At 31.6% G+C, this 60,948-nt stretch overlaps 4 protein-coding genes across 6 annotated transcripts; 2 read left to right on the forward strand and 2 right to left on the reverse strand.

Moving 5' to 3' along the window:
* The first annotated feature begins 32,641 nt into the window (after positions 1–32,641).
* On the forward strand, positions 32,642–37,834 carry LOC112693848. Its single transcript, XM_025569094.1, has 3 exons — positions 32,642–32,754; positions 33,950–34,174; positions 36,702–37,834. Exons 1-3 carry the CDS (start codon positions 32,642–32,644, stop codon positions 36,961–36,963), a joined length of 600 nt encoding a protein of 199 aa, XP_025424879.1. The 3' UTR covers positions 36,964–37,834.
* Positions 37,835–42,275: 4,441 nt separating this feature from the next.
* On the reverse strand, positions 42,276–47,449 carry LOC112693866 (trifunctional enzyme subunit beta, mitochondrial). The gene is made up of 9 exons (XM_025569113.1): positions 47,204–47,449; positions 46,936–47,089; positions 44,295–44,670; positions 44,065–44,239; positions 43,865–43,995; positions 43,582–43,797; positions 43,352–43,502; positions 43,184–43,272; positions 42,276–42,444 (listed from the first exon to the last, which is right to left on the reverse strand). The coding sequence occupies exons 1-9, from the start codon at positions 47,271–47,273 to the stop codon at positions 42,397–42,399; spliced, it is 1,410 nt and encodes a 469-aa protein (XP_025424898.1). The 5' UTR covers positions 47,274–47,449; the 3' UTR covers positions 42,276–42,396.
* Positions 47,450–47,680: 231 nt separating this feature from the next.
* Positions 47,681–52,860, forward strand: LOC112693865 (E3 ubiquitin-protein ligase MARCH6). Of its 2 annotated transcripts, XM_025569111.1 has the most exons (7): positions 47,681–47,930; positions 48,012–48,098; positions 49,881–50,304; positions 50,374–50,637; positions 50,695–51,093; positions 51,165–51,440; positions 51,506–52,860. In XM_025569111.1, the coding sequence occupies exons 3-7, from the start codon at positions 49,915–49,917 to the stop codon at positions 52,799–52,801; spliced, it is 2,625 nt and encodes an 874-aa protein (XP_025424896.1). In that variant the 5' UTR covers positions 47,681–47,930; positions 48,012–48,098; positions 49,881–49,914; the 3' UTR covers positions 52,802–52,860. The 2 variants fall into 2 exon arrangements, with proteins under 2 accessions (XP_025424896.1, XP_025424897.1); XM_025569112.1 differs by lacking the exons at positions 47,681–47,930; positions 48,012–48,098 and adding an exon at positions 48,382–48,406.
* Positions 52,861–53,273: 413 nt separating this feature from the next.
* Positions 53,274–57,969, reverse strand: LOC112693867 (DIS3-like exonuclease 2). Of its 2 annotated transcripts, none has more exons than XM_025569115.1 (13): positions 57,656–57,969; positions 57,176–57,310; positions 56,989–57,118; positions 56,827–56,928; positions 56,444–56,733; positions 55,325–55,489; positions 55,061–55,253; positions 54,818–54,991; positions 54,499–54,746; positions 54,153–54,426; positions 53,857–54,041; positions 53,595–53,790; positions 53,274–53,524 (listed from the first exon to the last, which is right to left on the reverse strand). In XM_025569115.1, exons 1-13 carry the CDS (start codon positions 57,772–57,774, stop codon positions 53,330–53,332), a joined length of 2,406 nt encoding a protein of 801 aa, XP_025424900.1. In that variant the 5' UTR covers positions 57,775–57,969; the 3' UTR covers positions 53,274–53,329. The 2 variants fall into 2 exon arrangements, with proteins under 2 accessions (XP_025424900.1, XP_025424899.1); XM_025569114.1 differs by having other exon boundaries at positions 57,176–57,364.
* Between the last annotated feature and the right edge of the window lie 2,979 nt (positions 57,970–60,948).

Genomic DNA, 60,948 nt, shown 5'->3' on the forward strand with positions numbered 1-60,948 from the left:
CGAGTAAATATTTTTTTTCTTTGCATTCGACACGATAACACAGTAAACGTCAATTGTATTGATACTCCAACAGATGTACAGATCATTTTAAGTATTTAACATTTTTTTAGATATCAAATAGTTACTGGTGATCACAATGGACTGAACATTTATAACGAACCGTTAAATTTGTCAAACTATTGTGTACAATTCGATGGAGTAGTAAACATTTTCTAACAATAACCACAGTCGATAAAACTCAATTAATTTAACTGAAGAGTAATCCATGACAGTTTATCGATGGTATTTAAACAAGTCTTTTCACATTTTTATCGTTGAAATATATTTTGTGTCTGATAGATATTTTTTTTTTAGATTTGTGCAATTTCATTTATTCGAAATGTTATCACAAATTGATTTACCACGATTACATAAAATATACTTAGTTAAGCAAATACGAAGTTCTGTTTAAGCAGTTTAACAGTTCTCTGATTCACGAAGACGATTACTCTTTTAATCAACGGTATATATATTTATAACATATTAGGTAGGTCCGTAAAGTTTTAACAAATCATTTATAAATAACCGAAAACTCAGAATATCGCAATCATTCAATAGTTCACATAAATATGAGTGGTATATAAAGAAAGATTTACTAAAAATAAATACTATAGAATTTAACCTAACATAGTTTTTTTTTTTATAGTACAAAATGTTACAAAATAATTAAGATTCAAATGAATTTGGTATAAGAAAGAATGGATTATTTTATACTAAACCGATTATTAGTAAATGTAAAATCAAAAAAATAATCTAAAATATATTCATAGAATACACTAGTAAATCTTAATATTTTATAACTGAAGCTTATATACTAGGTGAAAGGTTCAATCTAAACTTTGGATAAGTAACGTAAAAAATATTAAAATTCCTCGAAATTATCAATACGATATTATATGATATTAATATGATTCGTATGAAAAGAGTTGCAAACAACGATCAATACAGGTATAACTAAAAAATAATGACAAAATTATAATACAACTAATATGTTTTAGAGCGTTATAGTGATATCCATCATGGATAAAATGCTTATAAGCGATTGACATAAAGCTCATTTCATTTCATTCATTTTTTAATTGTAACCGGAAAATACTATGGTGTTTATTATCCATGGTTTATCTATTGTATAGTATTCGTAGCTTCCATAACTAATTCTATTGTTATTTCAAAAAATAAATTATAATTTTCTGCGCGTATTCATAGAGTACCATAAAGTAAAAAGCATGTCCGTTGTTTATTTGTCATGAATTCGTTAACATTAAAACAGCGAGATGTTGTACGATTTCTTATACACATAATATAATAGACATGTTCCATTTATAGTTATCAGTTCTACAATTACTATATGTGTTTTTAGCCATATTTATCGCCTCAATACTTTATTATATCTATTTATAAAAATTATTGAATACGAAAATTACGGAAAACCATCAATGTTTATATGATAAAAATTCGGTACATAATTTAAAGATGAATTTACACACAACGACGTATATTGTTTATTTTATCGAATACAAAAAATTTGTAAATATTACTAGGGCTACTAATTATTTTTAATCTAATCGTCATGCAGATTTTTTAAATTAAAGAGAGCACCACGAAGCAAGTTATAGACATGCATTTCAAACCCAACTCGTTAGATTCTAATTGTCACTTTTATAAAGCAAATTTAAACAGAGTTACATTGCCATTTATAGATACCAAGCTCTTTTGGTTATTTGATTCCTATTATTAACATTTCATTCTTCTCAATTGTGTTCAATAATTTTTTGTTGCACAAATTTGTCACAAAAAGCCTAAATGGAAAAATCAAATTTAGGTTATTCGACTAATAGTGCCAAGTAGATGCGTTTATCCAGGAACAATCGTGCTCGCGAGAATCATATCAATATCAATAAAAATAACGTCAATAACAACAATAATGATAATAAAAATAATGGTGACAGTATCAAAAATGACAATAACAAAATTCTAAGCGCGTTCGGTTTCCTATAAAGCTTTGCCATGTCTATCAACAAGCTATAGAGATGTACGAGAAGGTTGCAAGTAAAATACAAAGAGTACAATGCTGTTAAACATAAACTCGGCCTATAGCGAACTTGTTAAAAACTTTCGAAAAATCTATCTGCGATAAACGTAATGGTAGTTACTAAGACGGTAATTATTCCTCGAGAACGATCTATAAGAAAATAAGCTTGTCGAAACAAAAAAAAAATCGATCACCTGCGGAACTGGAGTAGATACCACATTCAAACCATTAGAAAAAACCAACAGTGCTCCTTCCATATCGTCAAAAATAATAAAATCAATAACAGAACTGAAACGAATTCAAGCTAAAATCAAGAAAAAAAATACAGGTAGTTAGTAGAAAACGAAATAGGAAACGAGTAATAATCGGGACGCATAAATGACACGCAGTAAAATGTACGTTTTACCGTCCGTTAAACTTGTCCGACAATACGTACAATAAGTGGTTTCGCGTGAACCCGCTCACCATTCTTGATAACGGCTGATTTTTTAGCTAAAAAATATTAAATAGAATGTACGCGATAAACCGTTAAAATTAGTAGGTAGTACCAGAGAGAATCACGTTCGATAACTTGACTGCGGTGACAAGGGTACGCAATCGTTTTTCCTTATTACGTACTTCGATAAACGGTCGAAGTCACTACGGTCAAAATCGAGTTATTGAACGCGATTCCCTGGCACCACTAATACTTTGGTAGTTCTCGTTTGTTATTTATTTTTTTTTCTTCAGATTTCGCCCGACAGCGATATAGCGGCTGAGCATGTGTGGTACACAGAGACATGACTATGTGGAACAGTCGTGTTACGGATCGGCGTACGCACTACCATAACACGTATAAGCCTACCATTATCGGACGTTGAATAAATAATAATTTAACGGATTCCAGCGAGTAACACCGGCAGAAACGAGGAAACTTTTACTCGGCAACGAACATAGCGCACGAATCGACTTAACCTAACCGCCGCGACGACGTACGGCGGATCGATTGACGAGCGTTTTTTTTTTTTTTTCACATTCCTATTTCTTTATTATTATTATTATTATTATTAATTTTTTTCCGCTGTTTTACGCGTCGACAACCGAAATAAACACTCCGGTGACACAGTTGTTGCGATACGCCGAAAAGCAATCGCGCGGATGACGCCGGCCAGAACGTTACTCTGAGCGCGCGCAAACCATATCGTTTTTTATTTTTTTTTTTCGCTCGTCTCGCCCCCGTCCTGCTCGCCCGGCCAATTTTCCCCGATCCGAGTCACGGGCCGGTTGCAATGGTCGGCCACTAATACCGTTAGGCTGCGGTCACAATGGCGCCGACGTCGGCCGATCGAATTCAGTCGTTCATTTCGATGCAACGAGTGCACGTTATGATTTGTAAAACGAATGTCCCCTCGTTTTCGCGTGTCGGAAACAAGTCCGGCTATTAAATATTTATCATTAAAAAAAAAGCCAAACTATTACACGAACGACATTTTCAAGGGTAAGAAAAAAATATGAAGAATTCCGTACGTAGTTTCGCCAACTGTTGGAACAGCGCGGAGATTTTTTACTACTACGATCCCATAAGCTGATTCTCTCGTGGACCAATCTTATTGATTTCTCGCAGTCCATGATGAAAATGTAATATTATAAAATAATATTCGTGTTTGAGTCGATCACGTCGACTGAACCGGCCGATAAAAACGAACGAATTTTTTAATTTCGACCGACGGATATCCGACGTCGGTGCCACTGTGACCGCAACCTTAAAGCCGCGCATACACCAGACCCGAACAGGCCGGACCGACCGAACCGAAAAAAAATCAAAATGCCGATTTTTTATGTTAGTACATACTCTTGTACCGAACCGACAGCCCGAACCGAAATTCGGTTCGGTTCGGATTTCAACCATTCAAACGTGTTTGAATTTTTCAGCCGAAAATTAGCGGTATTCTATTCGGATGGGTAATTTTTTAAAACAGTGCACACATTTTGAAATTCGCCACTATCATCTCGTTGATGATTTTCCGCGATTTAAAAATGGAGCTTTATAATAAAAATAAATCCCGTTCAGCGTCTGAACTATTATATTCCATATTTTTTTATTTTTATAAAATATTACTAGTAAGTACAACTGCACACCATACACTGCATTCTTCAACTGTTGAAAAATGATTGTATAAAATACATTACGTGGTTCACTGTGATTATTAACACGAGTCACGACATAATAATATGATTATTTAATCATCTATTTAGCTATTAACTAATTTTAGTTCGGAACAAAAATTCGGAGGCACTCAATGTAACTGTACCGGAAAAAATTCGGACAGAATATTTTTCGATTCGGTCGATTCGACCGGTTCGAGTTTAGTGTATGCACGACTTTACCCGTACACAGGCTCGTATTTAAAAATTTAGCACCCCCGGGCATATAATTTATGTCGTTATTATTTCGTCCGTAATCGAGATGCTTTAATATTAATATATAACTTATAAATGAAAATCATTTAATAATTTTTTTTAATCAACAAATTATAATATAATAAAAATACAATTTTTTTTTTTTTTATTAATTCACAAATCATAACATAATAAAACATACTATTTTCAAATTTGTATTGTTTTATTATTTTTTTTTTTTCATTAGGTACATCATTTTTAAAATTAATTTTGCTAAAACATTTTGCCGCCCCTGAGATTCAACGCTCCCGGGCATGTGCCTACCCGTCCCGCCCCCTACTCCCGTAAATACGGGCCTGCCCGTAACAACAAGATTCGACGCGACCCGTTCGCGCACGGACGTACTACACGCACATACATTATTTTGATAACACTTTACGCGCATAGAACTATCGTTACGCGTACACGCCCCGGGCCAGGGCCGTAGCAATGGGATGGCAAGAGGTGCCTACGCTCCGAGCGCGATTCCTGGGAGGGAACAAAAATTGAAATCTTGCATTTAATGTTAGAAATCACAACGTTCAATGCCGTATATTTTGTATACAAAACCTTTAACATCCTTAAATTTAAGCAATCGTTGAAAATAAAATCCAATAAGCTTAATATGTTTTAAACTAAAGTACGTATGGGCGCATTTTGTAGTTTCACCCCGGGCGCAATGTTTAGAAGCTACGGCACTGCCCCAAGCAAACGCGTCCGGTGCGCACGAAATCGGCCCGGCGCCCACGACCGCGAATACCGCGCGGGCGACCGTCACGACGGTAATTGACAACCGTCAACGCGCGGCGCGTACCAACCGATACCGCAAACATCCGGGATCCGTGTACAATGCGGACGTGTTCGCGGTGCACAGAACCGTGTTACGGGTTTGTCAACAGCCCCTCCCCCCCCATCACCACAGACGGGTTGGATACACCGGTAACGCGCGCACGGTACTGCGGTATTATTTTGATCGCAATTATTGCTATCGTTTATTTTGTATCTTTCCGCCGCGGAAATGGATTTATCGTGTAACACTTACTCGTGTGTTCGGCCCGTTAAAAAACGAACACAGGAGCGGTCGGTAAGCGTACGATTTTCAAATCAAATCTTATAGCACTAAGTTCCATACGGTTAAATCACATAAATAAATAAGTGTGCACGCGTGCATGGGGCGTCGTTCCAACTTTTGAACTGGTGAGGCAACTGGTTGCGTTTGCCGACTTCGTAATATTTAAAAAATCATGGTTACCTGTATATTTAAATATTTAACATTTATGGACGATAGATAGACCGTCAATAAAATATTTTTTCGGAACAAAACGTGTAAGGACTAGTAATGAATAATGATGGCATGATGTTAAACCAAGAACACGAAACGTTTCAATTTACCCAATTAAATAATAACATTAAAGATAGTAAAACATTAATTTATTTACTTATCCTATATGTTATAAGTTACCTATCAATAGGCGTAATATGGAATAATAATATAAATCTAATTAAATAAATACTTATAATTTTATTATTTGGTATGTTTAATGTTTTACAAAACTTATTTATAAAAACATAAAATTGTGTCTCAAATACAACAATGTACTGTAGTTTGGGGTGAATAGGAACGATTTTAACGGTTTTTTTTATAGATTATGAACTCAATTTTTATGGTATCGATAACTCGAAAACTGTTTTATTAAGATCACATACATAGAAATATATAATATACCAAAAATAAAGTTTATAAGGTTCGCGTAATAACGATTGTCGTGAACTGGGGAAGAGCCAGTGTTTTCCAACTTTTAATAAACCGTTAACGTGTATTTAAAAGAGTATATTATCTGATTTCTGAGTACAAAATAGTAAATAAAAATTTACTATTTACCGATTTTAACGTTTGATCATCAGACAAAGAATTGTCGACTTTTTTAAATTTCTTAGAGTGGAGTATTTGCCATAGTCCGCCTCCCCCCCCCCCCCCCCCAAATGACGCCCCTGTGTGCGTAGGATGATACGCGTTATGAAAACGATTGAGATTGACGCACGAATCCGAAAGAATCGTGTCACTCGTACGCGCTACATATTTTTCAACACTGTTCAAAACGATTGCATTTTAATCGATTAGGTACGAAAAACGTCATGGCACCGCGCCACCAACTCGGATAGTCCTAGAGATCGAAATTAAAAACGAAAAAAATAGCATTTTCGAATGGAGTTGACGAGCAAGTACAGTTCACGGCAGATGTTTCGTAACGAACGTCGGTGCACGCGTGCTCGATCGGCGGAGCTGAAGGGACGGCAACCGTTTGAAGTACCGTTGAATCGGCCGCTGTTGGCGCGTCACCATCGACGGCTGCTGATCTTGAACCCGAACCGATGCCAAACGTCTCTAGCAGACCGTCCCGATCGCGTGATTTCCTTCAAACATTGCTGCTGTACGTTACCGGATTCCGAGGTGAAAACCACTGCTCTTCTTCGCCGCTAAGACGCGCGACCGATCGTCGAACACCGTGTCCGATTAACTTTGACGCGATTTTCGTTTCTTTTTCTTCTCTCTCTCTCTCTCTCTCTCTCCACGAATCGTCTGGTACGTCGTCAGGCCGTGCGCATGACGTGCGGATACTTGCGTGCGTGTGTCTACAGGGAAATTAGTGCGTACAGCACACGCGTGCAGTGAAATCGTGTCCGGCGGCGTACACGTATGTAAAACGGTTGCACGGTTCGTATAAGATAACGTTGTAACACGCGTGCACGGTTTACTCTCATTTTCGGCCGTTTACTCCACATTCGGGCGCGGAAAATCGCGGCCCGTCGTGTTGGATCTATTTCTCGGTCCGACAGACGGGAAATCGACGACGAAGACACTATCGTGGTGATCGCGTGAGCGGCAAAGATCGCCGAGGTAAACACGCGAAAGGAAAGGAAAATATGGAGAAAAAAAAAATAACAATAAAAATCATCGCAACAACGTACCGCGTGTACCTGCCGTTGGTAACCTTGAACGGATGTCGGTTGAAACCGTCACTGGCCGCCGCCGACGGATCATCACACGTGTGCGCACGATGAATTGACGATGCTCTTAATTTTTTCGTTTATTATTATAATTTTTTTTTTTTTTTTTATCCGTTTCGTTTTTGTTTACTCGTGTAACTAGTCTCGTGCGCACAATTTAAGTGAAAACATGACTAATTTACCACCACGATTCCTTTCACATTCGTTCGAAATGTCCAACGATCGCATGCACGCATGTGCCCGCGACGAACGTACACACGAGCTGTCACACACGCGTCAAAATCATCCTGAATCCGCAAAAAGGTTTACCTCTCCACCCCCTTCACCCACCGCAGGATGAAACACTTAAGCTAATCGTTCCGCGGCCGCACGTACTTTTTGTACATACGTTTTACTCGTATAATTTACATGTAATTGCCCGGTAAAAATACACGTATTCAATACCATCGGTACGTTTTGTGAGCACATGTGCGTCGCATTGTGTAGAACGGTACAGAACCGATTAAAAGAAAGTGTATTTGTTTACGATAATACTCGGCGTAAATGATTGTTAAGCGTTTCGACGCAGACTTGAAATGGATTTTATAATGAAATTTAAATCCGCAAATCTCACACGCGCCGTAAACAATAGCGTATTAAAATAGGGTAATGTAAATTCCGCCCGAAATTAATAGGTAAAAACAAGATCTATGGTAAACTCCACCCGGAAAAATATCCAAGTAAAAAAATGGATTTGTCAATCGTCAATCAGGTCGCATCTTATCAGCTTTGCCACATATTGTGGATCTAATAATTGGAAATACCAGATGGAGATATTATAAATTGTGTACAGTACACGTCCTAGAATCTTATACGCTATAATGACTCAATTTTTAGAATTAGAACGAGGAAATATACTTTTAGTATGAGACAATTTTACATTTTCTGAAGTAAACTAATAAGTTACATATAGGATGTGTTTATTATTTATCAATTTTTTTCGGACTGAATGTATGTTTCTTTTCATGTATTTTTTTTTTTTTTTGACTGAATTTACATTTACCTTATTTTACTTGTAGTTTATCTTGGGCGGAATTTACATGCGCCCATGTGTACCGCAAGTGAGTAAGCGTGCGCGCGCGTGTGTTACACCGGAGTATCCGAGTTGGGTCCCGAATACTAGGGGCTAATCGCAGGTAGTGTACTGGTTGAGTCCTGGATTTTTATAGGTACTACACTAGTTGGGTCCCGAATTTTTATAAGTACTACACTAACTGGGTCCTGAATTATTTTAGGTATTACACTAGTTCCTGAATATTTTTTGGTAAGTACTACATTATACTAACATTTTCCTTCCCATTTTAACAGGCTTAGGACTGTCTATATTCTATTTAGACCACAGGTATGGTGAAAAATGTTTTTTATAGTTTCTTTTCCATTAAAATATAAATTATTAGAATTGAGTTGATAAAAATATTAATATTGTATTAATATCATTGTATAATATTTTTCATTAATATAATATTTTTACTGCACTATACTAACATTATAATATTATTATACAAAAATATTATGTAAATTATAGAATTTTAAAAAAAAATGTAGTCCAGTCATGTAAATAAATCATAAACAGTTCTAAATCTGTTAAAATGGGAAGGAAAATATTAGTACAATGTAGTACTTACCAAAAAATATTCAGGAACTAGTGTATACCTAAAATAATTCAGGACCCAACTAGTGAAGTACCTATAAAAATTCAGGACCCTATTCGGATGCAATCACTTACACACGTCTCTGCACAAATCAAGCGTTTCGAAAATCAAACGTGTTTAATACCAAAGAGACGCGCGCGTTACTTATTATAATTATAATTTAATTTTTTTTTTATTTTTCGTATTTGACGCAACGACATTAATCATTCTAATAAAAACGTATCGGAGTGCTCAAGTACCCATGTCTTATGTTTGTTTCGATTAAAGGTTTTTTTTTTTTTTGTACCGTGATGCACACGTCATGTAATACAAACAAGGACTATAAAAAAAAAAATTGTAGTTTTTATTACGAATAGTACAGTAAAAAAATAATAGCATTTTTCACCGTCGGAAAATAAACGACAACAATCTAAACTTATTTTACAATTATATTATAATTTATTCGGATCGTTATCAGCATATATAACTCGTAAAATATACACATGTATTCTTTATTTCCAACAAAAACTCGAAATACTTTCAACATATGAATAAACATTCTCCTCGATATGACAATGCTCACGTCGTATAAAAAGAAAAAACTAAAATATTATTTCATGGATGTCAAATAATGAATATTATTTTTGAAAAATATATTACCTACACGTATATTGTTTATTTTAATTTTTTTTTTTTTCTATGCATATAAAACGTCGTTTAAACGAAATATGCATTTGAATATTTCATTTGTTAATAAAATGAAGTTTCTTCTCTATGTGACCACAAATCACGTATGGTATTTTTTCCTGTTAATTATTTGACAATTTCGTATTATGTGTTGTCGTTTATCAATAGTGTGTCATATTTCGATGTATATTTAAGTTTAACATACATTAGTGATTTCAATTAAAACCTAATTCTCACGTTAAATAAAGAAACATAAAAAAATGAAAATCCTTCATTTGAGAGACAGTATCTAAACAAATTACCTATACAGGATTCTAAGGTTACTGAAGTATACACATTAGATGATAACAGATAGTTGAATTGATAATAGCTAAAAATAAAAAGAAAACAAAAAAATGCTTTTTAATAAACAGTTAAAAACTCAAATCGCAAGTATTTAATACAAACATAGTGAATAAAAATGAGTATTTATATCGACTAAAAAAGTTAATGTAATTTTTTCGGTATATTGTTATACAGTTAATGGTGCAATAAGGAAGCCAATTTCAAATTCGTCAACTACTAGTCAATTATATTCGTATAAATTATACGTGTTTTGTCTTGTTTGTTTGTTTATTAATATGACTTAAGTTTATACAAAATGTTTGTATTTCTGTGACTTTCCGCGTGATTTTACTCGTATAGGTTTGCAATTTTTCGTATAAATATGTTGTCTATAGTAATTTATGTCATCGAAGTACAGATCCCAAACTGGATGTCTGTTCTTTTAGATTTTGAATGAAACAACATTGTTTTTATCGTGATGTGATATATTTTTTATGTGTGTATACATTATCTTAAACAGAAAAAATGCTCTAATCAATACTAAATAAATAGTAAAAATTAAAAATTGGGTTTCATTAGGTATTTTCAGAAGAAATTTTTTTAATTTCTCAACAGTATTTTTAATAATTGCAAAATAACACGAAAATATATATAAATATTGCAAAATATACGTCATGTCTGTTTTTAACAAAATCGAAAATGCATTTTGTTCGTTACCCAAAAAATAATAATTTTGTAGACATGAAATTATTACTGGATATGTATTTTACCATTTTATGATATTTCAATATTAAATAGATTATTTTTGAACTATTCATTATATATATATATATATATATTATAAATTATAAAAAAACAATTAAGGTTTAATTAATATTTAAAAAAAAAATTGGAACATTAAATTAATGCATTTTGAAAAAAAAATAAAATCACAAAAATCCGTTACATTGTTGTAGTCAAAAATTGATAACCTTTTCAATTTTAATATTTAAGACTTCAAAATTGGATACGAGATTTTTCGTAAGATTTTTTTTGTAAAGAAAAAATAGTACAGGAAAATCCATAAAATTTATAAACGTTACCAAATAAAATGTTGATAAAATGAGTTATTTCAACGAATTTTCATTCAACCGTACCAATTATTTAGTTATTTCATAGTTTCGAATTATTGTAATAAGGTTTATTCTAATGAATAGGTACTTGAAATTTTCGATTTTTCAAAAGTTTAGATTTGTTTTTTTTATGTAAAAGTTAGCACATTAAAAATGCAACCCACTTTATTAAGAAATTTGATTCTTCTACTATATCAACCATATTTAAAAATATAAACCAACCTCTTTCACTCGGAAATATTTTTTCGAAAGTAACATTACATTAATTTCACGTTTAAAAGACAAATACAGCTATATAATTCACTCATTCCTTTATCTCGCCCAACCTAAGAGCCTTAACTTTTTTTTTTTTCATTTTGACTTATAATATCTAAAGCAGTAATAGTTAGTTCTACTCTTTGCTCTAAAATAATACTGTAAGATGAACAATTTACTATACAATGTTATTAATGCAATATTACGTATTTAACTACATCAATAATTGCTGCAATGATTTTTATCTGAATTACTTAGTTGACCAGTTCTATAAATATATATTTTTATATAGTATTGGTGGATAATAAACCATAGCTATCCATTCTGACATACTTAATTGTTATAAATTAACGATTATGTAAATTATATGACACATTTCTCTTTTTAAGTTGTAATTGCAATACGTACATTGAGTTTGTAGATCAAGTAAATTTTGTGACGTGCAAACGTAAAAAAAGTTAAATAAATATGACATAAATACAAAAATACATGTATAACAATAACAAGAAAACGTTTAACCCGAGTTTGAATAAAAGGATCATATCACAAACGGCATAGTAGAACAACAAAATTTTTAATAAAGAAAATTCCGCAATATTAATTTAATTTAAATTTAGTTCATAAAATAATAATGGCAATAGTTATCTGATATTTTTTTCTTGCAGAAAAAAACTAACCCGTTATGATTATAAATATAATAATATAGATTTCAAATCATTATAATGGTTTAAAAAATAATTGGAATGGCGTTGAACACAACTGAACATTATTTTATTTATCGGGGCAATATTACTGAAACCAATCAAGTGTAGAAAAATAATGTTTGATTATTCTTATTATATACAGTATGATTGATTATGACTATAAGATAGGAATTATTTCGAGAGATCGTAATGTAATTCGTTTTTGTTTAAACTATCGTACAAAAATGATTAAAATTTTTTTTTTTTTTTAATATCTTTTTAAAAATATATCCTGTACAACATATTTTAAATAAAACCCATATTTTAAAAATTTTAAACCATTAAATAAATTACTTTTTTGTACAGATATAGAACAACTAGTACATTACGTATAAATAAATAGTCTAATTCTACACTTTCAAAGTATATTTATAAATAAATAACTGTAAATACAATCGAATTCAAAATAATTATTTCTTATCGTATATTAAGTACCTTTTATAAATCAAAAGTTTGATGTCCTAATTTTATGTGTTAAAAAATGCTATAGGCTATTTAAAAATATAAAAAAGAAACATTCGTACCTTTCACCTTGGCTTACAGAATATTGTAATATATTCTAAAAAAAATAATTAGTCCACGAATCGCTATAAAATAGTTAATGTCAAAAAATAATATAATAATATAATTCCTAATCAGCCTCGATATTACCATAGACGAGTGAGTAATTTTACTATTCTGTCATTAAACCTATTGGTGTTTTGACGCAAAAAAAACGTGTATTCTATTAAATCTTCAATACCGCTACGACCGTGTGTACACGCTGAGTGTCGGACAATAACAAAGAGAAATACGAATTCATACAACTCCAATAGTTATGAACTAGTATTATAATGTAGCCGACATGGGCATTCGGTAGAAATTCTATGGACAGCTTCAGTTGAAGAGATTAACTGAAACGTATACGTAAAAACACGTAAATCCAAACAACGCGTTGTTCAACCGAAGACTGAGTATTGCACTGCATATATTATATTGCATACAATCGGATATGTTATACAATTCATAACGGTGTATCGTATTACTTATGTACTTATTACGATTTGTACGAGAAAAAAAAACTATAATCAACGCTATATTATTATATTATACATGCTAAAACTCCTTACATAGTTTATCTAAACCAAAAACGCTTCATTCTATTCTTCTTTTTACATATAACGCGAAAAAAAATATTTGAAAAAGCTATGCGTACGCTTGTGTGTAGTACACTGTTTACGCTTTGTTCAAACTCATAAAAAATTATGTTGACATCAAAGCATACTAAAGGTTCAAAGATTGATTTATATTGAATACAAAATGTATACGATTTCATTATCCTTTTCATATATCGGTGAAACATTCAATATAGATAACACGCGTACATAATAGCGATACAATCCGCGACAGGGTTTTAGGATTATACCTATGTGAAATCATCGCTTTTTTAATCATCGCGAATCAAAATTCGCAACGACGAACGCCGAACTGGTTAATATTATCGTACAGTTAAGGGTACCCCTGGGAATAGAGTAGATGATAGTCAACCATCTTTGATCGGGCAAAGAGTGACGCAATAAAAATCATTGATCGAAGCATGTGTATTTTCACAAAACTATATTGAGTACATCAACTGTTGACCGCTTGTCAATAACTTCCACATAGGCGTGCCGAAGGCAAGGGATTCGGAGGTTCAACCCCCACAGAAATTTTAACTAGTATTTAAAAATGTAATAAAGTTTAAGTGAAATTTCATGAACGTCCACCGAGGTTATTTTATTATATAAGCCAGGGATGAGCAACTCAAAATAATTATAGGACCATTTTTTAGAACATTAAATATAGACCGATGTGAATATATATTATATTTATACATTTGATGATTTTACTGGAGTTGATACTATAGAAAAAATTAATATCTACATTTTACGACTAACGTGATAAAATTGATTTAACTGATAAACGCTCAAATGTTATGAAGTGATTTGAAAATGTAGCACGGGCTGGATAAAAAAGTACGTGGGCCACCGATTGCCCATCCCTGACATAATCGATTGCGGTCGCGGATAAGATTATATATGCTGTAGCAATCCTCTGTCAAGTAAAAATTATTAAGTCCGACGAAAAAAATTTATTTGCACGCCCCTGGCTTCGTTCTTTCCTAAAACGTTCCTGATTCGAGTTACAGTTATAGTTCATGCCGAGAAGACGTCGACGACGGAATTTATCAATAGTGATGCACGCCTCCACAGCGCACGACGTGATTAGCACATCGTATTATGCACGAATTAATAAAATCAACGCACTAATATACGAAGGGTGAAGGTTGTAGACACGCGCGCATCTGTGGTCACTTGATTCCTGCGAGGAAGGCATGGGCGTGCCCGGATCTTTCCAGCAGGTCGTGCACAAGACAAATATACAAAAGCGATACTGGGTTATCAAAAGAAAAAGAAAATACGATCATTAGATTTTGAAAAAATCATTATTGCCTCATTAGTTATGGGGTTATAAATTATGATTGTATTGATTATTAAACATATACTTGTAGTAAAGATAGATAAGTAATAAAAATAAGTTATTACAATATAAATTACACGTTTCATATTTTCTCGTTTTCGTTAATTGTGAAACCATTAATGCCTACCTATGGGTTTATATTACATTTAAGTTATTATACTCGCGGGATATGCATTTAATCCCTAAATATGCATAAAATAAAATCGATTGTATCTGATTCTATGTCGTACAAAACGAGTTTATCGTCGGGTCTGCAATGTGCACGGCTAACAGAAAAAATACGCATAAGTCCGTAATCATCCTAACCGCACTCATAGCACACGTACACGAATAAAAGTGTTCGTTATTCCTACCGTCCGATTCTGAACGTCGTGTCGTTGAGATCATAACATTAAACATAAATGAATACGGTCAGGACACATTTCTCAGGTCTCGCACGACCCGTAGACGTACCGCCCGTGACGGACAGACAAGTGAGCGATTGCGTCGGTTTTTCGGAGAACTGCTTCGGGGGCGAAGATCTTTCATCGAACGCCGTAGGGTTTCCGTACGGTTCGGCCCCCGATCAGCCGTCACGGTGCGCGCGGACGTCGTTGCGTTTACGGTCGAACGAAAGTACCGATTTCGACAACAATCGACGGACGGACGGAGGCGTCCGCTGTCACGATAACGTGTCCCGTACTCTCGACACTACGCTTTTGTGAACGCGTCTGTGTACAGTTACACTCGCTCCCGTTGTGTTCGGTGCTCCGGGTCGGCGAAAAAAAAAAAAAAATGCAAACAAGAACGTTGTTCTGATGTGAAAAATCCCGCGGTAAACCGTCGCCAGGGATGTAATTTTGTCCGCTGTTTCTGATCTTCACCTGCACTCCCTGCCCAAAAGTGTGTGCGAAACATATAAAACGGACCAAACCTCGTAAACTGCCGCCTCGGAGTCATTTTATAATGCGGACATATTATACGGGTAATATATAAAATTCAATAATTCTATAACATAATAAGCATTACCGTTTACCGTAAATATTTCTTAACACTGTAAAAGAATAAAATTTCAACTAAAAGTTTAAAAAAAAAAATAGGTAGGTTAGAAAAAGGTAGATACATCGAAAAAAATTTTTTTTTTTTGGTTTTCTATGCTCTGGCCGCTAGATTTTAATTTTCTAAAAATCGGCCCTCTAGTAACTTTGAGTTGCTCCTCCCTGCCCTAGGGCCATATCAATTATCAACACTGCGCGTCGCACAACACATCGCATCGGTCCGCGGTCGGAACGCGTTCGACTCGAACACCTTGAACAGGTGCAGCGGCGACCCGTTGCCGGCGAGACGCGGTTGAACGACCCGTGTCCCGTCGGCGAGCACGTACACGACCGGATGAACGGGACGAGACGTTTTCGCCGTCAACGACCGAACCGCAAGTGTCGTAACGATTAGCGGACGATTATCCGAGTCGCGGCTGCGTTTCCTCGATCCGTTCGTGTGCGCGCGAATCAACGCAAATAGGACCGACCGACAAGTTGCACGGGTCCAGGTGTACGGCGTCCGGTCACGGGTGTCCGCACGGTATCCGTTGTATGTACAGGGTGAATTTTTTCAAGTGAATTCTCACCACCTCGTTCGTGCTCGATCCGTGCTGTTCTTCTCGGATACTCCGATTTATGAAAAACGTGTGCTATACAACTGAGATATTTTCCGGTACAACTTTCTGTACCGCTAGACGGGTGAGATCTTACGTAGCGACATATCGACTTTTATTTGGTTTCCCGATTGATAAAGTTGTTTTTTTTTTTTACGCAAACAATTATTCGTTTGATTCTGGAACTTTTCCTCCAAACAACAGTCAGTGCTTTCGAAACAGTTCAAATTTGAATGTTCATACATTGTTTAACTCATTCTTTTTCTTCTTCCTCAGCTTATCGGCCCATTAAGTGCCATCACTGCCATCACAAAACCTCTCCATTTCTCTCTATCATATTCGTCGTCCAAAAATGACTCTTCTTCTATATGTTTGATATCTTGAGCAATAACGTCCATCCATCGGGTCCTTGGTCTTCCTAATGGACGGTTTTTTTTATTTATTTTGTTGACTACAACTTCTTTAATTACTTGTCCATCCGCTCTCGTTGTTCACTCATTGCCCACGCCAAAAATATCGGTTTTAAATCTGAATGTTGACTGTGTGTTGCATCCCAGAAAAAAATTTATCGAATAATTTTTAATTATAAATTATTCACGTAAAAGATCGATGTTCCTGTTAAAAAAAAAAAAAATGATATTTTCCACTGGATCTAATTATTTTTTTTTTCGTGTTGACTATAATCTTTTAACACACCTACGAGTATACGTTTTCGACGGATCAAGATTCCAAGAAACGCACTATTGAACCTTTTCAGTTGCTAATCATGGTAATATTGTAACTAATATTGTTAGTTAAAAAAAAAAAAATATTTCAATCGGGAAACCTCATTTTTAGTACATCTTAAGACCGTCAATAAAGATGTAAGATATGTGATTAGCGTGCTCAACGTGTCACCCTGTATATCGTTTCGATACTTGGTGTAGCTCCAGCCGCCGCGGTCGCGAGGTGTGTCGGGGTAATGGTCTATCCGCGGCGATGCTTCGGATCCACGCCGACGGTGACGCGTTGTTTCCACACCTGCTCGCGCCGTCCTCGCCGTCGCGCATTGCGTAGCACCGCGTTCACGGTTCAAAGGAAGGCTACTGATCCTCGTCCACAGATATCTGCCCGCGAGCCCTCATGCAGACGACGCGTCACTTGGCCGATTTAACGGCACTCGCGTGTTCGTCGTTGTTTTTTTCCGTTCCTCTTTCCCAACCGAGACCCGTGCGCACCGCGTCACCGTAAATCCTGGGAACGATAGTGATCAGTGCCGCCGCGATAACCGAGCGTGTTGCGTGTATCAAAAACACGGACTTCGTGGCCCCAGCCTATATTACGGCCTAATGACGATATTTGAAAAATATGTAGAAAACAAGAAAATAAAACCGTTCTGTTATGATAATTATTAATGGGGATTGAACAACAATCGATTGACACGTGATTGTACACATTATCGTAGGTACATCAATGTTTCTTTTGCGGCCTGTATAATCGATATTCAAAATAGTTTGGTTACAAACGAACAGTGCAGCGGTTCTCGAATCGCGCACCGCAGAGCCCAAGGGCTCAGCGAGAAAAGTCTAGGGGCTCCGTGGTCATATCTAAATGAATTACATTTAAACACTATTATGTTTATCAGTTATCGAGAAAAACACTGGTATGATTACCTGAATCGTACAACGAGTTTTACGTTTTGATGACGTCCGTTTAACTTTCAACTCGGACTTCTAATAAAATTTGGTTATTCTGACTTCATTACTTGGTTAATATTTTCACAAAATCAAATTAAGTAAATTTATCAATGCAACGTAAAATGACCACAGTTTTGCAACAAATGACAAAATCTGAACTTCTAAAAAAAAAAATTTAATTTTGAACCGTGTGCTTTCTCATTATGAATATCGAGAGTTATTGTTGTTTCGAATATAAATTCCTGATTTTTGGGGCTCCGTAAGTTTTTTTAAGAACATAAGGGCTCCGCGAACAAAAAATATTGAGAACCATTGGATTAAAGTTACGGTTTCCTTGCAAAGTCCGGATTCGAAGGGGAGGGGGCATTCAGTTTGTTTACACACGGGCCTAAATTAGTGTAGTCGCGGCACTGATAACAGCTCACCGCACGCGTAACGTCCGAGTTTGGCGGCACCGCTAGCGCAGAACACGTCGTTCACGCGGATCCGAGAAACGTTTCCCTCAAGTATCAAGATGTTCGTCTCATTATATCCGTACGCACGTAAATCGTCGTCATCGCGTTTTCAATCCGTAAACGTAAAATATTTATTTTTGCCGCTCGTTTAGCCGGAATAGATCGCGCGAAGGATCATTATTCACACGTCATCGCGTGTAACTAGAAATTACTGTAGAATTCCATCGTGAGCGCAACGTTATAGCGTCATTTTTCTATTCAACACTCGATCGCGGTTACCGATAGGTAACACAACGCAGCTATGTTTATCTTCCCCGCAAATAGATCAATACATCAGTATTATTCGTTTTGATTTCTACACTCGTACGTGTTGCTTAAAAATATTAAGTATGGGGAATGAGGCGTCCCAGCTATCCATTTTAACGTTTATGCACTTACTTATTTAACAGTTTTATAAATATTCATGTCAAAAAGTGCATTACGAACTGGACTTATAAACTTTCACCCGCTAAACCAATTTAAGTCGTTGACGTTGTATAACAGCAGGACTTATATATATATATATCAAGTCTCGGAAGCCCTTCTCAGAGTTTTGGATGTATAGACAGAACATAAAATTTGATCGAGTAATGTTAAGGTTTCTTTGAGCTTAATCATATTCTCAACTAAAACCGCTCCATTGTGACTTTTCGAATACTGCCTGCTGTATAGTCTCAAAGTCGTTATTGGTTAATGGCACCATGATGGGACATACAACGTTATATTGAGTGGTAAAAGGCATAAGGAGCTAAGAGACTTTTCAGGGTAAAAGCAACACAAATGAAAATTGGGCGATTGTATTCTCTGCCAGAATATTGATTAAAATAAAAAGATAATAAAAGGTCTAGTGTAAACTCCGCCATTTTTTTTTTTTGTTTACCTGCTCAGTGCTCACATTGCTACGTACCTTCTCACATTAAATACGTTGACATCTATAGTGATGATGTATGTCGAAATTTATAAAACTATTGTCATGGTTAGATCAATTCATTTCAAGGTGGATATATATCCACATTGATTCATTTATTAGTAATTTTATCTTCATATTATCTGAAATCAGTATTTCCAATGATGATATCGGCAGTAGGTAAGGTATATGTAAAGTATACTTTTACGAACATTATTATTCGTAGTCTGCGTGTCTCCGTGTATATTTTATATTGAACGAAATATGTCGCAACAAAGTAATAATATAAAATCAATTAGGTACCGGTCAGCGAGGCAATTTATTGGTTTTATTTAACAACTAAAAATATAACCTAAGTATAAATTACGCGTCTGGTAAAATAAAATGGAGGTATGATATTATATATTATAATAATAATATTCACTTATTATTACTTATAAGTTATAAGTTATAACGTATTACTTATAATAATGTATCGTATTAATTTTATACTACTACTTGATTTTCTTCACTGGCGGAGTTTACATGTACTTAATTTTACCTGATTTTTTTTTTTTTTAATGGCGGAGTTAATATGAACCCAATTTTACCTGTTTTATTTTTCTGGCGGATTTTATAGTAAAAAAAGGTACACGTGGAGGAGCTCACATGTGCCCATGAAAATTGTGTTCACCAAGCAACAAACCCGTGATACCTGATCCCTATTTTTATTGATAATCACTGATTAATAACACGATGATTTAAATTTATCTTGATTCTTTCATTTGTTTTTCGTGATGACTAAATAATTCCTCATGAGATATTATTGGTATTATACTTCGTCTGGCATTAGATTAATTAACAATATATTATACTAATTATCAGATTTTCAGTTATTTCGGATATATTAATTCATATACTATGACATATAGATCATTGAATAATACTTTACGCTCGTAATTATTGGATTATGGTCTTGTTTATTCGATAAACATTTTGTTAGAAATAATTGTTTATATTATTAACTAAATATTATTATGGTAAACATTACTATTAGTTTTACTTACGTTAGTACTTAATTTTTAATTTTTTATTTATTATACAATTTTGTCTTTCTTAATTACTTACATACTGACTATTATAATCTTTACTCGCAAATATTTGAAATCAATTATACTCATACTGAGACTATCGTTAATGCAACTGAAGGACTATTTTTGATTTGAAAAAAAAAAAAATATTTTTGAAAATAATAATATGTTATAAAGGAAAGTAAACATCGTGTTACAGTTAATTGTTTGCAAAAGATACAAATCAATAATTCAAATTTGTTAATTATAATTTTAAACATTTATTACTACTACAACATATTGTACCAAAACAAATATTATATTCAAAGTGCATTTGTATACGCACTGCACGCGCACGTATTTATACCAGTTCGTTTGTAGAGAATATTAAATTATATTACTTTCATTGTTAAAACGTTGTATAACGACAACATATATATATATATATATATACATGTGTAATATAATAAACTTATTTTCACTGTATACGTATAACATTAAATGTTATACGTGCATTGCTATGTTCGTCCGTGATGGTCCGTTTGCGGGGCCAATCGATGAAAGTAATAATACATTAATATGATGTTGTTCGCTCTAACACGAAGGCAACGTTTTCCACACGTCCCTCGCGTTAACTTTGATGGTATTCCCATTACGTATGTAGGTCTCTCGTGGCGATGACGTTTGCGAAAAATTCTCGCGGTCATCACATCGTTAATGTCCACAAAATTGGAGAAATCTTCCGTCGGAACGCGTGTAATACACGCCGTTTATAGACGCTCGTGTCCAACATCGATTCATTTGCAATACGTGCGTACGTACAACACAAATAATAATACGTGGGCGAGCAATAGTTTCGGGTGCGCTTCGCGCGGTGAATACACTCCGCCGGAAACAAGGCGTTCAATGTTTAAGTCACCGAAGAAACGTTGATTTTAAGAGAATTTTTTTTTTGTTTTTTCCACGCGCGCCTTCTCACGGACATCCCGTGATAATTAACTGTTTGAATATACACTACGTTTAATATACGTCGACGAGCATTTAACGGATTCTCTGATCCAGTGCACTCGGTAGAGAACATCGATTGCAAACGGCCGTTTATTGCCACTACGTATATAATTAATAAAACATTACTGTTTACTTTTCTCGTAAACAATTATGAACGCTGTAGAAAAGTGTGAGTGTGTGTGTGTGTGTGGGATTCGCACACAATATCAATGTTCCAAACAGAATACGTAGGCAATTAACCGTTTGGTATACGCAGTGAAAAAATGCGTTATGTAACTCTATTCGATGTCTGGCGACAGATCACTCCAGATTTTAGTAGTTATTGTCACAATTGTTATCACATTTCACCAAATTTTTTTAATTATAAGATTAAGCTAAATACTGGATGTATACGTACGAGAATAGTTATTTATTAACGTTCAAAGGTGAAATAAAAATAACCCAAGTCTTAGGTCCTGAGCAGTTCGATAATCATTATTCATATAAATTATTATATTTGATTGTGCGCCTTAGAGATAAAAAGATACAGCAAGTAGTTATAATACAATAATGCTAGTAAATTACATTATAACAATATACTTGATTAATGCCTACATCTTGAATACAGCTGCACACTGATTTATTTATTAAATTATGAATATATACCAATGTAAAAAAGGTATATTACAAAGTAATATTTGTAAAAATTCAAAATATTCTATTGAAAAAAAAACCCATTTTAATTACCTCTCTATAAAGGTACAAGCGGACTCCAGTAAACTGATTGCTTTAAACTTCCATCGAAATCTACATAACAAACTTTTAATCCCCTAAATAAATCATTAAATGTATTAAACTTATGTTCACGCACGTGGCACTTTCAAACGAGTAACTAGAAACATTGGGTCTCTAAATAAACTTTCAATTTTACCTTTCAAACTCTTAGTACTATAAATAGATCAATTATTATGTATAGCTATAACACTGTTGAAAACATCTCAAAAAGTGATCGATTGAAAAATATAAAAATTACCATTAAAACCTTTCCAGTAATATATTTATTTGATTAACATAAAAATATATATATATATACCAACAAAAAAAAATTAAAGTGAAAGAAAATTAACAGGTATGACTTACAATTACTATAAATCTCGAGCAAATTATTGAGTCATTAAATTATTTACTATTATAAACGTTTCTAATTTATAATAATTTGTATTCTATTTTCGAAGTGCAAACTCAATGCTATTACGCGACCTGGATTGAGAATAATTGTATTCTTTAAGTAAAGTGAAGAATAAAATTTGTATGAAACCGAAAGAATTGATTTATTCAAATGGACAGCAATTGGTTTACGGATGACTTATCATATACAATTCAAATACATTTTTTCGAAGCAACATATTTACATAAATGGTAAATCTTGACAATTACATTCAATGAAAATACAGTCTCATCCTAAATAACTAAAATTAAGCATCGATATTGATATATTTAATTATAAGATAGATTGGATTAGGCTGATTAATTATCAAAATTCTTAAAAAAATAAATAATTGAAAACTATTATAATAATTAAAATTGATTGTTAAAGAGTAAGAAACAAATAAAAAAAGAAAACAAAATTCTCTAAAAAAAATAATTTATAATTTAATAATTTTCTAAAATGTTGCCTAGTAAAAAGTATACGTTTTTAGCTTGTATGTTTGATTTAATTAAAAATGATACCTATTTAATTACATAAATTACAGATAATTCACTATACAAATTTTATATTTTCAAAACAAGTAAAATAAGGGGAGTATTTTATAATTTAAAAAAAAAAAATCACGTAATATCCTACAAATTACATTTCAATTACTACACCTAATTACTAATAATGTTATGAGTATGTGATATGTCTTTAACAAAACATATGTAAACATACGTTATTTATTTTATTGCCAATTTGAAAATTTGATATTTTATAACTGTTAATTTCTGTTACTGTTGAGCAATACATTTACAATACTGAAATCTAAATAACTTAGAAACATGTTTTTGCTTGAAATTAATTTTGCAATTCAAAAATCAACATAATTTTAATTAACTGAAATTAAATTAAATTTATTTTTAGCTTAAATAATAACTATTATTCATTCGAAGATTATATTTTTAACTGGTTACGCTGTAGGATTCCATTTAAACACAAACCGTTAAAAATAAAAAGTAACTGTTTAAATTAATAGATTATTATTCTGTAATTAGCTTTAATCGCCGTTTTGATTATTCACATAATATTATATACAATTTTAAGTTATTTAGTATTTTTGACTAATTGATTAATTTAGCTTGGTATTTTAAAACCCGTTTAATCCGTTAATTTTCCAACTGAATAATTTTCGGATAGATGTATAGTTCCATATAAAATTCGAATTATTCCCCGTGTCATTTGGTTCGATTCGTCAAGGATTTGGCGAAGCTAAATACCAAAGCGGCTTAGAATTGGTTTGATTCTCAGCCTTAGAAGTCGTGTGAAAAATTCCAACTATATACAACAGCCTATAGATAAAGTTTGAGGGAATGATTCAGAGTTGATTGAATATTAAATCACTTGGTCTCGTAGTACACATTATTAAGTATCAATAATACCTATAATCAATAAATAACCCACGCCTTTTTACTTATAAATAAATGCAGATAAGACGAAAATGATTATTTTTTTATACTATGCTCGTTTATTAATTTTACTCCGGTGAATGAACAAACAAACCGTCGACAGTGCAGATTAGTAGCAGTGGTTACGAATAATATTATTTTACCGTTTCAATGTAGATTCAAATATATATCGTGATTGTGTCATAGCTACACAAAATAACATTGATATTATAGTTAACTGACCGGTTAGGTTAATAAATCGCGATCCACTGCAGGAATCGCCAAATCAAATGTATACAAACCACAACATTAATTCAATTTAAAATCAAAGCCACGAATCCTTCGTTTCGGGTAAAATTTGCTGGGTAGAAAAGTTCCGTTTCGATTTCAGGTTATTTCTATGAATTTTGGAGATCAATTACCATACACTGTTTTTGATTTCACTTTACAGTTGTATATGATTTTCGGATAAGTGGCGACGACGAAAAGTTTTTGTTATTGATGTGTATCATCATAAAATATTTTGCGTGTAGTTTGTACGCATTACGCCGCATCGAAGATTATCGATCGTGCAAGACTGCAAAATAAATCATGACAAATGCAGTATAAAATATCTATTACACATGTTACGTTACACTTTCGGCAAAACCGCGGATCTAGACCCTATCAGTTATGGTTGTTCACGTTGCCTTTACTACGATTCCTTAAATTTAGCGTCCGCGCGAAATGTAACGTGGTCACGCGGTGTTCACCAATTATTCCTGTGAAACGCATGTTATTATTGCTGGATGCCGTAACGCTATCGAAATTCGTAAAGATGCTGCTAGTAAAAAAAAAAAAAAAAAAAACATAATATCTGTACGAACAAAGCCAATCGAACGGAAAAATGATTTGCACCGAGCTTGTTGCACAAAAACGGATTTCGTGCGCCAGGAGATTACCTACGAATATTTCGATCGAATAAAATAATTTTTTTTTTTTTTTTTTTTCGAAACCCGTCAGGTACGTGACGTTTTCATTGGTGCAGGCGAATCGTACTCGTGTACCGTCGTCCTTGTTGTTCGTGTCGCAGCCGTGCAACGATCGTTCCGCGTTGTCCGCGCGGTATCCATAACGTTATGGAAATTACGTAAAACAAGAGCGACGGCGACGAGTGCGAATAACGCGTTCGACGACCCGTCTCCCGTACACCTATCTGCTCGCGCGGCGTATAATACGCATAACAGTCGGTCGTCGAGTCCGAGACCATTACGAACGCAACGACACGAATACGCGCGTAACACTACTGGTTTGTGCGTCCGGCGCGCGCGCGTACACGCGTGTGATCGTTACGGTATACGTGTTGCACACGGCGCGGTTATTACCGGTGCGCGCGGCCGGCTGCGACTCGACGCGTTTGTATTTGGGACGATCGTTGTACTAAGACCGACCGACCGGCCGCGGCAGACCGTGTGCGCTGTTGTGGTCGCGGCCAACAGCGCTCGAACCGCCCGGGACCCGGGATTCTTGCCGTCCTGCGCGAGTGTCGCTGCTGCGGGCGACGACCGTTTACACCAAAACCGTACCGTTCCGTTTTCCACCGATATCCGTTTCCACCAAACGAGACGTTGACCACGTTTCTTACCAAAACAATCGTACGCTACGCTTGGATTAAAAGCTAAAGCACGGGAATAACTTTGTTTGACCATGTACTGTCAATTCGGTGAACGTAAAGGCAATACATGGATTGGAAAATGTTAAATTTTATTTAAAAAAATGATCAGATATAAAAATATGAAAAAATAATATATTATGATATACCTTAGTCATGTAAATCGTAACTATATATATATATATATATATATAATTAGTTGATATTCGTTAACTGATCCAGTAAAAAATAATGTTAAGTTGTTTAGTACTAGCGTTTTATCTCCCCGTTTACTTTCGATAACTTCAGCCATCGTAGGATTATAAATTTTAAAATTTACGTTTTATTTTAACACACACACGCAGTTGTAATGCGCTATTTTTAAACTGTGCCATCTTTTCACTTGTTCATAAAGTATTTGATTATTTAGATATTATAATGGACATAAAAGTACATTCATAAGTACGATGACGGTTTAACATGCGATTAAATACAATAAATGTACAATATACATTGACTATATTGTGTGTATATCGATATATATTTTACATCAATCCGAAAAACTCATGAAAAGTATAGGTATTTTATCTTATTTGGTGGAAAAGGGAAAGGTCTACTTTTGGTGAAAACGTGTTACGCCCGTCGCTGCGCCACTGTTCGATTCAGTTTATTTTTCAAGGAAGTAAAGGGACGTATAAGATAAAGACGTACGGCGCTTAACTAACGAACCCTTGTTATGATTATTGTTATTAAAACGGATTCATTTTCAAACGATCGCGGTTTTCTTCACAGAATGCAAAAACAAAGGATATCAGTATAAATGTTATGAAAACAGAACAAATTTATCGCATACACGCCGACATTATACGGTACATGTACTGCGTCGTACAATGACGATAAATATTAAATTATTAATTGAAAATATACGACTACACGGTTAAAAATTTATCGAATTGAATTTATTTTGCGAGTCCTTTCGTGTGCATAATCAATCAATACATTTTTGAACTCAAGATTTTTCACCGCTTCTTTTTTCAATTAAAATTATGGCAAGATAACTTCAGCTTCCTTAGTCGTACGTTTAATGAATCGACATTTGTGATTATAATCGCCTAAACGTATCGTTCGCAAAAACTTGTATCACATTACACAATATGTTATAAAACATATAAAAGTACAAGTAGATTTTAAATACTACAGATGCCCTACTAAGACTTACTAATAAGACAACTATTACACCGCTAAAGAACCAAATTCGGTCATGAATCATGTCACATGATACTTCGTTTTATTCAAGTATCAATGATACTTGATAAAAGCTTCTTCTTTTTTTTTAATCGATGAAAAGTTATAAGATTCCGAGTTTAAGAAAAATATGGGAACGATGTTTTTTTATGAGTCCACCTGCTTGTGATGTCAATTCGCTAGTTTTAAACATTTTAACTCTATGCGTGTATACGGATACCTCGGGCAGGAATCGATGATATCCATTATAGATATCTCCTCCAAGACATATGCATACATGAGCACAGCACGTACTGGACGTAACAGTTCTAACCCATTTTTTTCGATTCATTATTCGCGTGCGAATAACGTTCATAACGACAAGAAATCGTTTTATTTTTTTTCTTGACCGAATATACTGATTACCTATCGATATTCATATATACGTTCCTGTACAACATAATAGTCATAAGTTTAGAAAATTTTAACACTGCCGCGGGTGTACACGTTTAGAACCACTGCGATTACCTTCAACCAGTGGCAACAAACTCTGTATTGAGATCGGACCCTTAGCAAGGTATCTTTTGAAAATTTAAGATGGGACCGTTTCATATTGGACCAAAGTTTGACTGTTAAACCATACGAAAGCTTCATTAAAAATATAAAGCTTAATGTCAATATATTTTGGGTAATAACCAATATATCTCTCCTTCTGTACGCCAATGGGCATTGGAGTGATATTTAGATATTGTGGCCTTTTTATATAATATATAATGTAAACATTACGTACACAATATAAATGGTATGCCAATTCGTATTCAATACTAAATATGTCATATGAAATATGAAAAATTATTCTTTTTGCAAAAATATTAGACTCTTTGCATTGGGATAGCCCGTTTGTAAACTACTTATTATTTTTCTAAACCACCTGCTTTTTTCAGGTTTATTTTATACAGACTAACAGTAGTCTTAATAATTGTAATTATTACATAGAAATAATAATTATACTTATTCATTTCAAGTGCAATTTATTGTAAAAAAAAAATCAATAGAATTATTATATATCATTTTAACTGAATATGTATAGTACCTATTACATTGTATCAGTAATATTATTTTGTATTACCAACAAAAAAGAAAATATGTAAAATATTTAATTATTGTTACATGTGGTTTTTTGTGGAATTTTGAGCTAAACAATACATTATTTTTCTGATTAGCAGATATATTTATTTTGTATGGTGTTTTAAAAAAATATTTTTGATAATCCTACCCTTCAAATACCCTACAACATAACTTCTAACTTCAACTATAACTAATTTCTATTTCTAGCTAGAGAAAATAAGTCAAATAAAACAAAGATCTCACAACATCGTACACTATTCTATCATTATTCCAATTACTAATCCGTACATATTTTTAAAAAATGTTTTAAAAACTAACTAAAACATACATTTGCATATCGTTTCATAAGCAACTTACCACATCAACCATAACATGACCATCAGGAGCCCATGTCTGTCGGCCCGCCTAATCCTATATTCGTAAGGGCCAAAGCCCATGTCCATTCGAAACACATCCCACGTTCGTCGGGCTGGTGTCCACGTCCATTTGAACCACAGCCCATGTCCATTTGGACCATAGCACACGACCGTCGAGCCACTTCGAATCACTTCGAACGCATATTATATAATAACGAATATTTCACAGCGAATATAATCAACCAATTCCAGGCGTAGACCAATGCACGTTTTATCGACTATATATACATACATAATGAATATGGCTCATCAACCTTTAATAATTGATAGACACTATAGACACTGCAGAAACGTTACAACAAAAGAAACGAACTACAGGAATAAAAAAGTGAATTATACGACGAAATAATACAATGTTCAAATGGGTCTCGTTGATAGACCCTTTAACCGAAAAAGAAAAGAACCCAAAGGAAATACGACCATTTTCCATGATATAAACCAAGGGTTCACCGAAATCAAGCAAAATACGTATCAAGTGCACAATGAGTTATACGATTTAACAAAAACTTCGAAAAATACAGTATTCAGATGTGTAAATCGAGATTACACTACCCAATGTAGAAAAAAACATCCAATATTTTGATAAACCAAAGCTTGTCAACAGTCGTACAGATTTGAATAAGATGAAAACGAGAAAAAAAGAAAAGAGGATCAGGCAGAGTCAACCAACATGAAGCAGGAGACACAAATCGACGAGAAGGACGGCTTTTTTAGACGGGTCGAGAATAAGAATTCTTGAGGCAGAGGAGATCTACGGGACAACGGGATGGAAATGGAGCACCGGGGTATCGCAGAATGGCGGAAGTACCATCGCTCACGCCGTTCACCACCCTGCTATGGCACCAAGGGAGGGACGACGATTACGGCCGATTGGCACGAGATATCTAGATTAACGGCGGACAAGCCGAATCAGAAAGATAGGAACGTGACCACGTGACTGGCGAGCTAGCCAAGCTGGGTCGAAAAATTGACGTAAAAAATAACGATTAGAATAAGATAATAGTAGAAAAATCATCCCCATAAATAAGTTGATTACTTCAATTTAGATGTGGACAAAATGCTAAACGTACAATTAAAATTTAAAAATATTACCATTTTAATTTCAAAGAATAAATCTTATACACCACTTCACTCGAAAAATCAAAGGATATTTATTTAAAAAAAAAGTATGTCTCTTTGTTTAAGTTTTGCTGTTGACATTTGCAGTGAATAGTTCTATTTTATTAAAAGAAAAAGCTTCGAAAGTTTCGAAAAGTAAATAAATAAACCTTCTGAAGTTCAATTTTTTTCAAAATAAATTTAATATTAAGTTCTGTATTCAGTAAAAAGTAATCGAGTGAAATACGTGGTTCAAAGTATTTCGTGCTTCCTTCATCGTCGAACACTATACGTCTGTATACAGTGTGTTTCTGAAACGAAAACAGTTAGAATAATCGTACTAAATGGTACGGCGCAGTGACGAATTTTTTAAATTTATTTTTCTCCAAAAACCAAAATTTAACAGTTTATTCTTCAAATAATAGGTATCTCAAAACTGAGCGGCAAAAAAAATACTTATATATAATTCTCATTTGAATCGTACATCATTTTTACGATTTCAACACTCGATTTAATGAGCTGGTCTATCCTATTTCGTCGCTGACCCATTTCGCTGCATAATTCTCAAATTATTTTTGTTTTCAAGCAAGGTTCTGAATTTGTGATTTGAAAAGTGATAAATAGATACAGTGCAATATTTTTTACTCGAAACAATCTTATATAGTACTATACTATCTGAATTCTGAAGTTATCGATTGATAAATCCCCGATAATTATATAAATAAAATATAATGAATAGTGTCGTGGCGACGATAACTGACATTGTCAACGACACAGTGGAAAAAAAATAAAAATAATTTACAATAGATACGTTAAATTAGAACATTAGTTATAACAATTACTAATAATAATTACAATAACATTATTAAGTTATTTAATTAAACACAATGAATAATTTAAACTAATTTAAAAAACTTTTTTATAAAATTTTATATGCTTATTTGTTTATATGATTAAGTAATTGTATATAAATATATAATACATAAATATAATTAATTGGTATATAATTTGTTATCTAAGTTACTCAAAAAATAAATTCGACGAAATGGAAGCTAACCAATGAACCATATCGGTTTGTAAAAGGACTTGACCCTGTATGAATTAAAACAGTTTTCACATTGTTCAACAATGTATAATATTATTTACATTTTACCAATATTTAAATATTTAACTAGTGTGTACAATTTACTTATTAAGATATATTACACTATGTCTATTCAATTTCACATATAGTATTGCTACGTAAAATATTTAAAAATATAAATTAATAGATAATATAAAGAAATTTCCAAGTCGTAAATCTAAAAAAAATGTCATTAATCTCAGCTAATTATAGATACCAAATATTTTTAAGTTTATAAAATAATTAATAGAAATTTAAATAGAAACACATATTAAAATAAATAGTATAAATAAACCCTTTAAATACCAAAATTCTAAAATAATAAAATAAAAAAAACCGTAAAAAATTACAAAATTTAATTAATAAATATAATAGAGGTTAAACTCCAATTGATGAATATGCATCAACAATATTGTAGGAATTATTTATCTTAATATTATATTTTTTTAAATTGTATTTTAATATTTTAATATTTTATATCATTTATTTTAATAGTTTTTTAAATTGTATTCTATTAACTATTATACTGTATGGCTATAACGAATTAATTATAAATTAAAGATTGTAATTTTGTTCAATTAAATGTTTTATAATTTGTATTACGATAAAAAATGTAAAATGCATTTTTACATATTACTATACATCTTAAGTATTTAAATGATTTGCTTTTTATTTTTAATTTAAACATATTATATTCAATTAAACTTTTTAGAGGTGATCTGTATGACTGTAAATATCAGTTATTTAGTACTAAATTTCCAATAAACTATACGAATAATGTAAAGATAATATTCTTAACATCACATTATTCGTATTATTAGTATTATGCATACAGATCACGAAATGTAATAAGAACCAAACGATGTTTTGCATGAGATGAACGTATCTGGATATCATATAATTTTAAGGCGTTTTTACTTCAATAATTTTATGTATAATTAGAATTCGAATTGATTATCAAAGTTAACAAAAATATGGTAAAATACAAAAAGAGACTTATACACATACACACAAAAGATAAGATAAATATGTTATTCAAGGACTTTTTTTTTTCCTATAACAGGCCACAAAAATAATCCATTGTTTCCGAATGCTATTTTCGCTGCCAAGCTATGGAAATAAAAAATTATAAATATTTGTTTTAAATAAATTATCGATTTAAATAATATTGATTAAACCTTTATTCCCAATTGTCACTTTTTCATGAAAATTTTGATTTTTTTTTTTTAACAATAGCATTGGTGTACAGATTTGTATTGCTTCAAAAAAATACATTAGTTTATATTATATTTTACGATAAGAATAAGATTTTAACTACCTATTTGTTACTTGTTTTAAAAATTATTTTGATTTTTAAAATAAATTATTAAATTGCGATTTCATTCAATTGTAAAAACTAATATTTATTTTGAATACTATTATACTTTAAATTCAGAAAATGTACCTCATATTTCTAAATTATTTTCTAATGCCATATTTAATATATTGCCTTTGTAATATTCTAGAAATACAAGTATGTATTTAAATTGTTATAGCGTCGCAATATTAATATATTAACGTTTATAATTTCGGGTTCGATTTGTTTACTTTGTATTATAATTTCGATATCCATTTTGAATACAAAAAAAATCTTTAAACAGTTCAAATAATGACTGAACATCAATTAAACACAACCCATGCGGGCAGTAACAAAAATATAACAATTCAAAGCTGTAAGACCATGGTTACCGAGGATAAAAATAATTTCATTAAAAAATATTCGTTTTATTTCGCGTCCGTCTGACACAAAGCAAGAGAGATAAAAAAAAAAAAAACGCACATAAGTTGGACGTAGCTGTAACAGAGAAAATGAATAGAAAATATGTTCCGGTGGATCAGATCAAGGTGTTAGGCTTCAGCGAACATCCCGACGGTCGTGCGAACCCGTACGAGGAACACAGGAGCACCGAATACCAATCCAAGTAAATATTATGAACTGTTTACGCGATCCGCCGAAAACGATTCGGGTTAAGATATCCGTTTGCCAGGTTTACTATGTCTAGTTGTGAACATATATGCTTTTCCGAAGTTTCGGGTCAAACGTACCGAACACAATCGTCCCTGTTTTTCCGATTTTTCCGCAATTGAATCGTTCGTAACCCAGTCGAGCGTACGTATAATTTGTATTACTAGTCATGCGCTGCCTTACGCACTCAGCAATACGTTGGACCCGCGATGAACGGTCCCGCCGATTTCGATACGTATCGTAAAAGCGCTATACGCCGCGCACTACTGTCCGTGTTCCCGTTTCGATCGCTTTTCGATCTCAACCTTTGCGTTATGGCGACACACTGTTAAAACGTTTCATACTCTGCGACACACAATAAAAAAATAGAAATAATGGGTGCCGAATGTTTATAACCAATTGATATTGTAAACTTAAAAATAACAAGGAAAAATATAGCATAAAACAGCATTTAGTATTTCAATGAGAAATTTGCGACCGATATTTCTTACAAAATATTGATATACGCGGAGAAATCGTTGGCAAAGCGACTCTTAACTCCTCTTCGACGTTAATTAATCTTTCTCTATTCTTGTTTCGTTAAACGCAGAAAAAAAGCTACCAACGTTGTTGAAAACAATGGTAACATGGAAAGAGTTAATTTTGTTAAACTCGAATATTCTTTTATTGTTTATATCCAAAATCCACCTAGCTCAAGCTCACTAAACTTCATTTGAAGAGTGCAATCGTTTTTCGACTCGGCGAATTCTTCCTCTGCAAATGTAAGGTGCGTGGTTTAAGAACTAAGACTAAATCGTTTCCCCGCCCAACCAAACAATTTCAAATCTTGCTATGAAAAGTAGTAATCAAGTTTTTAGTCCAATAATGTTATTGAATCATTATAATATGATATTATTCAATCGGTATTCGAACAAGCTATTGTGTTTGTGTCTGGCCACGATAACCGGTCCCCCCCCCCCCGATAGCGTGCCGATTATGGAATGTTCGCGAACTTTCGGTCGGCGCTCTTCGTCGCGTTAGCATCACGCTCCGGGGCGACACTTGCAACCGAGCGAGCTGGTGGTGCGTATTCCCACCGGGCGTGTGACTTCTTTTCCTTTGCCGTCGTGCATGTTACCGCCGGATGTGTGACTTTTCCTTTGCCGTCGTGCGTATCACCGCCGAGCGTATTATCCCTTTTGCCGTCGTGCGTATTCCCGCCGAGCGTATCCTTTCGTTTACCGCTGTGCGTTGATTTCGTTAGCGGTGTGGTCGACGGTGGTTTTCGTCGTCACGTGTTACGTCGTCAATCGTGTTGTGGCTGCCTGTCGACGTTGCGGTCGTGTCCAGTGGCGGGAACGGAACATCACTCTCATCGTGGCCGTCGGGAGAACGAGGTTTTGCATATGATTTTGTATACATATATATGTATACACAATTTATTATATTTTTTTTTTCGTTTTATTATTATTATTATTAGCACTCGAGGGCGCCCTGCTTAAAATATATTATTGTGCCTTTTATTTTTACTTTATTATTATTATACTAACATTGGTCCGACACCGACCGTAAACTATTATTGTTTTAATTTTATTTATCAATAAGTCACTTTACATTGTGGGCATTTCAATTATCATAGTAAATGCGACCTACTTTCCGGAAGTCTCTGGGCCGGACTGTGTGATAGGTAACAATCGGTAAATTTAGTTTTAGCAGTTAAAGGAAACATATCCGAATTATTATCATTTACCCTTATTTTCCAAATCAATAATTTTTCTTTAAATGCGGCCATTTTGTCTGTAGAAATTAATACATTTTAATTTTGATTTTACACGCATAAATTTAATTGATTCAGATGTTTAAAAATATCAACTTAATATGCTAGTTTTAAATACCAAAATTCATTGCATAAATAACCGGCATATTCCATCTATTTCATTTTAAAATATACTAGTTCTTTTCTGAGTTCGTAAAAACGTGATAAATTTCATCCTTTTTATAACTAATGCACTTTTGTTTGAATACTCAAATTATAATAGTCAGATTTCACTGATTCACTATTTTACTGAGAAAATAATCGATTTTTTTAAGATCTACTTTTAATGAAATTCACCAATTTTACGACTTGATCAGGTACAATTTTTAATTCATTAAAAATACTTTTTTCAACCCTCTGCGTAAAAAAATAGTGTGGTATATTTATATTTGGATTTTGATATTTGGCAATCGTAATAAATCCTTTAATTGTGCCAGTTATTGATGTCACTCTATCCGTACAAATACTTATACAAGAAGTCCACGATATACCATAATTTTTAAAATATTTATTTATTATGTAAAAAAATATCTCGACCTGTTATTATTCCAGATAATTCTTTATGACAAAAAAATTGATTAACTATTTTTTAATTCACAATAAATCTAATGAATTCCATCAAATGACATTTTCTATTAATGTATATTGATTCATTAACTTGTTGGATAAATAATTCTCTACTTTTTATAACTTCAATATATAATACGAGTAATCTGTTTCTCAATATCCTCTGATATCTTTATAATCATAATTGCACAATAAATAATAAAAATAATATAAATTAATATAAATCATAAATAATTGCATACAACTGCATAAATACATATTATATCGCAGTGTGTTTAATTTTACAGAGCTAGGGAGGACGAAAATCACCTATAAATAAATACTACATCCAATTACACAACGATTACTAATGAGAATGGAATAGGGTATACGCGTGGTACTTGTGAACAATTAAGTGAATTAATTTATAACTTAAATACAATCGTTGCGATACATGAATAAAGTTAAACAGATGTATTTTTATAATACAGTGAAAACTGTCTAAAGCGGAATCGCATGGGACCAACAAAAAATTCCGCTTTAAGCAGTTTTTCGCTTTATTCAATAAAACGGAAAAATTCCTGATTATTCAATTCAAATAGATACCAAAGAATATTTTTTCAAATTATTGTTTAAATAATATAATTCATTAAAATTTAACTAAAATATAAGTTTTACAACTCATAAAGTTTTAAACTGGAATATAGGTTTTTATTACATATTACATACTAAGGCAATTAAATATGACGTATAAACATTTAGAATTTCCAAAAATGATGAAGAGTTTTTTTGTTTTGTCACGGTTGCTGCTATTTTTTCTTTTGTGTTATATTTTGGCATTTTAATATTTAATATGATGAACGGAAGATAAAATTTAAGGTGTACGTACGACTGTTGGTGTAAGACTGTTTCACAGTTACAAAGAAGAAAGTTCGTATTGTTTATGCGATAATATGCATTATACGTACATATAATGTACAAATATGTGTAGAACAATTTTATCTTCTTTATCTATCACTATTGTAAACGATGTACATTGTACATACGCTTATCTACATTTTTGGTTTATTATACACACGCGTGCGCCATTTTTCCGGTTTATGCAAGGTTTCTACTTGCATGGGACTTACAAAATCGTTCCGTTTCCGCGTTACGAAAGCTCCGTTTTATTGAGGTTCAGCGTCTACATAAAACTATAAAAACGTGCCGGGACCATAGAAAAATTCCTTATTGGATAGTTTTTCCTTTTATTCAGGGTCCGCTTTAGACAGTTTTCACTGTAGCACAATATGAGTTAATAAAAAGCACCAAGTGCACTCGTGTAATCGACATAATACGTGAAAACACGTAATGACACATAATAATCAATGTTTCGTGAAAAATTTATCTTAAGCGATTAATAAATTCTAACGCGAAAGTCACAAACTTGATAAAATTGTTATTGTTAATTTTTATTTTTATTTTTTTTTCAATACAAACGATAGAGCCATGTAGTTGTTTTGTAATAATAACTAACGAGAAAAATATCATGTAAGATCAATTAAGCCGTTTGAAATCCATAGATTTTGCACGTTCAAGATGAAAACTCTCGTGGACACGGAAATATCAAAGCTTGAACGGCAACGTATCGTGAAAATGATGAAGTATTTGCCAACGATCCAGAAAAGATCTTACACCAATCCGTTCGACTCTCTATATAACACCGTTGCAAAGAAAATAATGGAAAAACCGAAAAGCCACAAGGAAATTGTTCCGGAGAAGAAGGTGAAAAACATCCGAATGACCGAATATCAAGCAGTTTACGAAGGAAAGAATGTATTGTAGGATGTCTCAAAAAGAATGCAGGATTTAAATCTGCTATAAATTAAATTTATTTTTTTTTAAAAAAACAACAAATATATTATTCTTTTTACAAGTTAAGATTTAACAGTGAAAAACAGTATCGGGCATATGATCCTCCCTACTAGCCCTACAGACGATTATTCTTTCCATAAAATTTACACTCGATCACACATTGCCCCATCAAGTTCATTAAGGACACGACGAATTTCTTGCTTAAGTTCCAAGACATTTCGAACTTTGTTCTGGTAAACTTGTGACTTAATGTATCCTCATAAGAAAAAATCACACGGCAAATCGCAAGATCGGTATGGGTATAGTTCTCCGCGCAACGATATTAGTCTGTCCGGGAACTTCTCACGCAGCAGAGCGATTGTTTCTCTTGATGTATGACAAGTTGAAACCATACATTTTCGATGTTCATTTGGTCCAAACAAGACCAAAGAAAATTAATAAGCTCAGTAGGTTATTCTTGTATGGTTTCAACTAGACGGCGTAACTTGTTACACTTCAAGAGAAACAATCGCTCTGCTGCGTGAAAAGTTCCCGGACAGACTAATATCGTTGCGTGGAGACCAAAGCTACCCAAATCGATCTAGCGACTTGACGCTGTGTGATTTTTTTCTTATGAGGATATACGTTATGATAAGTCAGGAGTTTACCAGAACAAAGTTCGAAATATCTTAAAACTTAAACAAGAAATTCGTCGTGTCCTCAACGAACTTGATGGGGCAATGTGTGATCGAGTGATATTAAATTTTATGGAAAGAATAATCATCTGTAGGGCTAGTGGGAAGGGTCATATGCCCGATATTATTTTTCACAGTTAAACCTTAACTTCTCCCGAAGACAATGATATATTTGTTATGTTTGTTATATTATGTAGTAAACTGTCTATTTTTGTTTTTTAAATATAATTAATCACAGAGTAATACATAATCAATTTAAATTATTATAAGATAGTCACAAGACGCAACGTAAATAAAATAGAGCAATAATAATAGAACAATTTTTTTTCAAGGTTATAAACAATACTTAATTACTAACGAAGAATTTCTAGAAATGGTCAAATAAAACATTTACCAACAAATTTCATTGCATAGTTTTCGATAGTAAATTGTTTAATTTGTCAAGGTTTTATAATAAAAAGGTCATCTTGACATTATTTTTGTTATTACATAAATAATTATGTCAAAAAAATTCTGAATACTGTCAAACAAATAGTGTAATAGTTCAAAATAAAAGAGAAAAAGAAAAGAAAGGAATGAAGGGGGAAGGGGAATAGAAAGAGATTATATATGGGATGTGGATAGATAATGAGTTTGGATTGATTCTTCTTGTGTAACAGAGGACTTACAAGATTACAAAGGTTTGAAAGCTGAACAGTGAAATTTGGACAGTTTAGTAAGCTAGATAAAATGGCATTTATGACTACTAATGATTATTATAGGAATAGGATGAAGTTGAAATTAAGTGAAACTAATACTGGACACTTATTGACACTTGCACAGAAGACTCTAATGGTAAAGTGAAGTTAAAAGTGAAATAATCGTACGTAGTTGTATCTTGTTACAAAAAGCTCCTACGTAACATATGACCAAGAACGTGGTACTCATGCACTAATGATCTATGGTCAAGCGCCTGAGAAAAAGTTTTTATGCCAAATATTATATAGGAAAATATCGTGGAATGGATCATGAATTAGTCCTTTGAGTGTTTGACTTACTGAGTTTCAGTGGCGCCGATCCCTATATCCAAGTATGGCGACTGCCATAGTGAATTATGTGGTGGGTGAGTACTGAGTGCTGGGTAGGTGACACATAGCGTGGTACCCACAGCCCAATGTGTAAAATGTACTATGAAATTATTAAAATTATTTAATATTTAACATTATTACATAAAAGCGCATCAGTTGTGGTACGCTGATTACGTCGATACAAGCCAGAAGACCGTAATATTAACACAGATAATACGATAACGATAGTGCGATGTGGTGAAAATAAATATTATTTAATATATAAAATTAACACCTTATATCGGCTATATCATAAATAATTGATAAGTCACAAAATGAAAAAAGATATATAAATATATATATTAATATCAATTTTGAATACAATATTATGGTAGGGTTTCAGCCCCCCCCCCCTCCCACCGTTTAAACCAATTGGTAGGTGGGTAGGTACTATTAAAATTTGATAATCGCCATACTGCATTTTTTGTAGTTCAGCGCCACACTGCTGAGTTTATCAATAGTGTATGGTTGAATAAAACCTTAATAATATGAATTGTGTTTTCAGTGCGTGTATCCAAATAATCGTTATTTATCATTTCATTGCAAATACATCCTTATTACGAACTAATAAATTTTTTGCAACGAATCTGAATCTAATGAAGTAAATTTATCGACACGAGGCAGTTTTAAAATTGCATTTATTCCCATCTTAGATAAATTGCTTCATGAACTAGAAACAAGATGACACGCTAATGATATTTTCTTTAAACCATTTACATTTTTGACTTAACTTAAAGAATAGGACAATCAAGAAATTAGAAAATCAATTAAATTCCTTCGAGACATTTATACAAATTATATAGAGTTTAATGACTTTATAAATAAAGTTTTAAATTTAAAAGCTCACATCGAGTTAAATTTTATGGTGATAAAACTCAATCTGCTTGGACTTCAAAATATTTCTGTATGAAAAGACCTAACAAATATTTACTCAAACATAAAAATAGTACTATGTATGTTTACGACTACAGATCTCACCAATTACTCAGCTTAAAGATCGTTTTCATACTTAAAAATAGTAAAAAATGATTTACGTTCTATCCTGACCAAATAAAAGTTGAGTTCATTCGAATCAAAGTTTCGATATTTTCGATATTTCGTTGCCATCCCTAACCGGGAGCCCTGTCTATATAAAAGCCGATCATAGTGACTATATATACGTTAAATGGCCGTATATTTAATATTTGTTATACATTTAACTGTACAACTAGGAACTCCTTTAATAATTTATTTATTAACCCTTTTAATAAAAATAATCGCTAATCAAATACAATCATTGAATTGCAATTTTTCATTATAAAAAAGTAGTTAAAACCCATTATATTTGAAAAACCATGCCAAAATAGTGTTATGTTGTAGGATGGGTTATTATTCCCAAAAAAAATTTTGACCAAGTCAATTGTATTATTCAAGGCTCCTTCGGTAATATTTTTAATATAATTGTACTTCTAAAGAAGGTTAGTAAGTTTAGTAAGTTAGTTCAATATATATATATATATATATATATATTAATAACGATAGGTAGTACATTTATACATAGTATAAGTAATTAAAGTTAAGAACTTCCTAAAAACTATGGTTGCGAGAATCATGGGATTCAACCGATATTAAATCAATCACTTTAATGATAATTTAAAAAAAGTGTATCAAAAGTTGAGTGTACTACAAAGTCTTATAATTAATATAGACGAAACAGAAGTATAATGTCAAATAAACTCCCAACCATTTTTTCGTGTAAAGGAAAAAAAATAGTGGGAAAATCCATTGCTGTCAAAGATGGTGAATTAGTTAGGTACATCAGTTTGTTGCTTCAGTGTGAATGGTATTCATGTGTCCTCTATTTTAGTTTTCCCGAGAAAAATAATAAAATAATAGTATTCGAAAGGGATATCCCCAGAAACTTAAGAATTTTTATCTGATAGTGGTTACATAAATTCAGTGTTATTTTTAAAGCGTTTAGATCTTTTACTTCAAGTTTACGGCGCCTAAGAGGATACCGCGGAACATACCATCTTCGTGCGTCCGCAACAAAAGAGCGCATACCGCCTTCCCATAAGGCAATACATTGACGGACGGTAGGAATGACTTTTCCTAGGAACATGGAAAATATGTTATGCAGACCCCGATACATGTCGAGTAGAGAGGAGGACCCGGGTCTACACGACCATATTCTGACCACATGGTCTTGGGGTAGACAAGCATTCGTGGACATAATTGAATTTATCCTGTCCCAGAAAGAAGAGAATAAACGGGAATCGGAAAAATAGTCCGAGGAGATGGCGGACTCCGAGAGCCGGACCGTGAAAAAAGAAAAGCATCAGAACGGGTACCCAGACGGTTACCAGGTTGGCGGGCTCCAAGGGCCGGATCTTGAACTTGGAAAGGCAGCATCAAAACTGGTAGCCAGGCTGACGGGTGCAGTCAATGGTCCGTGAAGCTAGGAGACAGAACGATCCAACCGCAAATCGTAAAAATTGTAACGCGCACTCGGTCACTTTCCGAATGGCAATTTCCAATATCCAATCGCCCAGTCATCGTGTAAAGGTGTCGTTATTTTTTATTAAATAAACGATGGCGGCGGCCCCGAAACAAAGTGAAAAAGTTCTGTAGTCGTCGTCGATTCAAACAGAAAAAGAAAAGATCTTTTACCCCAAAGTACTATACGCAGGATTTAGTTTTCACAATGTTACACTTAGAAAAAAATAACTCCTTTACTTTTCTTTTTCCCTGAAAAGGCAGAGGGGCAAAATTAAGTACAGATACTAACCTCATGTTCATTAAATTCTATTCACACTAATAATTTTTAATCGACTAAAATAAAAAAACCTAAAATTTAGAATTTCACTATCTTTTTATAATTGTAATTATTATTTTTGCTCAAAATATCTAAAAAAAAGGGAATATGGCAATATAATAACTACATTAAACCTGTACAATTAATTCAAAGTTATTCGATGATGAGTTATTATTTTAGTTTATCTTAATAGTAAAAATGTTCCAATTGAGAAAACATAAATATAATGAAATAATTGTTAAAGCTAAGAATAATAAAATAACAGAACTGTATTTAACAAGTTAATTACTATTATAAGCAAACTTTTGTTTAATAAGTATAACTGAAACATTCAATTTTTTTTCAAGCTATATTAAATTTATTTCTATAGATTATATTCAATTAAGGATTACTAAAGTCAACAAAATCTTTGATTGAATTGTAACTTATTATATACTTATAGCTTAGAGATATATTCCATAAAGTGTATTTTTTATTATTTGATGTAGTTATATTACAAAAAAAGACATATATGATATTAAAAATAAACTTTATTCTTAACAATTTTGAGTTTATCAAATATGAGATTGTTAAATAAAATATAATATTTCATATTAAGAACAAAAATAATTTATAATTTGATAAATATTAACTATGGGATAAGTCCTTCAGACCAAAATAAAAAAAGGATAATATAATGAAAATAAAAACCAAGTGGAATAACAAAAATAAAATAGAACCATGATGGTCTTTTATTAATTATGATTTGTATTCATAACTAATTATATAAAATATTATTACCAGTTCACCTTCCATAGCACTTGCTTAAGATTTTAAAATCAATTTTTGTCTACAAAGCAGTTGCGTCTGGATGTCTTTCCACAATCATGCCAACTCCCTAAAACAAAGTATATAAGTTATATAAGATTACCACAATCAATAAATAACTATAGAGATTTAGAAGTAAACAAAAAACTATGAGCTTGTATTATTAATAATAACTGACTAACTTAACTGATTTGTTCATATTGTTTTTAGAATACTAAAACAATTTGTACTGTATATATATTTTTTTTTTTTTTTTTAAGTGGCTTATAAATGTATAACACTGCCTACACTAGTATTAATTCCAGTATAAATATAGTATACTTCATAAAAAAGAGAACTGTTTAGATTAGATGTTAAATGGTCAATTTGCCAAAAAAAAAAAACTTTCAATTCAATTTTTTGTCTATTAACCCATTTAATATTTTAATTTATAGTTGAATTATAGATTCTGTTTACCTATTATAAAATTTAAATAATCTACTTGTGTTATTACAGGAAATTATATTTTATATTATTAATGTATATCTATATTAACAGTCCTATATTTAAAATTTATTTTTAAATTAATTATCCAAAAAATGATTAATTGATTAGTAAATAAAATTTTATAAATATTATGATTATAACACGTAGTATATTTAAAACTAAATGATGATAAATCAAATTGTAAAAATAAAAAGTAATTTTATTATATTGTGAATTTGATTATTAAGTAACTTAATTATTTCTTTATACTTTATGTAAATCTATAAATGTCTACTATATATCATATGAAATAACATAATTCCAAAAAAAAAAACCAAATTTACCTGTCCACCAGCAGCACAAGCAGCAATCAAACCAAACTGACCATCTTCTCTGACTAATCTATTGGCAGTATGAACAGTCAAACGTACACCTAAAAATGTTAATAACAGTTAAGAATCAATAAATTAAACAAATCATTAACATTAATACAAAATAGAAAAACAGCTTACCGGTAGCAGCAAAAGGATGTCCAATACTTAATGAACCTCCCCATTTGTTCCATTTAGACAAGTCAGGTACTCCAACTTTGCTTTGTCTATTCATGTATTTTTGTGCAAACCAATCACTATCCATTGCTTTAAGATTTGCTAAAATTTGTCCCTGAATTTTATCAAAAGATAAGAATAAATAGCAATTTATACTACCCATAAAATAAAGAAAAATTGTAAGCAAAACTTACAGAAAAAGCTTCATGGACTTCCCAAACATCAATGTCTTTAACACTCAGACCAGCTTTTTCCAATACTTTAGGTGTAGCATATGTTGGCCCAAGCAATAATTGATCAATGGGATCCTGAGCCACGTACGTAAAATCTCTAAGATAAAGTTTAGGTTTAAGACCTAATTGCTTTGCTTTTTCTTCCGTCATTATAAGACAAGCAGATGCACCATCAGTCTAATAAAATGTACACTAAAAATTATAAATCTTGATAGTTAACTAAACATAATGTTTTTAAACTTACTAAAAATGATGAATTTGCAGCAGTAACTGTACCATGAGGTTTTACAAAAGCCGGTTTCAATTTGGAAATTTTTTCAATTGGAGATACTCTGATACCATTGTCTTTTTCAATTACTTTTGATGTATTTGGCACTAAATGTCATAAATAATTTTAAATAAATATAATTGTATGCACAAGTATCAAAATAACATTAAGCTTACTCCTAAACGGTATAATATCAGTTAAGTATCCTTTTTCTTGTGCTTCCTGTGCCATCGTGTGTGACCTAACAGCATATTGATCTTGTTCTTCTCGAGAAACTTTGAATGAAGCAGCTAATCTATCAGCTGAGAAACCCATGGTCTCTCCAGAACTAAATTCAGCAACAGCAGGCAACTAGAAATGCAAAATATTAAGTATTAATTTAAAAGCAAGATGATTTATAAAATACCTCAGGAAGTAAAAAGTTTGGTCTGAATGTTGAAAGAAGTTTCAATTTATCCATTAGCGATTTAGCTTTGTTTGCTCTTAAAAGTAAACTTCTCATCTTACGAGAGTGTCTAATTGGAACATCAGACATAAATTCAACACCACCAGCAACAATCACATCATATGCACCAGCAGCAATCAGTCCAATACCAGTCGTAATACCTTGATTTGAACTGATACATGCCATTGTAACAGTATGAGCAGGTACAGAGTATGGAAATCCAGCAGAAAGCGCAGCTTCCCGTCCAATATTGCTAGTTTTTACTTCTTGAATTACTGTACCATAAACAATATATTCAACTACTTCCCGAGGTATTTTTGTCTTCCTCATTAAGCCACTAATTTAAAACAAAATTTACAAATCAAAAAATTATTATTCATGCAATACATTTAAATTTGAAACATACTCTTTAATTAATATTTATATTTCAAGAAAAATTAAAAAAAAAAATAGAAACTTACTACAGTTTCAAATAGTATACAACAGTATATGTTTTAAATTTATAACTGAAGTTATTAATTAGCCAGATGACTGAAGTATGAAATGTATTAAATTTTCTGTTTGAATAGGTCTAAATTAATGAATAATATATATATATATATATATATATTATTTGGTTCTTATTCATCCAAATAAACGAATAATTGATAAATAAATGTTAATATTAATAATATTATATATATATACATAATGAATTAAGATACTTCCAAATATTTCTTGTGTGAAGATGGTATGCCAAAAATTCTATACCCTCAGTATTTGTAAATTAAAAGGAAAATTGTTACATTTTACTTCCCAAATTTATGGAACAGTGTGGTGCAGAGGTCATAAAGCTAACAACGACATGTGCAGTTATCAGTTTGAACCCAATTTAATACAAAAACATCCTGGAGAATTGATTCTGTAATATCTCTCCCTTGACATTGTTCTGGTTGTTTTACACCTTTACACTCCTGGGAGTGAAGTTCACTGAGTGATGATTCTCTACTTATAGAAAGGGGTATAAGTGCTACAATGCACTTTATTTTTCCTTAGTGAAAAGTACATCAGACGGTTATTTCGATAGAAAAAAAATAAATACATTTTTCCAAATAATAATTTGGCAAATCATTTTGCTTTAATTAACACTTGACCAAATGTATTGTTTTATTTGTGAATTTATTATTAATTCACTTAATAAATAGAATAAACACAATATTTACATAATGGACCAATGAATATTATATGATAACTTTGAAAACTTTTTACCAGAATTAAATTTTTTTTAAAGTTAAATAATATTTGTATCTTATGGGTATGATTATTATAGTATTCTAAAATATATTCATCTTATGTACCAATGGACAAATTAAACTGGTAGAGCTTTAGGTTAGGACATTTATAAATGTTTTAACTAAACATTAGTGCTAACAGAAAAAAAGAACATTCTTATTTGAAATCAATGAATTTCTATTTTAGCTCATACATATAAAAAAAATTACAAATAATTATTACTAATTTATGTTTCATAATAATTCTTACTATTGTAAATTAAATTAACTAGTAATTTCCAATCTACACATTATTTCATAAATAAAATATGAAACCAGTTAGAATGATAATTAGGTTAATCTAACATTTCAAACATTTCTTATCTTCACTACTTTTACTTAAAGCAAAAAAAAAAAAATCAAAGAAAATATCATAAAATTTTAGATATTCCAAGAATTTAAAAATTGAATCCTTTTATATCTGTAGATAATATACATTTGAAATAAATTCTAAAAAACAAGGAATACAATATCAATCAAAATTAAAGATTTATATAAAATGTATATACATTTTACTATCAATAATTGAATAACAACATTTATTTCATCATTGATACACTTTTAAACAAAATACATATTTTACTTTCAAACCCAATCCATGACTACTATTATAAAAATATTAAAAGTATTTCTTTATTTATTTCAGTCAGTTATTTTACTTTAAAATTATTAAACTTAGATGTTTAATAAACTCAAATTCATTAAATTATTAAATTTGATTATTACTTATATTAAAACATTAGGTCATAATAAATAGCTTTAAGCTTTAAGTATAACAAAAATAAAGGATGCCAATAATAAAGTTAGTTACTCAACATAACACCTTGACCTTCATTAAATATACTTCCTGATACATAATATTATCTTAAAACCATGATAATGATAAAAAGTTATCTTTAGGTATATGAAAAAAAATATATAAATATCTAGATTTTAAATCTCTAATAAATGATACATTTAAATATAAATAGATACTTAAAATTCATATATGTACAGTACTTAAATGAAACTTTAGTAAATCAAAATTATCTAATGTATTCTGGTTATTAAAAAAAAAAATAAAATACAACATTTAACAAATACTTTTACTTATTGATTTAAAATGGTGTTTAAAATTCATCTACATTTTAATATGCATAGGATCTAAAACAGTTAAAAAGAACTACCTAGTTAACCACTATTTGAATGAAAAGTTTAAACTGAAATTAAATATTTTTATCAGACTTTCCACTGTAGTTGGATTTAAAACATTGTAATGATTTTTTAATTTTAAATAAATCAAACCAACTTACATGAGAGCTTCTTTGGCTAATTCATGTGGCATCAAAGGGGCATAGTCCGTTCCTGATAATAAGAACGGAGTACGCACTCCATCTACAAACACTATATTCTTGCCAGTCTTGTCTTTCATACGAGGTGATGCAGTCGACAGACATCTGATCGGCACTGCAACGTAATAATTGTGAAAAATTAAGTACCCACAAGAGTTTGCATTATATACTTTCAAAAAATTATTATTACAATTATTGTTATAGTATTATTACAATACACGGTACTCACGGCAAACATTGTGTGACACAGATACCCTGGTGTCCAATTTAATAAGGTGTTTCAATAGATTCGATGCCATTGTGGATTATAGTATAGGTCTTGACGTTGCAGTACGCACCGTTGAACAAACGTCGACCTGATTCGATACGATCTAACTGAACGCGGAAATAGTGTTTCGTGTCAGAGAGAAAACAAAGGTCACGAAATCTTGAATTTTTCCCCGAGAAGAGATAATGAATATTATTTTTTTTTATTACGCTGTTATCGTCGTCCGACGCTGCTATCACACGCTTTATCACACATGAAGAAACCAGTTCACAACAGTTGCTGATAAGATGATTGCAATGTAATACTATATTATTGTGTACGAGGCAGATTATTTTAATATTATTAATTTTTATTAATCGTTATTATAAACGATTAAAATTATTAATCCATCTTGACTGTACATAAATGTGTATGTATTTATGATATGTTTGCAAAAATGGAAAAAAATATAAGCACAACATGAACACTATTATTCTCGGCACGTTGTCAATAGACGCCCGAAGCGATTATGCTTCAATATCGATTCCCGGTGTGTTTCGCTGCACAATAAAAATGACATTTTCGCTGCCCAATGCACCTGTACACAACTTACCGCGTACGTCCTTTGCGACCGTTGAATAACAGCTTAACCCGTGGTAATCACGAATACCCGGTATACGGTGTCCGTATGACTTGATTGATAACGTTGGTAAATTTATTGATCGGAAATATTAGTAGACTGTAATTTCTATTTGTTTTTCCTTATTCAAAATTCTATTTTGTCACTTAGAATTCATCCGGTGGTATAAATGTTATGAATGTTCCATCGACGTTTAGTGGGCAAGTGTTTCATCAACCGAACACAGTGGCGTAATAAGTAAGTTAATTAGCCGCTGTCGGACCGACTGTCCAATTAGTGTTATTGTCAACAATATGCCTAAAATTTTTTTTCGATATTATTACGCAATTTATTTTTACTTGTAAATAATAACAATTTCATGTTTCCACTCGTGGTTATATAAAAAACTATCACCGTTGTCGTTTCGTGTCATTGTGTATGTGAATAATTGAATTAAAAACGTTAGGGAATTTTATTTTTCATCACTAATATTAATTATTTTTACTTGGGTAGGTTTGTACAAGGTATTTTGTAGTTTTTCATCGAGAATCTAATTATTTATTTGTGTAAGTTATTAATTATCATTACATTCAGGAATCTTACATATTATTTGATATACTATATATATATATATAAATGTATAATTTATTATATCCATTAAAAACAAACATAAAATAAAATCTTAATCAGTTTTTGACATTAATAAATTAATTAATTTATATCTAGGAACTCTTCAAAACCTATTGTTTTTCTCTATTATTATATATTATCATGTTTAACTTGTATTTAACATCATTAAAGTAAGTAAAAACACAATTTTCATTTTGACTTTCAAATACAATTTCTTTTCTAAAAATAATTGTTGGAAATTTAATTGTTACTATCTAGTTAAATAATATTAGAACTATGAAATTTAAATGAAACATATAAAATTAATTTTACAAAATATTTATGGAGTATCACTAATTACAATATAAATAATTTAAATATATATTATTAAATATAATAAGTTAAAATTAATTTGTTCGAAATATACTTATTAAAATAAATAACTAACCACTGTTTTGAAAATCCATTATTATTAATTGTCATCATATTATGCTATCTTAAATCAGGGAATTCAGTTTAAAAAAAAAAAAACATATTTCATTCCAGTACCTTAATTTTTAATCATATTTAATTTAAATTTAAATTTTTTTTTAAAAATAAGTGTAAGATGATCTAATAATTATAGATTAAATGATTTATAATAATATTTAATTTATGTAAAAATTTTAGTTTTTAAATAACATTTTAAACTTTTAGTACTTTATTTCCTTCTTGTTGTATAAATTCATATACCATCAATCCTGCAACCCATTTTTTATTTTATATAAATCAATTGAAATTAAATTAAAATTAAAAAAATAGTTCTTCCTAAATGAAAACATATTATAAAATAATTATTATATAAAAAATGTATTTAACATTTATGATTTAATTTAAGATGTTTTCTTAATACATATTCCAATATTCCAAAAAAATTAATTACTGTCAACAAGTTATTAGCAATGAATTTATAGTGGTATTTATGATTTCTTTCTTACACAATCAATAACACTACAATCATTACTTAAATTAAAAATATATTGTATTAAATACAATGTTTATATTATTTAAATAATATCTAATAGGTATTTATTCTTAATTAGTTATAGAATCATATTTATAATATAATTATTCTAATGCTTAAATAAATGTCATTACATTCAATAATTAATTTCTTATTCAGGAAATTTTTTATTGTGTACATCTAAATATCTACTGAAATAAAAATAATTTTTCTTGTATCAAGTAAAATAAAAAAAAATTGTATTTATAGTTATTTCATTGTAGGACTGATGATAAATTTTAATCAAATATCTGTTAGTTTTTTTATTTAAAATAAAAATGTATAATTAAAGTTTACAAAAAAATGTTTCCATTTATAATCATTTTCAATATATTATTAACTATACATTTATTAATAATGTTATTCACTACATATTTGTTACATATTAGATTCATAAATTAATTTCCCATCTGCTCTTGCAAGATGGATGATATGGACGACCCTACTCAGGGAGCGGACATATGCAGGGTATGCCGATCGGAGGGCAGTCCAGAACGACCATTGTTTCATCCTTGCATATGCACTGGCAGTATAAAGTACATTCATCAGGAATGCTTGGTACAGTGGATGCGTTACAGCCGAAAAGAATATTGTGAACTTTGTAGTTATCGATTTTCATTTACTCCAATCTATGCCCCCGATATGCCTCGACGATTACCTATTAAGGATGTTGCAGCTGGTATTACCTCCAGTATTTTAACTGGTGTTAAATATTGGCTACATTTCACTTTGGTGGGATTGGCATGGCTCTGTGTTGTACCTTTTACAGCATGTCGAATTTACCGAAGTCTATTCAATGGTTCTTTTGATGCTGTATGTGATAAATTTATTAAATATATTTGTTTTTTATTTTATTGGATATATTTTAAAAATAAAATATAGGTGATATCTTTACCCCTTGATATGTGGTCATCGAAGAATATTTCTGGCGATATATTTCATGGCAGTTTCGTTGTGACTTGCACATTATTTGCATTTATTGGATTAATATGGCTAAGAGAACAAATATTGCATGGTGGTGGTCCTGATTGGTTGGAAAGAGATGAACCAGTTCCTCCCGTAGTAATCAACAATCAAAATGATCAACAACCACAAGCTGGTAACGTACTATTACCTCAAGTTCCTGATGATCATATTGTTGAAGAGGTTAGAAGTATGTTTTAGTTTATATTGATAGTATGATAAAAACAGTATTATTAATAGGTTGATGGAGAAATTCGCCAAGAAAATGGAAATCAAGTAGATGAAGGCCATTGGAATCCAATAGACTGGGGTGATCGAGCAGCAGAAGATTTGACTTGGGAACGACTTCTAGGATTAGATGGGTCATTGGTATTTTTGGAACATGTGTTTTGGGTAGTATCCATGAATGCATTATTCATATTGGTGTTTGCATTCTGTCCTTATCAAATGGGTAATCTGGCAATAACTGCTATGGCGTTACAAGATAAAGTAGCTGCATCACATTTTGAAGGTTTAGTGACTACACTTTGTGGTTATTGTCTCATTGGTATGTGTCTGTTGATTATGCACACATTCGCAACTATTATTGGGTTCAGACGTTCCAAACGTATAATTGGACTTAGTTATATTGTTGTAAAAGTAAGGATATTTTATTACTCATTAAATAATAATTATGGTTTAATGATTTCATGTAATATAAATTGTATTAGGTATCTTTACTCTCTGTCGTTGAGATTGGTGTATTACCTTTGGTGTGTGGTTGGTGGTTGGACATATGTTCATTATCAATGTTTGATACAAGTTTTAAAGACAGACTGGCCAGTTTCCGTTTAGCTCCTGGTACATCCATGTTCATCCATTGGCTAGTTGGTATGGTATATGTATATTATTTTGCATCGTTTGTACTACTCCTGCGAGAAGTTGTCCGACCAGGGGTGCTATGGTTTTTACGAAATCTTAATGATCCAGATTTTAGTCCTATACAAGTAATATAAATATTTGCTTGTATACTTTTTAATGGTTAGTGCTTAAATATTAAATTTTTTTTTAGGAACTAATACAACAAGGTATGCTACAACATGGAAGAAGGTTAATTGCATCAGCAATGATATTTGGCACAGCTGTTTTCCTTGTTGTTTGGTTACCAATACGAATTGTTAAATTTGTATGGCCTACATTTTTGCCATATAATGTAACATTGCACAGCGATTCTGTCAACGAATTATCTATGGAGCTATTACTTCTCCAGGTTGTATTACCAGCATTACTGGAGCAAACACACACCCGTAATTGGTTGAAAATGTGTATACGTATTTGGTGTGAAGTTGTCTCATATTTACTTGGAATTAAATCATATTTACTTGGAGACGGAGAAGAACCAGCTCCTGTTGTTGCTCCTATACATCCACCAGCAGCAGATTTAGGAGCTGCTCATGAGGGGCTGTTAAGACGTGGTGGACCTGTGGGTTTCCGCCCTTACTCTAGACCCACCAATTTTGCAATACGACTAATTGCTTTACTTATTCTGGTAGCAGTATCAGTGGTTGTAACCAGCTTATCGGTTATAACAGTACCTGTATTTTTGGGTCGTGTGGTCATGTCATTCTGGCCGGCATTGTTACAAACTAACCCGGAACATTCTGAATTACCAAACATACACGAACTATATACTGCAGCATGTGGCACATATATATGTTGGTTATCGGTGCGAGCTGTTTGCTTTGTAGTGGGATGGCTACCTGAAGGACGTACTGTTGTTATTAATCGATTAAAGTTCTGGCTCAAAATTGGATCCAAAGCAATGGTTGCATTTATCGTATTACTTGGTATAATTCCTTTTTTGTTTGGTCTACTCCTAGAGCTTGTCATGGTGGTACCATTCAGAGTGCCTTTGCATCAGACTCCTGTCCTATGGGCATGGCAAGATTGGGCCTTAGGTGTCCTGTACATGAAAATAGCGTGTGCCATCACTCTAATGGGACCGGATTGGTCTCTTAGACGAGCCATAGAACGTACCTATAGAGATGGATTTATGCGTTTGGACCTTAAGTTAATGATGCAAGATCTAGCTTTACCTGTGATTGCTGTCCTCAGTTTGTTTTTAGCTGTACCATATGCAATAGCCTACTCGATGGTACCGTTAGTTGTAAAAACTCACACAACTAGACTCCTGATTGCCAGACGAATATACCCAACACTTATGCTCATGATGATCATTGTTAAAGGAATGATGATGCAGGTGCGCCAATTCAAAAGGCTTTATGAACATATTAAAAATGACAAATATTTAGTGGGTAGAAGACTTGTAAATTATAACCATTCAAGTTCGGTTATGGGTCAAAATTAGTAAACTAATACATTTGGTGGATTGTTTTATTTCTTTATTATTATTTGTATAAAATGTTGTGTAAAATATTTGTTTTTTTTTTTTTAACTTTTCAATATATTTATACAATATATTAATATGATAATTATTGATTAATATATATATATATGTTATTATATTACTTATATCAAGTTATATATATACTCTGAAATAACCTATGATATTTAAAATGTTATTTAACTTAAGAAAATAAAATATATATTATAAACTCTGTACCCCTATTGTAAAACATTTGTTAATATAATGCGTACATAAATTTTTGCCAGTTAAACTTGGGTGATCTACATCCAATGAAAATATAGATAGTGCTAATTGACAGAAAACTATTGAACAACAAATTGTTGAGTCTGAAGTATTAATGTATATTATGTATATTATTAAAATACACATGGTAAAGGTTTCATACATAAAAAAAAAAAAAAAAACGATAATAATTAATATTTATACAATTAAAACTAGACGTCAAATCACAGTTTAAGAAAAAAAGTCTTAATTGTTTTGAATTAAAACAGCTCTCAGCTGTAAATCGCTTTCTATTTTCGTCAGCTTCAATTTTACTTTGGTGAAGACCTGTAATGTCTGTTTGATATTGTTTTCATCATCCCAAAAAATTGTTAATGTAGGTTTTTTTTCAACTAAAGTGTATTTACTAGATTTATGTTGTAAATCTCGATTTAGTGGACTCTATTAGAGAAAAAAGGTATGTAATGGCAAGATCAAAGATTAGTTTAAGATTGCGTAGAGAAAAACTTACGATGTTCACATAAACTTTAACGTTAATGTTCATTGAAAGGACTATTGCTTCGAAATAGTTTTCTTTGACTTCCGCCACAGATGCATATTCTTCAAGACCTCCAAGTTTACCAATTAGGTATGCAGCATACATGTCTGCACTAGCTTCCGATACTTTTTTCGCATTATTTTTTTTGTCGTTGCTGTTAATAGCTATCCTAAATTCAAAATTTTTAATAATTTATAACTTCTGTTAAAAATACAGTTTACTCCAAACTCCTTACTTATGGATGACCTCTGGATCTTCATACGGTTTAAATGGTTTGTTTGTTATACATGAAATAAGCATACGGTGTACTACTATGTCAGGATATCTACGAATAGGCGAAGTAAAGTGTGTATAATACTTAACATTTAACGCAAAATGGGACATATTTTTTTCCGGATCAATAACACAGTACTCGGCACGCTACAAAATCATAAAAATATACACAATGAAATTTTTGAAATCTTATGCTATGTTAACACACTATGATGGGTAATTAAGTAAATTAAAAAATGTACTATTATTTATACTTACAACCATTGGTTTTGAAAGAATGTTGTTGATAATAATGTCCCGAAGAAAATCGTCAGGTTTTCCTCCTTGAGTATAAAGAGCTTTAGATTTTTGAATGGATCCTGCAGAGGTGAAATCTATATTAATGTCATAAACTTTCAAGGATTTTGCAATTTTTTCTATTTGAACTGAATCAGGCGGTTGATGATTCCTGAGCAGTGCAGTTTTTGGGAAAACTGTCCTCAAATGATCAGCGACCAGCATATTAGCCAAAAGCATAAATTCTTCTATTAACCTATGATATTGAATGAAAATGACAAGATTTGAAAAATTAATAAAAAAAAAAAAAAATTAACTACCAACTGACCAATTACTCTCATGAAGTGTATATAACGAATATGACAATGGTTCACATGTTTCTCTGTCAATTTCAAATGATAACTTGGGCTGATTAATAGCTAGAGCACCAGAGTCAAAACGTTTCTTTCGCAACACGACTGCGAGTTTATGCAAATTACATACAACCTTAGCACAATCATCAATTGTAAATCCATTATAAACAGTAGGAAAATCGGAAGCTTCCCAATTTTTCTTGTCCTGATTTTCCAGGAATGTCTGTCAAGATAATTACTTTAAATATAAATACTGATCTGTTGATGAAAAATTAACAAATTAAAAATAAGCACCTGTGCGTGTGAATAATGGAGTTGAGCACAAGAATGTATTATGGACTGGTAAAAAGTCCGGTTAATCACAATACCATCTTGTGTAATTTCCAAAATAACTGAAACGGCGAGTTTATCGGTACCAGGTAATAATGAAGCCATCATTGTTAAAGCCGGAGGTAACATATGATACACCTGATATAGTTTGAAATACAATTTTGAATAAACAACATAAGTATAAAATTAATACATTTCAAAACTTACTCTTTGTACTAAGTAAACACTTGTTGCCAGTTTCTCTGCAATTTTATCTAATGGAGTACCATACTTAACGAAATGAGACACATCTGATATGTGAATGCCAACTTCATAAGTGCCGCCTGGTAGCAATATGCAAGAAAGTGCATCGTCCAAATCTTTGGCAGTAGGTGGATCAATAGAGAAAATACAATGTTTTCTATAAACAAAAAAGGAATTATTTCCAGAAATATAGATAATACTCAATTAATTAAGGAAAAAATACAACACCTGAAATCTTTTCTGTACTTAAGTTCATTTTCTAAAGTAAATGGAGGAGGAAAATATTGTTCTATATCTTTTGGGTACGGATCTTCTGATATATTGTGTGTCATTAATAGACCTCGAGTTTCTGCATTTATATCCCCAGAATCACCTAAAACTCCTTTTAATGTCCTAAAAAACACAGTTAGTACTATTATTTTAAATTTAACATAATAATAAGGGCTGAGATTTTGATGCAAATGCATCTTTTTTTCTGATATCCCAACACATAGATACGTAAGAAAAAAATTTGTTACAAGTAATGCTGATTAATTTAATGAAGTTTTTGTTTTATATTTTTTGAAAAATTTTACTTTATATGCATTCTTAGGGCATATGATGCTGTTTTAGGGAATTTTTCAAATTTTTAGAGCATTTTTCAGAATTTATCAATCATTTTTTAAATACTATGATTTTTGATTATAGGTTTCAGCATTTGTTCACTCAAAACTTGCATATTTAGTACATAATCTACTAAATTGATAAACTAATAAATACGATTATATTGACCTATAACTCTACAGCAGCGGTTCTCAAACTTTTTTTTTCGCGTATCACTTGAGAATATTATTATCAATCAGTCACGTAACATTAATGATTAAAAATAGAACCATACAAACTTCACATGGTTAAATACATTTATTTAAATTAATAAATGAGTTAAATATTGAATTTTTAATTTCCTCTCTACCACCATCCAACCTTTCGCGTACCACAGTTTGAGAACCGCTGCTCTACAGCATGTACCTATTTTATCAAAAATAGAAGAATATGAATATAGTTGAAAGAAATTTTTCTATTTTCAAAAGTCCAAAGACAATCATTACAACAAGTTATAAAATAAATTAAATTTAAATAAAATGTAAATGTTAAACAAATAACTATCTATTTAGTTATTTTTATATTAAATAAATATAATGAAATATCTTTGGTAACATGATTCTTCTTATATTATTTTTTAAACTACAATAAATAACTTTTTTTCTTATTTTTATAATGCATCATCTACGATTTTTAAAGTATTTTTTTTTTTTTGCTTTTTTAGAGCATTAAAATCCTAGCCCTAATAATAATAAATATACATACCCATAAGGATTCTTGAATTTGTACCAAATATCACTTGACATAGTAGCGTAATAAATTTGTTTAGATACACTAGATACACCAGTACCTGGCTTCCAACATATCTTTTCTTTCCAATCCCGAATTGATACGGTAATTCTAGGTAATCGTGGATCCTTAGAATACAAATGGCACTCTTTAGTAAAAAAGCTTTTTGGTTCAGACACCAGGAACCCTACAATAACAATGTTTTCTCTCCTTTTTATAACCTCACACACTTTGCCAGTTCGTTGACAATCTTCAGTATCCGGATTCTATCATAAATGTATTATTTTTTTATTATATTGTCATAGGTATTAAACATTAAATAAATCAACTATAATAATTTTAAATTTTAAAAATCATACCCTCCATTCAGATTTGTCTAATATTTGTACAACAACTAAATCGCCATCCAACGCTCTACGTTTTGCTATATTGCCAGAAATCAAAATATCTTTAGTTTTGTCCTACAAATCATGATAGTACAATAAGAGGTTAATATGAACATTATTAAGGTGTATTCTTACTGGTGAAGTAACATATGCTTCATGAAAATTTTTAGGATTAATACGTATAATTGCTTCTAAATATTCTTTATCTCTATTTTTAGCTTTTATATTTTCAAGATACGATTGATTAGTTGAAGATGAAACTGACCTAAATAACAATTAAATTAAATTATTAATAATATATTTTTTTAATTATTTTACATACGGTTGATTTGGACTTCTTTTACCATCAAATGGTAATAATTTATGGTTTTGTCCTTTTTTCTGTCTTTGTCTTCTTGTTCGTATACTGGATTCACTATCTGGCAAACCTTCACCATTTCCATCTGTACTCGATAATCTATTATTTTGCAAATTCATAGAGTTTAAAATACCTGATAACTTATTTAGATCACTAAAAAAATAAAAATAAAAACATTCATTGATTGATAAAATATTTTTAACATTATTGTACGAATTTAGATATTGACACGCTTGCTTAAGTTTTTATCATTGTCATAAATGTTAAATTATTATTATCTCACTTCAAATGAATCATATTTAAAAAGAAAAACCAAATATGACTCGTTTAAAATTAACACATTTGTACACTTAGGGCAATAAGAACTTACAAGACAATGCATAAAAAGAGGTAATAATAAAAACTATTGCAAACGGTTTGTATAAATCTAGCAGGTAATAATACTTTGGATTTCCGTGGAGATATTTCATAACAGATTTCGGACATGGAAACGCAACTCTACTGCTGGGATCGTTGAAATTGGTATTTTCCAGCACTCGCGAGAGACTTTCCAAATTATCCATTGTGAAAATAAATCGAAATTGAACAAGTTATCAGGAAATCTGTTTAAAACTAGTGACACGGCGGTGATGAAGAGACGAACCCACTGACATGGTATGTTGTTGAAGTGGCACTTTCAGTGACGGGTCCGGATTAATGACATTATTATATAAATTGTAAGAACAAACTACATTTCTCTTATGGCCACTTATCACGGTAGTCAGAGATAGTCAGTTTCCGGTTATCAGACAACGACAACGACGGTTGGACTGGTGTGATCAACGACCACGGTTCTGTGCGAAACAATTAAAGCTCTGTTAGATCACATAGATAGGTTGGTTCCGTCGAGTAGTAACGTTTCGAGTTCGACTTCAACAGTTATTTCATGAAAACCACACAAACACCAGTAGAACTTTAAAAATAATTCATTAATTTGTAAATGACGAAGTAATTGGAAATAATAATTATCAGTTTAGTTATACTGACTGGACGACTATTGTATCACTGATCGAAAACCGTCTACAGGCGTTGGCTACGGCAATTTCCGATTGAAGAATGCTACTCAGCATTATACATTATAAAACCACACAAATGGTTCGTAGCAGACCTGATACTGGCTTAAATGGTGTTTACCAAATAGTCTTACATTGAAAACTTGTTTGAAGCATTAAAAGAACTAGGACTACATCTTGGAACTAGGTAAAATCGAGTCATAATATTGAATATTCAAAGGAAAATAAGGAAGTTTGTTTAACCACGAACATTTTCAGACGGGGCGTAGCAGATGTTTTAATATCTTTTACTGCAAAACTTATTTTAAAAATTAAGACTACAATTAAATTACGCAATTATATACATAATATTTTTTACTTCCTAAATACTAGTAAATACTAGTTATAAATTATAACTTATGATCATTTACAAACGCTTATAAACATCGAAACGTAAATGTACGAAATAATATTATTTGTGGCCTTTATCACAGACTATATAAATATATTGTATTATATAAGAGATTAATATTAACTATATAATAGACTATATGATTATATTCATATAATCTGTGCCTTTACTGAACTCCTTATAAACTACCATATCTCAAAAACCCCATTTGTTCATTCGTTATACTTCATGGTTTTGATTTTATGACACTTGGAAAAATATGTAGGCTTGGTTTTATATTAAATCTTATACTTTTACTGGCATGTTTTTAGTCAGGCTATTGATGAATCACTCATAATCTAACAATGATAATAATTGACTATTTTATTCAAATATTATTTTTAAGAGCTAAAATATCTCTTATCATTGTATATAAATATATTTATTTATAATATTTCCATTTAATCTATGTATAGATTAATTCCGTGTGATAGCCAGTTCTATTTCTTGTAAATAACAGTTTGAACGTTTGAACTCGATAAATTTGAACAAACGTCGAAGGTTTAATCGTTAATATCCTAATAGGCAAAGGTGAGCATTAACTAGTTAAAAAATTAATTTTTTTTTAACTTTTTAACTTAATTAGCTAGTTTATTTTCTAATATACTTATTAACTTAACTAGTTTCATTTTCAGTTGAAATAACTTAGCTATTCACAGTTGATTTAAAAATGATCTATAAACGAAAAATTTCAATATTTTTTAACTTGATAAATAATTTTTAAATATTAATATAAAAATTTAATAATCAAGCAAAGTAAAATGGTCGTATATACTGTATATCAGATGCATAGGCAGACATTTGGTTGAATTTTTTTTTTGGGGGGGGGAGCTATAATAATTCAATGTAAAATAATCCGCAGGAGCTTCGCCCCCACACCCCCTTCCCATGCACAAGTAAAACTTATTACTAGGGCTAGGATTTATATGCATTTGCATGTTCTTTTCCTAAAGTCCAAATTGATTGTTTGTCAGATTTGTCCACGATTTTGCTTACTCTCGTTTAAATAAAATCAATTTTTTTTGCATGTTTTTGCATATTTTAAACACAATACATATATTGCATATTTATAAATATTTGAGTTTTTTTTAACTTAAATTTTTATAAATTATTGTTAATTTTAAATGGCGTTTATTTCATAATACCGATAGTTTTTGGTTTATCCGTCAAATTGTAAATATATAGCATAAATATTACTTATCTAATCTTATCTTGGTCGGACGACCGATAGGATTACCTACACATTATTTAACCACGTATTTAATTTCATTAGTACGACGTGTGTTGCGTAAATGTGCGGACACTTATACTTAAAAATTTGAGTGGTTTTAATAACAGTATCAGTTAAAAATTTTATAAAATGCCGAAAGTTCAAAGTGAAAGTGTCAAGTTACGTCAATTTGTAGAAGAATTTTCAAGTGACGTTTTTAAAACAGATGGTAAAATATTATATCGTATTATTTGTGATCAAGCTGTGCCCGTAAAAAAACGTTTTCAGGTGGTACAACATTTAAATACAGGCAAGCATAACAAAAATATTAATTTAAAAGCCAAATCTAAACAGTCGTTCATTAAAAATACATTAGATAACCAAAATAAACAAACGAATTTTCCTCTAGATTTTTGTCAAGCAATGTTAGAATCGGATATACCTTTATGGAAGTTAAATCATCCATCATTTAAACATTTTTTTTTGAAAAATATACTGGTAAATGTGTTCCTGACTAGTTTACAATTCGCAAAAACTATGTTTCTGCAATTTATGAAAATACTATTTCTCGTATTCGTTCGGAAATTGGTGATGGCCCAATTTGGGTTTCAATAAATGAGACCACGGACGTTGACGGTCGATGTTTGTAACGTCATAGTTGGTCTCCTCCACGAAGATAATTATTCAAAGCCGTATCTATTAATGTGTGAAGAAATTGAAAAATGTAATTTCCAAACTATTGGAAAAATATTTAATGATGCAATGCACCTATTAAGGCCATCAGAAGTGAAGTACGAAGAAGTATTACTTTTTGTTTCTGATGCCGTGCCATATATGGTTAAATCAGCGAACTCCTTGACTATGTTATACCCTAATTTAATTCAATTAACATGTTTGACACATGGGATTTATAGAATTAGCGAATGTTTACGAAATGAATATTCTACTGTTGATAAATTAATAGCGACAATTAAAAAAGTATTTTTGAAAGCTCCCAGCCGAATTATCAAACTACGTGAACTATTCCCAAATTTACCTTTACCAC

Source organism: Sipha flava, unplaced genomic scaffold (assembly GCF_003268045.1).
Source record: "Sipha flava isolate LNK unplaced genomic scaffold, YSA_version1 118_pilon_pilon, whole genome shotgun sequence".
Classification (NCBI taxonomy): Eukaryota; Metazoa; Arthropoda; class Insecta; order Hemiptera; family Aphididae; genus Sipha; species Sipha flava.

What these genes read in the sequence shown, in the direction of transcription:
- LOC112693848 (XM_025569094.1), top strand. Translation starts at nt 32,642, where the DNA reads ATGAATAGAAAATATGTTCCGGTGGATCAGATCAAGGTGTTAGGCTTC. An exon ending in AGCACCGAATACCAATCCAA is followed by an intron (nt 32,755 to 33,949) that starts GTAAATATTATG and finishes TTGCCGTCGTGC; the next exon opens with GTATCACCGCCGAGCGTATT. An exon ending in GTGGCCGTCGGGAGAACGAG is followed by an intron (nt 34,175 to 36,701) that starts GTTTTGCATATG and finishes TGAAATCCATAG; the next exon opens with ATTTTGCACGTTCAAGATGA.
- LOC112693866 (XM_025569113.1), bottom strand. Translation starts at nt 47,273, where the DNA reads ATGGCATCGAATCTATTGAAACACCTTATTAAATTGGACACCAGGGTA. An exon ending in TTAGCCAAAGAAGCTCTCAT is followed by an intron (nt 44,671 to 46,935) that starts GTAAGTTGGTTT and finishes GTTTTAAATTAG; the next exon opens with TGGCTTAATGAGGAAGACAA. An exon ending in TGATATTATACCGTTTAGGA is followed by an intron (nt 43,996 to 44,064) that starts GTAAGCTTAATG and finishes TATGACATTTAG; the next exon opens with TGCCAAATACATCAAAAGTA.
- LOC112693865 (XM_025569111.1), top strand. Translation starts at nt 49,915, where the DNA reads ATGGATGATATGGACGACCCTACTCAGGGAGCGGACATATGCAGGGTA. An exon ending in TCAATGGTTCTTTTGATGCT is followed by an intron (nt 50,305 to 50,373) that starts GTATGTGATAAA and finishes AATAAAATATAG; the next exon opens with GTGATATCTTTACCCCTTGA. An exon ending in CAGATTTTAGTCCTATACAA is followed by an intron (nt 51,441 to 51,505) that starts GTAATATAAATA and finishes ATTTTTTTTTAG; the next exon opens with GAACTAATACAACAAGGTAT.
- LOC112693867 (XM_025569114.1), bottom strand. Translation starts at nt 57,774, where the DNA reads ATGGATAATTTGGAAAGTCTCTCGCGAGTGCTGGAAAATACCAATTTC. An exon ending in AAGCATATGTTACTTCACCA is followed by an intron (nt 56,929 to 56,988) that starts GTAAGAATACAC and finishes CATGATTTGTAG; the next exon opens with GACAAAACTAAAGATATTTT. An exon ending in TAGACAAATCTGAATGGAGG is followed by an intron (nt 56,734 to 56,826) that starts GTATGATTTTTA and finishes CATTTATGATAG; the next exon opens with AATCCGGATACTGAAGATTG.